The 72,089-nt window shown below is 42.8% G+C and overlaps 1 protein-coding gene across 1 annotated transcript; it reads right to left on the bottom strand.

Moving 5' to 3' along the window:
- Positions 1 to 30,714: 30,714 nt before the first annotated feature.
- ERAL1 (Era like 12S mitochondrial rRNA chaperone 1) lies at positions 30,715 to 63,384 on the bottom strand. Its single transcript, XM_088459004.1, has 11 exons — positions 63,208 to 63,384; positions 50,163 to 50,327; positions 47,212 to 47,339; positions 46,321 to 46,398; positions 45,585 to 45,631; positions 37,428 to 37,489; positions 35,465 to 35,577; positions 34,139 to 34,486; positions 32,660 to 32,809; positions 31,579 to 31,659; positions 30,715 to 31,105 (listed from the first exon to the last, which is right to left on the bottom strand). The coding sequence occupies exons 1-11, from the start codon at positions 63,272 to 63,274 to the stop codon at positions 30,983 to 30,985; spliced, it is 1,362 nt and encodes a 453-aa protein (XP_088315130.1). The 5' UTR covers positions 63,275 to 63,384; the 3' UTR covers positions 30,715 to 30,982.
- Positions 63,385 to 72,089: the final 8,705 nt, after the last annotated feature.

The following is a 72,089-nucleotide window of genomic DNA, read 5'->3' as shown; positions in this document are numbered from 1 at the left end:
TTACAGTAATGCCCCTGTAGTGCTCATGCCCCCACAGTAATGCCCCTGTGGTAATGCCCCTGTAGTTCTCATGCCCCCACAGTAATGCCCCTGTAGTGCCCATGCCCCAATAGTAATGCCCCTGTAGTGCTCATGCCCCATTAGTAATGCCCCTTATTGCCTATGCCCCCATAGTAATGCCCCTGTAGTAATGCCCCTGCCCCCATAATAATGCCCCTGTAGTGCAGCTTATTAAAAAAAAAAATACTTACCTTGAACCCCGCTCCTGCATCCAGCGTCGCGTCCGGTCCGGCGGCTGCTCCTTGGAACTATGGGGGAGATGTCATGACGTCTCCCCCATAGTGCCCGTGGGGAGAGCCGGAAGCTGGAGTTCGGGAGAGAACTATATTGTACTGCGGGTGGGGCAGATTTGAAATGTGTAGAGAGATTAGGGGTAGATTTATCAAAGTTCGATTTTACATTCGATTTGAATCAAATCGAATGTACAAATCTCTGTACAAATCTCACATTTACTAAAATTAAATTTTAGAAGGCTTCGGGAGAGAACTCCAGCCTCCGGCTCCGGCTACACCGCGTCGCTGCAGAGAAGGAGCCGGGCTTGGAGCCTCTCTGCAGCGCCGGGCTGGAGGTCACTGGCACCAGGTACAGCGGCTCACCCGGTGCACGTGCACCTCCAGCCCCCCCCCCTAGTTGCGGCCCTGGTAACATGGTTTATTCCAGGAACAAATTGCTGCTAATTTTCTTATTTTTATTTACTCCAAAATCTGAATCAAATACCTTTTATTGTCACCAACAGCAAATTATGTCAACGGGAACAAAAAAAATCAAGTTAAACATTACCACATAATAGAGCAGACAGCAGTTATTTTTCAATCAAAAAATCAACAAGACATCTTAATAAAATGTAAACAAAACCATTCCGATCACTTAACATGCGCATGGCAGTAGGGAAGAAGTTATTGTGCAAACATTTTGTGCGTGATGCCTATTTGACAGAAGTCTTTCAAAGATCGCATGGTTTGGATGGCTGGGATATTCCAAGATAGATTTCTTCAGAACCCTCTTATCGTAGATCTCATGAGAACATGGTAACACAACCCCAATCATTCTACCAGGCATCCTAACTACCCGATCCAAAGCCTTGTGTTCTGCAACAGTGCAGTTCCCAATCCATACGGAAACTCCTAGGTCAGGACACCTTCCACGATGCTGCGGTAAAAGTTTAGTAGAGTCTATTTGCTCACACAAGCCGATTTTGAGTGTCTTTAAGAAAAAAGAGACATTGTTATGCCCTTTTAACAATAAAAAAAAAATGAGTTTAGAGGCCAAGTTAATGTATTAGAAATAAAGACCCCTAAAATGTAAAAGATATCACCTGCTCAATGGACAACTAATCCAGACAGGTACCTTGCGAGCAGTATTCCGTATTCCGCTTCCGTGTTCAAACGTACGCAGTTCTCCTTGCACCACTCAAACAATCTACTGACCTCACTTCTGCATGCGCACTCATCTCCGTTGCTTATTAAGCCAATTATAGCGGTACCATCCGCAAACTTGACAATCTTAACAGATTGTGAAGTTGACTTGCAATTGTAGGTGAATAGCGAATACAGTGTCGGGCTGAGAACACGCCCCTCCGGAACCCCTACATTCAAAACTGCCTCCTTCGAAACTGTCTCAGCCAGCTTAACCACCTGGGGCCTGTCTGATAAAAAGTGCAACAACCACCTACAGGTAAAACTAAAATAAAATAACTTTGCAATCAACAAACTACAATAGTATTGAAAGCAGAACTAAAATCGATGAATACAATTCTCACGTAAGTATTCCTATATTCTAAATCTGATTGATCCTGGCGTAAAACAGTCAAGACAGCATCATCTGTTGAATGGTTTGCTCTATAAGCAAACCGAAGAGGGTCAAACCCCCTGGGAAATGTGACTTAACTAGTTTCAATCCGCATGAAGCATTTACGGAGTCTGCGCTTACTCCTGTTTGCGTAGCGTAACCTGCACCAATTGGCACTGCGTCAGCTCACTAAGACTTTTGTATATCTGACACTTGCGCCTCTGTACAGCTGGAGAGGGGGAACAGAGGAATGAATGTGGTACTGGTGTAGCCAGAGTACAGTAAGCGTGTCATGCAGACCTGCACAAACACCTATATACTCTTGTTAGTATGCATACCTTTTGCACATGCTAGAACCTGAGATGTGTACGGCTTTGCATATGGGCTGACATATCCTATTTTGTGTGCACCTTATTTAGAGTAATGTACGGCCATTTTGTGAACAACTCTGCATCAACCCCACTGAGTGGTCCTTTAATTAAGTACGTCTAGCTGGCGGGGACGGTCACGAAGTGTCTGCTGAAATAATTTGGCGAAGGCAGTTCACTACACGGGGCATTACTGGGGGCTCACTACAGGGGTCATTGTTGGGGGCTCACTACAGGGGGCATTATTGGTGGCTCAATACAGGGGGCATTGTTGGTGGCTCACTACAGGGGGCATTATTGGTGGCTCACTACAGGGAGCATTGTTGGGGGCTCACTACAGGGGGCATTACTGTGGGCTCACTACAGGGGGCATTACTGGGGGCTTACTATGGGGGCATTAAGGGGGCGTACTGCACGGGGCATTACAGGGGCTTACTACAGGGGGCATTACTGGGGGCTTGATACAGGTGGCATTACTGGGGGCTTACTGCAGGGGGCATTACTGGGGGCTTACTACAGGGGGCATTCTTGGGGGCTTACTACTGGGGGTTTACTACAGAGGGCTTACTACTGGGAGCACTACAGGGGGAGTAGTACTATTAGTACTGGGGCACTGCAAAGGGGGACCACTACTGGAGGTACTGCATAGGGGGACCATTACTGGGGGACACTACATAGGCGGCACTGCATAGGGGGACCTCTACAGAGGGCACCGCACAGGGGGACCACTACTGGGGAAACTGCATAGGGGGGTGGCAGCTGGGGCTGGCATAGGTGCTGGGCGGGGTGGTACATTTTAATTTGGGGGGAGGCACCAACATTTATCTTGCCTCCGGGCACCTGGGATGAGGTTACGCCACTGCCATGGCGTCTTCGCTATGGCAGAGCGAGTAACTCCCGCCCAGCCCTACCGCAAAATCACACAGCAACTCTGCATATATCTTTTGCTCCTCTACTGCACGTACCTCCTTTGAGCCGTTAATTAACAATGAAATGTGCCTGTGCTTAAATTTTATTTACACACTACAATAATTAAATGCATTGTTATTTTCCATGAAACATTTTTTTCATTTTCATTAAATGATCTTCAATTGTTCTGTTATTAGCCAGATTTTATCCAAGTGTAGTAGCTCTTCAGGAGATCTAATTTTTCTAAATTAGCTCACACCTCAATTAAGGTTGGCGACCACTGTAATAGACTGTACTAGATAAATGATAGCTAGAAGCTGATTGGTTACTATGGGCAATTTATCTCTAAGTTTTGATACATCTCCCCCTATGAGAGAAAAACAAAATGCAATATCAGAATGACATTATGTTTTAATTACCTGTCTGCAATCAACGATCATCAAAATAAGTAGTACTAGTTGTATGCGACTTGCGCAGCATGAATTACAGCTGAGATATTTACAGGGCATGAGCGACCTTATCGGCTCACACATACCCAGTATGGAGATTATACTATTCTTTTTTGGGTATGTGCGGTCTCTTCATCCTGTACATGTGCACTGCAAAACACGCAAGTCTTTCACAGGAGCATTACACTTTGTTATGGATGGAAAGATCTATAGTAAAAAGGTAGACAATGTCTACATAGACACTAGATGTTAGACAGGCAATAGGTCGACACACTAAATGTTGACATGTAAGAAGGTCGACAGGTACAAAAGGACAACATGTATATGGTCGACATGAAAATGGTTCACACTTTTTTTGTTTGTTTTCTTACCCTAATCTTCACCCTAGCCCTTCCTCCTGGTGCTCAAACCGAACCTTCCCTCCTTGTGCCTAACCGTTAGGTAAGTGCTTAACCCCCTCCCAAAAAACAACAACACACGTGTCGACAATTTTCATGTCGACTTTTTGACCCAGTCGACCATTTGCACCTGTCAACCTTCTTACATGTCGACCTTTAGTGTGTAGACCTTTTGTCCCTGTCGACCTATTGCCTGTCTAACAACTGGTGTCTATCAAGACATTGTCTACCTTTTTACCGTAGATCTCAACAACAGGGGACACGGCCTATGGGCTCAACTACAGGGGACACGGCATATCGGCACAACTACAGGGGGCACGGCATATGGGCTCAACTACAGGGGGCATGGCATGTGGACACAACTACAGGGGACACGGCCTATGGGCTCAACTACAGGGGACACGGCCTATGGGCTCAACAACAGGGGACACGGCCTATGGGCTCAACTACAGGGGACACGGCATATCGGCACAACTACAGGGGGCACGGCATATGGGCTCAACTACAGGGGGCACGGAATATGGGCTCAACTACAGGGGACACGGCATATGGGCTCAACTACAGGGACACGGCATATGGGGTCAACTACAGAGGGCATGGCATATGTGCTCGACTACAGGGGGCACGGCATATGGGCTCAACTACAGGGGACATGGCATATAAACACAATTACAGAGGGCATGGCATATGGGCTCAACTACAGAGGGCATGGCATATGGGCACAGCTACAGGGGCATTGCAAAGGGAGCACTACAACAGGGTGCATTGCAAAAGGAGCAGTACAACAGAAGGCATTGCATAAAGGGCACTGCTACAGGGGACCCTGCACAATGGGCATTGCTTAAGTGGCACTACTGCAGGGGGCATTGCTTAAAGGGCACTGCTACAGGGGGGCATTGCAAAAGGAGCACTACAATAGGGGGCATTGCTTAAGTGGCACTACTACAGGGTGCACAGAATAAGGGGCGCTGCTACAGGGGGCCCTGCATAATGGAACTACAACAGGAGGCATTGCATAAGGGGCACTGCTACAGCGGGTCCTGCATAATGGGCACTACCATAGGGGGCATTGCAAAAGGAGCACTACAACAGGGCATTGCATAAGGGGCACTCCAACAGGGGGCAATGCCACAAGGGGCATTGCATAAGGTGCACTGCTACAGGGGGCATTGCATGATCATATTCCTTATAAGGCGCCGTTCACACCGAAGCCGGGTCTGCAGAGACCCGGCTCTTCGGGAGTGGAGTGGACACTTGGAGATGACGTCATCTCCAACCGCCACTGAAGCTGGCCAATCGGCAGGTATGCAGCGCGCTCCAGGTATTTGTGACACGGATCGTGCTGTTTACACTGCAGGGTTTTGCGGGTTATTCCCATATTAAACCCTGCAAGTTACCTGGGTTGGATTGCTGGGTAACTCGACCCAGGAATCCAACCCTGTCCCCTTTTACACCAAGGAGCTACCCGGGTTAACCCTGCAATAACCAGAGTTTTAGCTCTGGTGTAAAAGGGGTATAAGTGTTTAAGGGACAGTGGCGGAACTGCCGGAGACAATGGAGGCAGTTGCCGCCGGGCTCTAGGCCTGAAGGGGGCACCTCCTCCATTGTCCCCCATTCCATATCTTCCTTCCTGTTACTGTAAGAGGAGCCGGCGAGCTGATTGCCGATCAGCAGCATCAGCGGCGCCCCTCCACTGCGTCCTGGAACCTCTGCTCGGGTCGCGGACGTCACATAACATGTGACCGTGACCCTGAGCCGCCTGCCTGCTGAGTGGGAGCCGGGATACACTGACAGTGTGGCTGGGCGTGCTGCGTACATGCTGAGGACGGCTATCACACACTGTGGGGAGAGCGCAGGAGTCGGGACTGGGAGAGCAGCCAGCACATAAGCACGGGCAGTGCAGTGATGTCAGCGGACAGGCACCAGTGCTGTGACCCTGGAGCGGCATGGAGGAGATGCAGATCCTGGTTATAGATGTCCCAAGCTCCAGCCAAGGTAGGGGAAATTGCATTCAACATGTGGGGGTGGATCATGGTGGCCAGGAGAGAAAACAGGGGAGCTGAGAGAGGAAAGTTTAGAAAAGGAAAACTAGTAGAAGGGGGCACTAGAAACGCCCCTGTCTGTGGCTGATGAAAATCAGGTAATATGGGGACTTGAAGTCAGCCAGCCAAAAAAAAGTGTGTAATTTATGTGTGTCCTGAATTAAAAGGGATGATCTGGCGAGCCTACACATATAGAGTCACGGACAGACAGAAGGGGGTACAGGTAGAAGAAAATGTGTAGGTAACACAAAATTACTTGTTGTAGACCGATCCCTCGACCGTTTTGTTTTCAAATAAAAAATGGCGTAGAGGCGGTTTCTGGGTGGAAATATACCAACAGGCAGCAGCAACAAAGGTATTCTCCCTGTGCATATCCTGCAAATTTACTTTAGCAGATAGGCCCAATAGAAACATTCTATTTTAGTGTGTTTGTGTGCGTGTGTATAGATTGATACATATACATCACATCTATTTGCCCTTTTTTCTTGGGGGGGGGGGGGGGGGGGCAAATTAGAACTTGCCTCCGGGCTCCTGGGATGAATTTACGCCACTGTTAAGGGACGTTACTTAATCATGAAACTACACACCTTAAATGTCTTCTTTGGCTGTGTTTGTTTTATGGCCGGGGGGGAGGGGGTTCATGAAACTTTTTTGGCAGGGGGGAACAAAATTTATAGTTACGCCACTGTACACACTGCACAATTTGAACGGTTTGTCATTCCGATCTGTCGGAAATCATCAAATCGTCCAAAATATCGTCTAGTGTGTACCCAGCTTTGAATACATCCTAGACCAGTGATTCTCAAACTTGGTCCTCAGGACCCCACACAGGTCACATTTTCTAGGTCACCCAGCAGGTGCACAGGTGTATTCATTACTCACTGACACATTTTAAAAGATCCACACTTATGATTCTGTGAGGAGACCTGGAAAATATGCACCGTTTGGGGTCCTAAGGCCCGAGCTTGAGAACCTGTGTCCTAGACAATTTACATTGTATTGTACTTATGACATGTCAAGTTACACTGTTACTTGTACAGCGCTGTGGAAACTTTGTGGTGCTTTAAAAATAAAAGATAATAATAATATATATTGTGTTGGTGAAATATAATATTTGATAGGTTTGATAAATCACTTACTATGGGGCCTATTCATTAAACCTAAAAATTCTCTGGAGATAATTAGCTTTAGAACTCGAAAGAACAAAGAAATTCAGGCGCATGAAATGAAAAAGAATAAATCTAAATATAGTGTCTATACATAAGCTGCTCCTAAAAGGTAGTACCTGTAAACACACCTATAACCAGCCAGAAAATGTAAATCTGGATAATGTCACTAGATAAATGTTGGATAATAAACCTAATAGTGTAGTATAACTGTGACTGAATCCAGACAAAGAGCGCTAAATATACAATTTATTACATAATGCATAAAAGACAAAAATATAAAATATCTAAAAATCACACACAATACAAAACAATAACATACAGACTGGTTCAATGTAATTTATAAAAAGACACAGCAGATAACCCCTGCAGAAGGTATCTCTGGTGTCTTATATTGAATGTAGCACTGTTCCAATGTAATTATCGGCCTCCAAACAAATAGTTAATACAAATCGCCCGTTGTTTCAAGACTCCTTAACACATATATATATATGCAGGTTTATATCAATCCCCGCTCCAATTGACCAGAGATGGTCTCCACTTTTATTTTAACTCAGAGTCACACACTGACGTAATCTCACCAAAATGAGTATTTTGGGCTGGTATGCTCAATTAGCACCGCATGGAGAAGCACTGGTATGTTGAATACATTTAAAAGTCTTTTGAACGCTGGTTCATCAATAAGGACTCACAGTCCTGATAATAGCAACAGCACTGTCCATGTACACAAAGGTGGGAGAATAATAGAGACTACTTGACATAAGTAGATCTCAATAATGATACATTACCGCCGGCCGGCTTATGATGGTAAATATACTGATCTGTCAGGTATAGAGAAATGTCCCAGACCTTACTCCCACAGGTGTCTTGGCTCTGCTGGCTGATATTGATCTCATGCATGCACTCCCAATGCTGTAACTGAACTGCTCATCAGTCTTAAGGCCGTCCGTTCTTTCAGTTTTTTAAGAACCAGCTGATGGTGAATAGGGATTCCCTTACGCGTTTCTCTGCTGTAAGTCCTTGCGGTTTCATCAGATGAGCAGTTCAGTTACAGCATGTAAAAGGGGAGAGAGTTGGATCGCCGGGTCGAGTGACCCGGCAATCCAACCCAGGTAACTAGCAGGGTTTAACACGGGCGTAGCCCGTGAAACCCTGCTGTGAGAACAGCGCACTCCGGGTCACGATGACCTGGAGTGCGCTGCTAGCCGGCCGATTGGTCCGGCTTCAGTGGCGCTTGGAGATGACGTCATCTCCAAGCGACCACTTTCACTCCGCAAAAGCCGGGTCTATGCAGACCAGACTGCGGTGTGAGCGGCGCTGACTCGGGAATATCCTGAGTCGGCGCCGGCAAAATTCCGGGTCTGATCCGGATAGGAACTTTGTTCCAACTCCGGGTCAGACCCGGAATTTAGGTGGAAAAGGGGTATTACTAATCAGCTCCTTAAGCTGGGTACAAGCTGGCTGATATATCGTGTATATGTCTGTGAACAACGTTGTTCACAGGCATATCGCATCTGCTCTGCAGCATAACAGATGACCAATATATCTGCAGATATATCGGCGCATCAGGCTGTGTGTACGAGCGGTCATTTGATGGCCCATACACTTGCTGTAGGAACCGTCGGTGACTGACAGTCCAATTGGGTGGGCATTTGAATGCCCACCCAATTGTGATGTCAGAGAACACAGACCGAGCAGCCAATCGGTAAGTCTGTATAGCTTACTAGATCATCCGCTGTGTCGTCAGTTAGGAGCTGATTGGTTGGACCACCATTTAAGATTAGTAACGAGATATAAAAAGAATATCAAGCTCTATATCTCTCTCCACTTTATAGCTCTCAAAAATTTTAGGATTTTCCTCCTAAGTGCCGTATATATTACCCCTGAAACAGTGCTTGAAGTGGGAGTTTTGAAGTGGGGGTTTGGAAATTTTAATACACACACACACAGAAAAAAAAACTTTAGGGATTTTAATTGTAGCTGCTTTTAGCACTATGTAGCAGGATATGTTGAACAAACTTTGCTCACCTCTCTTATGGCCCGTATTCAATTTGAGGCAAAAAGTCCCGGACTTTTCTCCTGCCGGACTTTCCACCTGCATAGCGTGTTTTTGGAGAAAACACTTTGCACGTGCGCCCGCTTTTCACCCTAGTCAATTACAAATGACGCGAAAACGGCACCTGGTGAAACTGAAACAGACGAAAAGTACTGTCAGATTTGGGGAAATCAGCCTGACACCCCCCAAAAGAAGCACTGACATGGGGGATCACTATGGATACCCCCAAATAGGCCTGCTGAAGGTATTTGTGGTACTTAAATGTTCTCAATAGGTTCTAATTACCGTCTTTGCATAAGTGGTGAAGAATAGCATTTAGCCGTTTCAGGTACCCCAAATTTGCTGGGACTAGTCATTTTCACAAAAAACGGCTAAATATAGTATTCAAATGTTGACATTTTTTCCTTTGGAAGCTGTGGATACTTATTACTGACCCTCATAGGTAAACTATGCTGGATTTTTTTATATTTTGTTGTATATTTTTAAATTACTGTATATCTGTATGTCCACATCCTATATGTTGGATGTTATGTATGTGAATAAATTTACTTTTTTGAATTATATACACATATTGGAACATACATTTAATTTTTTGGGAGGAATACTATATTCTGAATATTGAAGAGTTACCGATGAATGTTATACCACGAGGGTGAAAGATACCTTGATGTGAAAGAATACGCCTGATTAACTGTGAGTGGGGTACGCCATACTAATTGAAATTTGAAGTGTTCTTATTTCTTGAAAGAAACCTTTATATACTTATCCTAAACCTCCTTACATGTGAGTAAGGTGTGCAAAATCTATTTGTAAAAAGAGAGCAGGTGACGGTATAAAGCACGGAATTCATCGTATCAGCTGTAAAAGAAACCTTTATATGCACTTACCACTGGTGTCTTATTGTGAGTGGGGTACGCATTTAGAGAGTACCAGTCCATCAAATGACATCCTGCATGATATGCTTTTAATGCATTAAGTATTTACTACACATTTTATTTCTCTGTTATCCATTTTTCTTGTGAACATCACCTGGAACGATGGAATTCTTTCAACAATAGAAAAAGAAGAACTATTTGAGGACATTTTCTTACCTTGAAAGGAACGTATTGTATACTTTTATTGTGTTATATGCCAACATAGCGCCACTTGTGTAGGTAGGGTCTCTATTTGTGTTTGTTGTTAGCTATTGTTGTAGGTAAAGTGAAGCCTAATTGAGACCTTGGCCCTCATTCAGAGCCGCACGCTCTGAATGAGGGCCGGGCTCCATGAAAATGGAGCGTCCTCCTGGACGCTCGTATAGCTGTGGGTCACCACCCACAGGCTATACGAGCGTGCATTGTGATGGCCGCGATGGTCGTGACCATCGCGACCATCGAAATTGCGAGCCGGAGCCTGCGGTTGAGGTTTTCAACCGCAAGCTCCGGAGTGATTTTGGCTCTATCAGAGCCAAAATCACTCCCACTGACATCACTAGTGATGTCAGTGGGCCGGCTTTTGACGGGAGGCGTTCCCGTGGGAACGCCCCCGTCAGGGAGGCACGCCCCCGGCACGCCCACCAAAGGGGGCGTGCTGTCAATCAACATTGACAGCACGCCCCCTTTGATCGGACACAACGAGCGAAGGACTTTCCTTCGCTCGTCGCGTCTGGCGCATGCGCACGACGGAGCTCCCTCCGTCGTGCGCATGCTCAGTCCATAACATCGACCCACTTGCGAGCGGACAGACGCTCGCGAGTGGGTCTGAATCAGGCCCCTTGTTTTTTCACAAATCGGCAGCTTATGCGCACAGATTAGCATCCTCCACTATTTTTTTCTAAGAAATTATAATTATTGGGTCTAAAACCCGATGCCCCAAAGTATCTTAGAAGAAGGATCAATATGTTGGAATTGTGGATGAAGCTTTAAGGATTTGATACTACAGTAATCAGGGTTAGGCAGCATAAAATGCATTTAAAATGTATTATATACATGTTGTGCAGTTAATTCTAGAAATTAGCTATCTGTATGTCTAAGTTTGCAGTATTTCTGTCCCTCCCCAAATACATCTACTATAGCTGCTGCTCCCTTTGTTATCACAGGGCCCAGGAGTGGATGTGCTGACTAGTGATGAGTGTTCAAAGCAATATCACACTGGTGGACACTGATAAGTCGTTAGATCATCAGCAAATGTCTCTGTGTAGGTGTGATGGGCAGACCCACCCAGTATATGTGCAGGCAGTCAGGTTACAGGTCACAGTCATGTGTCTGGCACACATCCCTCATTCTAACCAAACTGCTTCTACACTGCTATCATTTTTTACATGAAAAACAAGGACAATCATGAGACCTAAAGTTTACTCAGGCCATACAATTCCCCATGTACCTGTTGCATACTAACTGATGTAAATCAGTTACATGTACCCATCTCCATCCTGTTACTGTTAATTGGGGCCAAAAAACTAACATTTATATATAAAACATGCGACAACTCTGCCAGTAAACAAAATGTCCACAAATCAATACATATTATATATACAGTAATATACAATACAAAATACAATAAGTAAACTACAGCAGAATCATAAAATGCAGGACCAATAATTACATATTAATATAATACAGTCAGCCCACACAGGCTAAACCTAATTTTATGAAAATATTACAAGAAACTATGCAATCCCAGAGATTCCTTTAACCCCTGCAGAGATAATGTCCCTAGTCTGTAAATCCAATGGAAGTGACACCTCAATCATTTTAAAGACCGATATCCCCCTGATTGAAGGAGGTATGTAATCAATAATCACATTGCACAGGCTGGTCACAGTTTGGCAGCATTGCGCTTAGTGTCGTGCCACAGGCTGGTCACTATATCCAGTACTCAAGGCGCTCCTAATAGCAGAACGGTACAATGCCATACGTTTCCTGAGTGTTCTGTCAGTCTTACCGACATAAAATACCAGCAGGGACACGTGATCATGTATAAATTTAGTGTACAAGTTACTCTATGCCATACAAGAACCCTTTTACCACTAAAAGGATGGCAAAAACTGTCACCCAAAGTCCGATAACAACACGTTACACAATTTAAAAATTTCTAACAACCCTTCTTGGGTTGTAAAAAATGCGTCGGCTCTGCTCCTGTCAAATTAGACACTTCCATTTTCATTACCCAATTCCGTATACTGCGTTCATGTTAATAACACGGCATAACTGTATTGTCACCAAGATTAATGTCACTGTCGGTTTGTAAAATAGGCCATAGATTCTTTGATTATAGCCCGAATCGCACCGCTCACCACATTATATTGATTAATCCAAGGCATGCATTTCTTATCATTATGCCTAACTCCAGGGCCGGCTCCAGGGGTCGGAGCACCCTGTGCCGGCCTTCTCCAGCACGCCCTATCTTTGCGACTGAAAATGGAGGCATGGCCTAATTACCATAGGCCACGCCCCCTACATGACATTATTAGGAGGCGTGCCCGCCTCCAAATAATGTCAGGCTGGGGGGAGCCTCACTAGCTGGGCTTCCCCCAGCCCCTCTCCCATCACTGAATGGATGTTGCGCGCATGCATGCAGTATCCATTCACAGTCTCCGGGGTCCGGCACCGCCACACACTTGCAGTGGTGGGTGTCCCCAACCTCCCGATTTGACCACCCGCAGGCCACTTCAACCCACGGGTGGAACAGCAGGACAATACTGTCCCGCTGAAATCGGGATGTTGGGGAGGGGTGCGCCCTCTATCGGTGGCGCCCCTGTGTGACCGCACAGGTCGAACACCCCTAGAGCCGGCCCTGCCTAACTCTCGGTGTTAATAAACATTCTCTGGGTATTTTCAGTGTACGTTCCTTAGCTTTTAGGAGGGAAGATAAATCATAGCCCCTCTGCACAAATTTGGCCACCTTGACATCAATATGCTCGCTCGCTTGCTGCTTCTAAATTACTACATATTTGTACTGCCTGGATTAACTGCGAATATGGTAAGCCATATTTGAGGGGTCGGGATGAAAGCTTCCAGAGAGTAAAAATGTATTACTATCCGTTGGTTTGCTATATAGTGTGGTAACAATCTTACCATCGGATAGAGACACTTTCATATCAAGGAAATTAACTGTAGAAGGATGAATCATATAAGTAAATTTAATGTGGCTACTAGTAGAGTTATGGCTTTCAATGAGATCCACAAATTGGGTTTCAGTCCCTGTCGAAATCAAAAATAAATTGTCTATGTATCTGGTATAAAACAAAATCATACCAGATACAATAGTGTCGCAAAATAATATCTCTCTCTCTGCCTGAAACATAAAGGCATTGGTATACGATGGGGCCACATTCGACCCCATCGCACACCCTGACACTTTAAGATAGAACTTCCTATCTGGTCACATACTAAATTACTAGGAGAATGAAGTTCTCAGATGTAGGCGCTCTAAACTGAAATAAAATACAATGAAATAAAATAAAATAAATTAAAAATAAAAATAGAAACCAAGTCAATCCTGGGTTTTTTACTTCCGATTATGTCCCAATCTTGCGTCTTCTCTTTATCGCTCGATATTTCCGAGACATACATAAAAAAGAGAAAAGAAGAGGGAAGCAATCGGTCGGTCTTTCTTTTACCCAACAATATCATTTCTCAATATCAGCAGACGGGGAAGAATTGTTCCTATCACGCACCCCACTCACATATGTATATGAGAGGTTAGACGTATACAGGGTATCTTTAATCTTCCAACTTCAACCACCGTGTGACCATACTTGTAACATTAGCAATTTAGTGTTGGTGAGCGTACCATACTCACGTGAAATTCCATATGTTCTTTTCCATAAAGGTATCTTTAATCAATCATACAGCTCCTAGATACAGAGGGACACATCTATACATCTAAATTGCTAATGTTACAAGTATTTATCCAGACGGTGGTTGAAGTTGGAAGATTAAAGATACCCTGTATACGTCTAACCTCTTCCCCATCTGTTGATATTGAGAAATTATATTGTTGGGTAAAAGAAAGACCGACCGATTGCTTCCCTCTTCTTTTCTCTTTTTTAAGTATGTCTCGGAAATATCGAGCGATAAAGAGAAGACGCAAGATTGGGACATAATCGGAAGTAAAAAACCCAGGATTGACTTGGTTTCTATTTTTTTTTTATTTTATTTCATTGTATTTTATTTCAGTTTAGAGCGCCTACATCTGAGAACTTCATTCTCTTTGGTATAATATATGCATTTGGTGTTGGGTGGACACTAGAAGTTTTTGTTGATATTGGCTGCTTGAATTGCGCTTGAGAAGTGGATCTCCCGTTTTGTTTCACTAAATTACTAGGAGGCCCTGTATATAAAAGGATTTCCTTCAATAACTGTACAGAGATTGGAGACATCAATACTACAAAGAAAAGTTCCTCTTAATATCGCTCCAATCTCCAGTTTGTTCAGAAACGATGTAGTATAAAGCAAAAAATCTGGATGACCTAATATGCAATGTGTCTAAATATATATAGATACAGGTTGGAATAAAGACCCCCGTGCCACAATAATTGGGCGACCAGGGGGGCCCTCCAAAGATTTATGTATCTTCGGCAGTGTATAGAGTAGAGGTACAACAGGATTTTTCACAAACAATGCATCAAAACACTAGAAATTACCCCCTCATCAACTGCCAAAGTAAATCTATTAAACAAATTATTGTTAAATAATCTACTGGGGTCATCCTTCAACAGCCTATATAAAGTAGTATTGCTAACTGACATTCAATTTCCTTTATATACTTAAATAAATCGTGCACAACTATAGCCCCACCCTTATCGGCGGGGCGTATAATGATGTCCGTATAAGATGACAAATCCCGTAAAGCTTTATACTCTGATGCAGACAGATTATTACAATGTTTCCATTCCAAAACTATGGGAAGTACTGTATCAGCAACATTACATTCCAACATCCTTAATGTGCATATACACGGGACGATTTTTATGAACGATATGGACGATAACAATATCGTTAAACAATATATCGTTCAGTGTGTAGGGAGTGAACGACCAACGATGAGCACTCCCGCTGTGCTATAACGATATCTTTGGTTGCCCGTACATGCAGGCCAATCTGACGATATCGTCGAGAAATTGCTTGTTCAGAGATGTGACAGGATGACTTCACTGAAAATCTTTAAAAGATATCTATCAGTGTGTACACCCAATATAATTTGTCCTGCACTACAGAAAGTTCAAGGGAGATCTTTCCCCAATATTGTTCATACAGCACATCATCCCGTGTGTATGCACCTTTAGAAAAAGTCATAATTGTGGTGTTGCTAGAGGTAGGTTCAAATAAAGATTTGCGCTGTAATTTACGAAATGGCAATGGAATTTTATTTTCAGAGACAGATGGTAATTGCTGTGCCTTACTGCCATTAAAACGTTCATGCAAATGCAACTGTCTATTTAAGCAATACTTCTCTACCTCCCACTGCAAACCATCAAATTGTGATGTAGCGGCAAAAGGACAAGCCACGAGATTAGAACTGCCTCCTCTGACAGAGTCAACTGATGAGACGATCGATTGAAAAAAATTTTTCTTGGGCAATGACCCCTTACTCGGGCGCAATCTTGGCCACCACGCCTCGTAAATAATCTCCTAGCTCTGGTTTTTGTGTGCAAGCGCGCACCCCTAAAGGGGGTGTAGATGAAGTTCCATGTCTGGAGCCATTATCAACATCAGAGTCACTAGTGGTCATATGCTCTTGTGAGGTATCAGATTCAGCCCGATATTTGCGATACACTTTATGTTAAGGGTGTACCCGTTCCTTTTGACCCCCACTTACCCACTTATACAGTGGTACACCCTATTGTGCTCATCATTGGCTGCAACTTTGGACATGTGAACTGTATTAAATCACGTTGTATACATTAATCTGCATATTCAATTTATCTGCCCAGTTGGTGTCTTCATCTGACTACAGAATACTCGTAAGTGCTGACTCAAAGGCATTGATTTTATATCGGGTCACCTTCAATTCCTGCCCCACCTCCTCGATAACCAACAACATTAGGTCATAGCTACATTTATTAAGCACTGCAATCCAACACTTACAGAAAGTAGTATACTGGAATCAACTGTCGCATCCACCATAGTGCTCATAGTGAAGAAGAAAAGACGCCACAAGAAACACCTGATGCAAGGGTATAAACAATCATGCGGGGTGCCACTGTCCAGAGGCCTGCAAAAAATAGGCAGTTCCTGGTGCCCGTTGCCATAAAGATCATCAACAAGGAATAAAACATGTGACAACTCTTCCAGTAAACAAAATGGCCATCAATGAATACATATATATAAAATACAAAAAGTAAACTACAGCAAAATCATAAAATAAAAGTACCAATAATTACATAATAAATATAATACCGTCAGCCCACACAGGTTAAACATAATTATTTGAAAATTTTACAAGAAGCAATGATATCCCAGGGATTCATTTAATCCCTGAAGGGTATATGGCTTAGAGTAACCTGTACCACTAAATTTATAGGGGCAGATGTACTAAGCTCTGGAAAGTGATAAATTAGAGAGTGAAAACTACCAACTACTCAGCTCCTGACATGTTACAGGCTGATTGAAAAATTACAGTTAGGAAATGATTGGTTGGTAGTTTATCACTCTCCAATTAGTTAGTTTCCAGAGCTTAGTACATCTGCCACATAGTGTATATGATCACGTGTCTCTGCGGGATGTTTTAGGTCGGTAAGACTAACAGAACCCTCAGTGAACGTATGGCATTGCACCATTCCGCTATTAGGAACGTATTGAGTACTGGACAGAGTGACCAGCCTGCGGCACGACACTTTGCACAGGCTGGTCACAGTTTGGCAGCATTGCGCTAAGGGATTATTGATCACATACCTCCTTCAATCAGGGGTCTTTAAAATGATTGAGGTGTCAGTCCCACTGGATTTACAGACTAGGGACATTATCTCCGCAGTAGTTAAATGAATGGAAGAGGACAGGGAAAGGGAACAGAGGTGACCATTTATTTACATATACATATATACATATATATATATATATATATATATATAAATATTTAAAAAATACTGTAGTAGTCCAATAGAAATTACGTAATGCAAAAAGGTGATAGACACCAGACGTTAGACAGTCAATAGGTCGACAGGGACAAAAGGTCGACACAGTAATTGTCGACATGTAAAAAGGTCGACTGGGTCAAAAGGTGGATACAAAAATGATTGACATAATTTATATTTTGTTCGGTTAGTGTTAAGCACTTACCGGTAGCTTAGGCATTTACCAGAGGTTTAGGCACTAGAAGGGACAGTTAGGGTCAGGCACCTACCCCGATGGTTAGGGTTAGACACTAAGGGAAGGGTTAGGGTAAAGATTAGGGCTAGAAAACAAAAAAAATTATGTGTTGACCATTTTTGTGTCGATCATTGTACCTGTCGACTGTTTGTCCCAGTCGACCTATTGACTGTCTAACGTCTGGTGTCTATCTAGACTGTCAACCTTTTTACTGTCTATTTGTTAATCCACACCCCTTTATGGCCACAGTCTATTTTCTAATGGTCTTTTTAAGCAAGATAGTGCGCCAGGTTCTAAAGCACTCGTCCTCTCAAACTGGTTGCATGAACATGAAATGAGTTCAGTGCACTCCAATGGCCTCCAGGGTCACCAGATCTCAATACAGCAACTTTGGGATGTGGTAGAATGGCAGAGTTGCAGTATGAAGGCCAAGTCTGCAGCAACTGCGTGATGGTATCATATCACCATGAATCAGAATCTAGGAATATTTCTTGCACCTTGTACAGTTCACTGCACAAAGATTCAGGCTGTTCAGGCCAGGCGTGGATCCAGTTGGGGTGATTAGTGTGATCGCGCCCCCCCACTCTTCCCATCTGTGCACTACCGCTGGCCCCTTTATATCAGCGCAGCCATTGCGGCACATCATGCATGGAGAGACGGGAGACTGCTGCTGCTAAGCGACAGCAGCCTCCCTTGACCCAACACAAACCAGCAGGAGGTAGGCTGCTGCCGCTGTCTCCTCTCACTCCATGCATGATGTGCCGCAGCAGCTAGCAGTAGTGGACAGGTGAGAAGTGTTACAGGGCTGTGATCGCACTGATAGCCCCCATCCCCTGGAGCTACCACTGGTTCAGCGTATAAGACAGTGTACCCCACCTATAATTTGTAAGTCACGGAGTAGTTCCGGGACCATATAGTGGCACAAGCCCACAAGGACTGATGTGCAGGTCACAGATATATAAGGCGACTTATAGGGAGCAATCTAGGCATTTGGAAGTTTTCACTTGAATTAATTGAAATTTTTGGGTGTTAAAACAAAAACAATGGCCTCAAATTTCCCTAAAATCACCATTTTCTTTAGTTTAGGCACCCCAAATGTAATTAAAGTAATTTTTTTTAATTAACAATAGATTGATGTCTATCTTTTTTTTTTTTCACAATTATTATATATATATATATATATATATATACATACACATATATATTTTTTTAAATGAGTCTCCTCAAATTACCGCAAATCACTTTTTTTTTTTCTTTTCATTTTTCGTTTAATTCGCTTGAGTTTAAACGAAAAAAAAAAAAGTTTGCTTTACATATAAACACATACATAATATATATATATATATATATATATATAGATAAATAATGTATTTATTTTTTTTCATTTTAACAGAAATGCACAAATTATACATTTGACAGCATTTAAAAACCTCCAGTAACTGGAGTTCCTTATGCCCACTAACAGCCTTCTATAGGATTCTGCTAAAGTAGTTATCACTTTTTTGGGGTCCAGGGTGGTTTCCCTACTTTTTCATGCCCTTCTCCCAAGTCGCATGTTAAAGAAAATTTGCACAGTTGCGCAAATAAGCATGTCTAGTTAGATCTCGCATTTCTTGGGAGTGCGTATCCATGCAATGTATGCTAGTTTCATTAAAACAAACTTGCACCTAATTAGATTGCCCCCATAGTATCCATAATACATTACAGTAGGGGGTACCATTAATTCTTAGTCTTCCTAAAAAACAATGAAGTGATGACATCACAGTTTCTAAATGTATTAGCATAACTTGAATTATGTATATATTTTCCCTTTCTATAATGTACCAACAGGATGTAAACATTACAAATTGTGCTGTAACCCAAAGCAGACGGTTATTAGTGGGGGAACAGTGCTTGCACTACATGATTCAGTTTGTCTGTCACACACACAGCTGCATGTTATCTGTTATCCACTAATGAACATACTGCAACTGGCGAATACTTTATCAGTAAGGAGAGAACTCAGTACATGTTACTATACAGACATAAAAACATATTGGATCTAGGGCCTGATTCAGAGCTGAACGCTCTGACCAGAGCGCTCGCTCTGAATCAGGGCCCTCCTCCATGAAAATGGAGCGGCCTCCTGGACGCTCGTATAGCTGTGGGTGACCACCCACAGCTATAGCGAGCGTCCATGATGATGGTCACGATGGTCTTGACCATCGCGACCATCGGGCTTGCGACGGAGACACTGCGGTAGGGTCTCGCTGCCGCAAGCCCTGGAGTGATTTTGGCTCTATCAGAGCCAAAATCACTCCCACTGACATCACTAGTGATGTCAGTGGGGCCGGCTTGAGACGGTAGGCGTTCCCATGGGAACGCCTCCGTCTGGCAGTCACGCCCATCAAAGGGGGTGTGCTGTCAATCAACATCGACAGCACGCCCCCTTTGGTGCGAGACCCGGAGCGACGGAAAGCCCGTCGCTCCCCTGGTCTCGCGCATGCGCACGACGGAGCTCCCTCCGTCGTGCGCATGCGCAGTGTGGAACATCGACCCGCTTGCGAGCGTACTGCCGCTCGCGAGCGTGTCTGAATGACCCCCCTAGTGCACTAATTACATTGCAGTATGTAAATCCATGGTTAAGCAAATTCAGGGTAAAGGTGCGTATCCACTAGCAGATTGAACGATTACGACATTGTAATTGTGCAGTCATTTCACAGTCTGTGCTGTGCCTACACTGAACGATCAGTCCTTCAGCGTAGGCACCCTCCCCCATCCCCGAACATGGCCAATCTATCGTTATCGGCAGATTGACCAGCATGTTTGGGCGAGGGTAGATGTAAAACACGACCCACAGGAGCACGCATCGCTGGTCATTTTCGACATTAAACTGACCGATTTGTGCCCCATTAACAAGCGATTGAACGATAACGTTGTCATTATCGTTCAATCGCTCTGTTTAATTGGGTAGTGGATACCCGCCTTGAGACTAACAGGACCAATGGCACAGGCCAGAAGAGGACTTGGGGGTCCCTCTGAAGATGGGTACACAGAGAATATACCCTTTTTGGCTGTAATATAACATCCCTGTGCAAGTAGGTATTGCCTATATATATTTATATTTCGCTGCTAAAAAAAAAAAAAAGTTAAAGATTAAGGCATGTTAAATTAACTCCCAGAACTACGATGCACAGAAATATTTATATACTTGAATCACATTGGCACAAAAAGTGTTAATATAATTAATGTTCAACTTGTTATAAGCCAGTGATGGGCAACAGGGGGTCCCAAGGTCGCATGCCGCCCTCCGAGTCATCACCTGTGGTCCCCAGCTCTTTCCTGTTACAGCTTGTAACACATACAAAATGCTGGCTGATAGGTTTTATTAATAGGGGTTGATATATTTGATTAAATGTATTGTTTTCATTTATTACTGAGATTAAGGTTAATATATATGCCTGTTGAAGGATAGGGGCCATTCCATGGTGCCCTAGAATGTACAGGTTGCTTATCCGTGTTATAAGCACTCATCTAAGAAAAATAAATAAATACAAATTAGTTCATCTGCACACTCACTTATTACAAAGTAGGTATGTAGACTGTGTCATGTAAGTGCTAAGGATATATAATAATAAATAATAATGCACTGTATAACATTTACTTAAGGACATTTCTTGCACCTTAAAATGCTTGTATGCACACCAGCTAAACATATATCCTGATGCAATGCACATTCTTTATCAGTTAATGCTGACACCATTCAAAAGGGGCTGGCCTAACACAAGCTGCTAGTTAATATGTTAATGAGTTTAGGTCCTTATAAATGAGTAACCCAGACACTTGGTGCTTATGTCACAGATCTCCCCTCGCTGGCTGCAGTAGGAAGATACAGAAACCACCCCTGCCATACTCCTCTGGCAACACTCAGCTTGCATAAAGGTAAGATTTCCATAAGAGAGGACTCTGGGAAACCATTGACACATAGGATACCGGTACATTCGCTCAATATGCCAACTGTTACAAAACTAAACTGGTGCTGTATGCCTTTAATATGCTATTGCATTACTGTTACTAGATTATGTTATTTTATTTACGTCACATGCATGAAATGATTTGGTGATATCTTCATGAATTATTTATTTGAACAACAGTCCCACCATCTCCCAAAAAGAAAAATTTCAAACCGTAAAAAGCAAAAATGCCTCTTTAGATCCGGTTAGGTTAACACACACTGACTTTAATTATTAAATGTAGCCTAGACACAATCTTCCTCTGACAAAATGGTCGTTAAAATTATTGGCAAAATGCTGCATTTCTCTGTGGGTGCAGCAGGGGCCGGGGTGTGATGTAATGACGTGCTCACACCCAGGTAGATTTCATTCTGACACGTTTTGCTAGAAGTGAGAATTGTTGAGGGGCCTGCTCCATACAGAAGGGAATATTAGTAAAAGCACATCTGGGAAAAGGGCAAATCGATTCTGGGGAAGCAGTTTTATTAACTCTTTCTAACTTCTATCTTCACAGACTCATTGGAAAGTGATGAACAAATAATGAAAGACCTGATATTTTGAGGCAGTGTGTGGGATATCATCATATACTGTAAGTTTGTTATACGGCACTACAGTATAGATGATGTACTATACACCAATCCCCATGTACAACACCTGGCACAAGAAGCTGACAGTCAGGGTGGTATAATTGCCGTGGCAAAAGAACAATGCCATTGTTTCATGATTTGTGTCTCATCAAAGTTTTTTCTTCTGTTTTAAAACATGAATACCTGATTGGTCGGCTATAAATTATGTACTCTATACATTTTACATATGTGGAAAGATTTAGAAGTTTAATATACATGATACAAAAGGTTTCCTACAAACTAGGTGCATAAATCTGGAGGATGCATTATATATTTTTTCCCACAGTGATACTAGAAAGTCTTTACCGTTCTCACCAGCAGCATCAAAGCATTGGTAATGGAGTTGGCAATAAAACCGTTACCATTACTGACTTTAGTAATGGTAAGGGTTCTTTTGCTGCTCTAAAATTCACCTTGAAGACCATCGGAAGAGACAAGTATTTTTAATGTTGAATGGATGACTTTTAAGTGTTATTAGTAATATACAAGTGTATAGAGTTTTAACAGAATGCTAATCTGTCAGGCTGTCTAATGTGTCTAATAAAGTTTTATTTTTCCTGGTAAGTCTGTTATTCTCTATACAACTGAGCATCAGTAGTTAGTGACTTACTGTGCATCTTTATTCCAGCACCCAATAACTCAACGGTCATGTTTAAGGATCACAATTAGAAACAATACTTATCTGGACAATGGTGTCATAGCAGGTGTAGCCAGCATAACAGTACCTGTGGCTACGGCCAAGCTGTAGTGTATAAAGAAGGGTTCAAGAGACTACATTATTGTTACACAATCAAATACACACATCAATGGATATGTTGGACAGGCTAGTTAGAAGACTTGCTGAGTATAAAAAAGTTGCATTTGAAATATTAACCCAGAAAGTGTTTAAATATATTTAATTTCAGAAACCTATCATTCTAGGTACTTCTCAGTATATACAAAGTGTGTCAGCTCTTTAGGCAAGTGGTACAAAATGTTAATGTAGCATGTACATGGTCTAAAATGACTAACCGCTTAATGCAGGATTTATATTAATAATATTTAACCAGACACTTAGAAGTTCTTTTTTAAATAGTAATAATAATTATACTTGAGTTAAATTAAATTAAATTGTATTTATCACATAAGTTCACTTTAATTACATTTGATTTCTAATAAAATATACAAACAGTTTATTTTATAAAACTCTTAAAAGTAAAGCATCCTGAGACCATTCATGTGTGGGGGGGTTGCTTCTCAGCCAAGGGAGTGGGATCACTCATAATTTTGCCTAAGAACACAACAATTTTTAATCAGTACTTGACAGACGATGATGTAAGTGAATAGTAGCTGGTTAGGGTGGAGCAAATACAAACTCCTATTGCTCATTGCTTTGATAAGCTATACGCTGCAACATCCCTGGGGCTCATCAAGCTCTTTTTGATTAAAAAAATAAATAAATCTCGTATATTTTATCAGTTAATATGCAAACACATTTTGTTTTTCTATATCTAACAGCTTGCTGCTGTGTCTTTTATGGTTTTCTTTAAATGTAACACAAATAGACATTGCACGGATCACATAACTAGACAAAAGTTTAAATTTCCTGTGTGTTAGAGCTGTACTGTATATGTTCTTCGATATTCACGGTTTTATACATTAGCCTTAAGTTAGGCATCTATCAGTCAGGCATAAATATTGGTGAGTGTTCATGAAATTAAAGTTACCATCCTATGTACTGGCAGGACAATGCTCATTATTCTCCACTAGGCTCTAGGAAGTATTATGGCTCCAAGATGGGTATCTATTTGGCCCTGAATGATCACAAGAACTTCAGCCCACACAAAAGTCTATTTCACATAATGCAAAAGCAATTGTGTCTAAGGTACCAGATAAAAGGGGAAGATGCACACTTTATTAAGATTGGTATGTGCGCTAATTACCCATGTAGTGCATGCTTCCAAAAAAATCACTTATTTTAGAACTTCATGTGAAAGGCATCTATTGACTGGACTCTTTATGTTTTCCAACTCTACAGCAGGACACACATCATTAAATCATTCTCAAATGACATGTGAAGATACAGATCAGCAAATGTAAATTTGAATCGAAGCAAAAGGTGTTCTCTGGACCGAGCAGCCGATTGGTAAGACAATAGACACTTCCCAATCTACAGCTCGATGTGTCTGCGCTAACATCACAACTGGGTATTTTAATTCGCCCACCCAGTTGAGATGTCAGTCACCAGCAGTTCCTGCAGCAAGTGTATTGGCATCGGCCGTGCTACAGAGCAGATGTGATATGTCTATGAAAGATATCGTCTGTACAAACCCACCGATGCACATTTATAGCGCCCATTCCACAGAACGGGCGATATATCTGCCATTATGTATCCAGCTTTAGATGCAGGAACTCAAGTTTGCTATGGTGGAAAGTTTAGCAACCTATACTAGGGATAGTTAGTACAGTACTTTCAGTAAGATATCTCTACATGTTGGAGTAAAACATTTATATATATATTTTTTTTTATTTAGATTACATAGCGGGAAAAACTAACAAGTACATTTTAATTTGATACTCTTCTTAAAAGACAATGTTATTTAAGATCACAAAAAAAATAAAAAATCTGCACTAGAACTATAGCAATTAAGGAGAGGTGTGGACATTTAGGAAATGGCACTGTAAGACACATATCTGGCAAGTGTGTACCCGCCTTGAGGAATATCTGCAGATTGAGTGATCTGCAGATGATGGTCGTTCACACTGAACAGCTATCACCTGCTTGTGCGTCCCGCCCCCTCCTCACGGCTCCCGCTGTGTGTGTGTACGGGCGGTCTGCCGATGGACAGATATGTCTGCAGACATATCTGTCCATCGGCTGTTCAGCACAGCCAATGCGATATGTCGGTGAACGCAGACGTGCACCAACATCTCACAGGTACACACAGTCCGACAGGCAGCAGATACATTGGCCGATAAATTGATCGGCCAATGTATCTGTCAGTGTGTACCCAGCTTCACACACATTACTTATAGTAGCTATTATAACTACCACTATCTTCCATCACCTAAATCATTTTTCCTCCTGAAAAAGTATCTGGTTCTGCTTCTATCACCCCGCTGAACACAGCTTACGGAGTCCCTGGGATAAGATTTTTAACCTCTTACCTATAGCTGGACTTTGCATACCTGGTCCTTTGTAAAAGGGTATTCGGTGGCAACATCATAAGAGCTTGTTGGTCAGATAACAGTAGCATTTCACTGTGTAGCTTTGTCACAACTCCACAGAGATAGGTGCATTGGCTTTTTCTGCACCTTATGTTTAGCAGGGACTTGCAGTCAGGGTAGGCAGGAGAGGCAGAGCCTCCCCCGTCAGACTGCAGCGTTTTGACTACAAAAATGATTAGAATAATACAAAGAAGATATTTAGAACTTATAAATATCTTCTTTGTATTATTCTTATAGTTTTTATAGGCAAAACTCCCCAAAATTGCAGCACTCCCTGGAAATTCAGGGAGACGAGAGATCAGGCAGTTAGAGCTCAGCCTCACCTCTGATAGCTCAGACACTGCCTGGAGCTGGGGGCTGGGCCACAAGCAGCCAATAAAACACAGAAAAAGAGCTAATGGAGGCATGCCTCACTATAAGGGGACATGCCTTGAGCGCTAATGGACACCTCTGATGGTCATGTGACCAGTCCAGGTACTCAGGCATCAGAGCTCAGCAGCAGCACTGGGGAGGGAAGGAAATTGGAATATGCAGACAGAGGAAACACACAAAGGAGAAACGAGTGAGGAGGGTCTGCTGCTAGGGGGAGATGTGTGTATGTGTGTGTTTGTAATCTGTATGAGGGGGAGATCTGTGCAAGTGGAGCAGATTCATATATGTGTGTGTGAATCTGGCTGTGATAAAAGGTAGTACCTCCCCATCCACTGACCTCACCACACGTCCCTGGTGTTTAGGAACGGAGCTTGAATTTCTTCTCATCTTCTTACATTACACACAACAACAACAGTACAGGGATAGAGGCCATTATATGAGACTTCAGATGGCTATAAGACCCTGGGCATTCTATTTCCGGGACATTCTATTTCCAGGGCATTCTAGGAAGCAACTTTCAGATACCCTCAGTTGTCTTTATAGATTTACATTATTACTAGTCTGATGACATTGAGTTACTCAATGAGTTTGGCAAGTACAACCTTTTTGTTTTGGAAAACATTTTTATTGGCATCAGAAAAAAACATGTAGAGTTGTACGATAAAATATGGTCGTATTAATATGTATAAAAAGAAAACAGTAGCATAGTATAATATACAGCAGAATAAAATTGAAGGACTGAATATTGTTATAATGGGTAATCTAAATTTATGACCGATAGAATAGATCTCTCAAAAGTAATTCCAATTACCAAAACTAATTTATTTTATTAAAGAAAGAAAAGAGAAATAAAGGGAAAATAATAGATTAAAAAGTGTAAATGAAGAAAGAGGGGAAAGAGATAGGAGGTAGAGGTGGCCAGGGAGAGGCCTTTTCAAAAACACTCATGCTCCTATGTGAGGATATAGAACTTACTTTTTAGGTAATAATACGCAATAATGACCAGAAAGTGTTTTCAAAAATCTTCATATGTCCCAACTTAGAGTAGAGTATCTTCAGAGGGAAGATACTCTAAACAGAGCTCCCATTTTTTCTGAAAGTGTATAACTCCCTTCTTTTTATCAACAAGAGCTCTGCATCTTTCGAGGTATAATATTACAGTGCATCCGGAAAGTATTTGCAGCGCTTCACTTTTTCCACATTTTATGTTATGTTACAGCTTTATTCCAAAATGGAATAAATTAATTTTTGTCCTCAAAATTCTACACACAGTACCACATAATGACAACATGTAAAAAGTTTGAGATTTTTGCAAATTTAATAAAAAAAAAAAAAACAGAAACCCCCCCCCCACTAAGAAATCACATGTACATAAGTATTCACAACCTTTGCTCAATACTTTGTTGATGCACCTTCGTCAGCAATTACAGCCTCAAGTATTTTTGAATATGATGCCACAAGGTTGGCACACCTATCTTTGGGCAGTTTCGCTCATTCCTCTTTGCAGCACCTCTTAAACTCAAATCAGGTTGGATGGGAAGTGTCGGTGCACAGCCATTTCCAGATCTCTCCAGAGATGTTCAATCAGATTCAAGTCTGAGCCACTCAAGGACATTCACAGAGTTGTCCTGAAGCCACTCCTTTGATATCTCAGCTGTGTGCTTAGGGTCATTGTCCTGCTGATAGATGAACAGACACCCCAGTCTGAGGTCAAGAGCAGGATTTTATCCAGGATGTCTCTGTACATTGCTGCATTCATCTTTCCCTCTATCCTGACTAGTCTCCCAGTTCCTGCCACTAAAAAACATCCCCACAGCATGATGCTGCCACCACCATGCTTCACTGTAGGGATGGTATTGGCTTACCTGGTGATGAGTGGTGCCTGGGTTTCCTCCAAACATTACGCCTGGCATTCACGCCAAAAAGATTTCAATCTTTGTCTCATCAGACCAGAGAATATTGTTTTTCATGGTCTGAGCTCTGCAGGTGCATTTTGGCAAACTCCAGGCGGGCTGCCATGTGCGTTTTACTAAGGAGTGGCTTCAGTCTGGCCACTCTACCAAACAGGCCTGATTGGTGGATTGCTGCAGAGATGGTTGTGGAGAGAGGAGAACCTTTCAGAAGGACAGAGGAATGCTGTAGCTCTGACAGAGTGACCATCAAGTTCTTTATCACCCCCCTGACTAGGGCCCTTCTCCCCCGATCGCTCAGTTTAGACAGCCGGCCAACTAAAGGACGAGTCCTGGTAGTTCCGAACTTCTTCCATTTACGGATGATTGAGGCCACTGTGCTCATTGGGACCTTCTAAGCAGCAGATATTTTTCTGTACCCTTCCCCACATTTGTGCCTCGAGACAATCCTGTCTCAGAGGTCTACAGACAATTCCTTGGACTTCATGCTTGGTTTGTGCTCTGACATGTACTGTCAAGTGTGGGACCTTATATAGACAGGTGTATGCCTTTCAAAATATCATGTCCAATCAACTGATTTTACCACAGGTGGACTCCAATTAAGCTGTAGGAACAGCTCAAGGATGATCAGTGGAAACAGGATGCACCTGAGCTCAATTTTGAGCTTCATGGTAAAGGCTGAGAATACTTATGTACATGTGATTTTAGTTTGTTTGTTTTTTTTAAATTAAATTTGCAAACATCTCAAAAACATTTTTTACACGTCATTATGGGGTATTGTGTGTAGAATTTTGAGGACAAAAATTAATTTATTCCATTTTGGAATAAGGCAGTAACATAACAAAATGTGGAAAAACTGAAGCGCTGTGAATACTTTCCGGATGCACTGTAGAAAGCAGTTCAGATCTCACCATAGTTATAGATGGTGGATTTGGAGAGAAACATTATTGTAGAATAGCCTTCCTAACAATTGTAATCAGTATCGAGAGGGACTGGTATATATTTTTTGGGTAGAGACTCTTGTAACCATGGCTTAAAATCTACCAACAATAGTGGTTCCCATAAAAAAGGCAATGTTATTCCTGTCTTATCTATTATAAAATTATATAATTTACGCCAGAACTAATTTTAGAACAATGCAATATATTATGTATGAATGTTCAAGAAGGAAAGTGGCATTTTGGGCATTCATTGAAAACTTCATGTGAGATCGCATGTCTGAGTCTGAAACCTTATTTTTAATTAACCAATCTTGGTGGATAATTTTAAACGGTTAGTCTGTTCTTAATTTGCTACTGAAGGAGATTCTTGTATGTGGATACAATTTTTGGGTGAACCTGTTACCCAAGATTTATATTATAGAACTGATGAACATACTTTACATACATATGGATGCATCCTATAAACTTTGAAGGTGCTTGCTTATTTGTTTCAACAAATGCTATTCTAGACTAGTTTATGAATATAAATAAATACTAGATATATGACCCTAACTTTAGTGAGCTATACTTTTGTGGCTTCCCACATGTGAACCTGCAATCTACCATTTTTTTTAAACCACAAAATTGATGTTTATAATATGTTATGTACTAGGAGTCTATCTATATATTGGGTTTGCTCATATAGATTTCTTATGAATGCTATTGCAGATTTACCTTAAAGATATACATACATGCAAGATATATAATTCTGATCCTGTATAACCCAATAATTATATTATTTGTTGGGGTATATAATCTTATAGTATAGTCTCTAATTTAAGGGACATACAACAAAAGAGTTTCTTACCTATCATTACAATGTATTAGAATTATGCCATACATACCACAGATGGCCAGTAAGCAGTGACGCAGTTAGTGCCTTGACAAAGATTCGGAATGGAACGAAACATTGGCGTAAGCACATATGGCATATAACTTGTGAATAAAGAGAAATGTAAAAACTTTGAAAAAAAAAAAATTATATATATATATTTTTTTTATTTTTTTTTCTTGAGTAGAAGTGTTGAATAACATGATGGGGTCTTTGCCTCCTGGGTTTAATATACTTTTCTGACTCTCAAAAATATAAATATACCAAACACAAAAGGTCAGGCAACTGGTTTTAAATCTTGTACAATACAAAATAATTATTTTGGAGTTGTGTCAATAGCAACAAGGTTTATTGTATAATACATTAATGAATTGATCTTAATCTGATTAATAAAAGTGACATCACAACCTAGTGCACTGCAATATTAGACTTCTCTCTTATTAGTTAGATTGTAGAGAGGTAGCACCTCCTCTCATTTGGTACTTTAAGTACCATATTCCTTTTACCATATAGATTTAGAGGAGTGAGTTTGTCAAATTCACTAGTGTGATGACTTTTCCATCTATAAATCTATGCTATTTACTAAAGAATACATATTTTCTGTAATGTAGCCAGGCAAGTTGATGGTCACTGCTGTATCTTTAACCACACGTATATGGAGAAGGTCTAAGCATATGTTTCGGACACAATATTTTTGCCTACTCCAAAGCACGCTCCTAGGTGATCTGGCCATGCTATGCTTGAAGCCACCAGAGGAGGCTTATTAGAGGTCAGGGTTCCTGGAAACTGCACAAGTTCTTAATCAATGACTCAGCGGTTAGGACGAACATGACTAAAACGTGAATATTTTGAGGCCAACTATCCCTCAAACACAGTCCAAGTAGATAGTTTGACATTTGTATTTCTTAAGCATTTAAACTCAACAATGATAGCATAGCATAGATTGTAGAATCTTCTAGTAATGGATAGACAGAAACAAACAAAACCCAAATCCTAGCCTCATATCCGATAGACAGAAGTACCCAGAGCTCAAGGTTATGACCCCTTCAAAGTCATCCCACAATTCTTCCTGCCTGAAGACTAGCCATAAGCTTCTGGTACTGAGCTTTGAGCTGAAATGTACCCTTCATGCTTCCCTTCCGACCTCAATCTGTTTCCTTCTATTAGAGGACCACAGGCCACTTGCTCCCTCTACAGTCAATAAGAAAATCCTAAACTACAAAAATTAAAGTGCAAAAGGTAACATATCACATTAACAAATGAGGGAGTACATTGTATAAAGGCTTTATTTGTACAAAACAGTTTTTTATTTACCGCTCACTGTCCTTTAATGGAAACCCTGTGTATCACACAGCACAAACAGGTTTGTGACCACTGCATCCCACATGTAATAAGAGAATAAAATGCTTGTTTGCAGCTCATTGCTTCTTAATGCATCACAATATCTGCTGCAATCGCTCAGCAGTTTCCAGGTCAAGTTAATAAGCCAAGGTGGCTTGGGTGGAAAAAGTGAAATGATAAACAATGGGTTGTCCATCACTTCTTAAACTTCACTGATAGGCGTAGCTGGACATCACAGAAGAAAACGTCCATTAGATCGCGTCCAGCCTCATTTGCAATCCTGCCAATCAGCTCCCCACCAGCGCCAATGACAAGTTTCTGTGGAATGGTAAATATTTGGTTACAGAACTCCAGAGTGACTTAAAATGGGGCCTTATAATTTAACATCCATGAGTCAAAATCCTTGAAGTCCATTCTATTAAACCATTAATAATTAAGTTTATTACAATAATAATGCTAACAAGGCCTCTGCTTTCCAGTATGCACACATTCCCCACTACCAGCCACAATTGCTATTCAGCTACCTTATTATAATGATTGTTCCCTATACTTCTTCGATAGGAAGCTCATTTGGTCAGGGCCATGTAACCTTCGGTCTGCAGAATATGTTACCACTGTTTACAGCATGATGATTAATAGAATAACCACAGCTAGGACCCAAGAAATCGCAGACATGGCCAGCATACCATGCCAGTCTGGAAGATGCTGTATAACAGCATTTTATCTGTAGAGACAGGTTGTCTATCATTATATCAGTCTTGCTAAGCTTAAACGTTCAAAAAACTACTCACCACATGGTTCTCTTTTGGCACTAGCAATGTCTGCTTAATAATCAGTTCTCCACCAGAACCTTCCTCCCAGAATTCTGTGACCTTTAACAAAATATTTACAGCAATAAGGTGAAATGTCTCTACGTTCCAATACATTGCAAGTTCTAGCAGTAGATTGATCTGCATACACAGAACAACCCACCAAATGTAAAGTATGTTTAAAGAAATAACTCCAAGATGTAGTTTATTATAAACATCGTGTTCAACGAACTTATATTTTGTGTGACTAAAACCATGATAAGACTCAAGTATTATGTACACAGTAAAGCTGCAGAAGTCACATAAAAATCTTGGATTCCTCATTGGTCATGGCACTGTTTCTCGCTGTACTGCAAAACACTAAAGGTGCATACACACTGGGCGATCAGGAAATACAGTACGATTACGACATCGTAATCGTACAGTCGTTCCGGATCCCCTGGAGTGCCTACACTGAACGATCAGTCATCCCTCCCTCATCACTGAACATGCACAATCTGTCGTTATCGACAGATTTCAATTGCGTGAACATGCAGCAAAATGTTTTAACCGACCAGCGGGAGCGCGCATTGCTGGTCGTTTCCGTCATTATAGTGCATGATGTGTGCACGATTACTAAGCGATTGCACGATTACGATGTCGTAATCGTGAAATCGCTCAGTAATATCGCCCAGTGTGCACACACCATAAGTCAAATGATGAGAAAACTGCTGCTGATACAGTTAGCAATACCTAGGTGGTCTCAGCCAAGCTTTAGGAAAATGGAATAAAATTGGTCAACACAAAAACACAACCATTAGTGTCACATTTTCTATTTTTTTTTTTTTTTTACAAATTGTACCTTACATTTCAGTTCAACAAACGTGGTTTATCACATTGATAAGAGCAGTGGGATTAGATCAATGTGACTGGAAGACAAATCACATTTGGTCCAGTGCGTTCAGTAAGTGAAGAAAGGACAGGACCTGTGTCAAATGTTTTTGCGAACAGGATACTTTAATATCTTAGTGAAAAATCCCCTATAGAATAATACAGTTTCCATACAATAGCTGTAGTCGTTTACCTGGGTGATATTGTAAGGTATCTCTTTAGGCAAATACTCTAGTAACTTCTCTCTGATAATATTGTTGCAGATTTCCTGTGGTGACTGGGTGGTAACAACCTCACTATGAAATTCCCATTCTCCTGGTTTGGCGAGACTCATTAAATAATTCTGAAACAAGAAAGGAAAAGAAATACATCGCTGATGACATAAGGCAAGTATAAAACTAGAATTGCATGTGAGGGGCCCTGGCTGCTTGGCTTACCACCACCCGTTTTCTTACGTTCCTTAATAAAGCCGCTTTTACAAATGGATCTTTTCCTCATAATGTTATGAACACGCACAGGGAAATAACGTGACAAAGCGGCACTGCGCTTACGTGTCTGGTACGTTTTAATACTTTAATGATATTGCGCAAATCTGCACGCGGAGTGACTTGCATGCTCCTTGAAGCAAATCACCTTCTAAATATATTTATCTTACCAAGCAAGCGTAAAAAGAACCACCGCTCATGATAAAGCTGCCCCCCCATTGTAATAGGTGGTTAGCATTGCTGCCCCGGTGTGCCGTGGGCTCGGGTTTGACCCTTCCTATGGTTCCCTTCCAAAGTCCTGACAGCCACTAAAGCCAATTTCTAGTAAAAAGCCTATTACTGTGCTTGGATTAACATATTACAGAGCACAGTACAATGAAAGACTGTTTAGTGAATCATACAGGTTTCTGTCCCTGTGGAGTTTAGCATGTTTATTTATGCTATATAAATAAGGGATAAGTAGTTTGTAGCTCATTTAAGTTTCAGACCACCATACTATTTCAGTACAATTACACATATGGCCCTCCTGGATCTGCCCATCATTCAGCTGGAATCTTGTGTATAAAATCCATATTCTTAATACTGTAAGCTCTCAGGAGCAGGGTCCTCCACCCCCTTGGCTCTCACCCTGCTTCTATCCTTAATTTCTTCTGTCCGCCCTTCTCGCACGCAGGATCACAGAGTATTACGGTTATTAACTAGCTCATCTTGTGTAATAAATTTCAAGGATTAATTTTTGCCCCTCTACTGTCAGTTTACCCCATTGAGATTCTCCATATACTGCCCTACAGACACTTTGTGGCGTCAGATGAACAAAAGATAATACACATACATAAGGGTGCAGTTGTTGCACTTCATTGTGCCCATTGGGAACGAACACACCGGTGTCTTTATTTCCAAATAGGCAAGTGCATAGTATCAGTGCTATGGCCCAAATGTAATACCCTGAGAGCCCGTTAGCTTGTAGATTTAAAGAGGCAATAATTTAAAAGCCAAAACCAGGTTGGTTTAGTCTTTCAAATTTTTTCGTCTTTTAATCTATAAGCTAAAAATCAGCAGAATCACACTGTTTCCTGAAACCCGCAGGTTATAGCATATGGGTCTATATTGCACTGTACCCCATTTGCAAGAAAGGTGAGGTGGAGAAGATCATTATAAAGTTATTATTATTACACAGTGTGCTTTACCTTTAAAGTCTCAATTTCTTCTCCGTTTATGGCCGACATCATGAAAACTTCTTGGAAATAAGGCCACCCAGTCCTGTGTACCAGTCCTTGTCCAGGAGCTGGAGTGACCCCTGACAACCGATCTTGCTCTATGGCCACCTCTAGATTTTCCCTGCTCTCCTGCAGTGTTGTGTTCTCTTCAATCTTCATTGATGGCTCATCTTCATCTTTTCTAAGCTGGTGGTCTGTTTTGACTTTTTTACCAGACGTCTTTAAAGATTTCACCATGGCTTTCTTCCCATTTACTAATCCTTCAGTCAGTTTACCAGTTATCTCCAGCAAAAGGCTTTTTTGTTTTAAAAGATCAATCTAAAACAAAACCAGAGCATAGCAATATATGAACACTACTATATATTATAATGCTCAAACATTACGACAATTGTCAAGCAAGCATTAAGCACCCCAATTCACACTGCTCCTGAACAGTCTAATTTACAACCGTGGGTAATGTACATTATAGAATCCGTTTCCACTGTAATGCCAAAATTCTCTTATCATACAGCATTTGTAACTAGCAGGTCCACAGACTGCTTTAGAAGAATCTACTTGAAAAATTCTGTAGTGAGAGCTTGACAAACTCTGATCTCCTAGGCCGCAATTCAACGCAAAGCTGTAAAGCCCTGGGAGGGTACTCTCGGAGCTATGCAAGTCACTGCACTGTTAAGTCGGAGAATGCCAGTTCTCACAACTTAACCTCGGTGTTTAGTAGCAAGAACCGGCATTCTCTGACCAAAGTGCTGGCCGCGAGGCTGTTCGCGCCGTGGTAAGCTGGAAAGCAGCCATGCGGCCGTCACTTTTGCCGGATTTCTCCTCGCACACTCTGCTTGGCCGGCCCAGGTGCTGGCTCCTAAGTTTCGTCCCTTGTTACCAACAGCTGGAAAAATTGAGCCGTGCCTTAGGCACACACCATCCCGGCAAACTTAAGAAGTGCAATGCTTCAGATACACTTACACCTCAGTGTCTATAGCAAATTATACTGATCTACGCATTATTGATCCCATTTCTACCCTGAGAGTACATGAGGTTTGTTAGGAAAAGGATAAAGATCATTAATAGGAAAAAAATAAATAAATTACTACCACAACAGGTGCAAGAACAATTAATGATGGACCATGAAATTGCTTATTTGCTCATGTAGACTGAGGGTGCATACAGCATCGATAGAAAATAATCCCGTGACCCTTATCAGTTTCCTCGTCCCTTTCCTGCATAATGGCAAAATGCAAACAGACAGAGAACATCCAATCAGCACTGTAAAGTATTAAAGTCATTTTTTTCTGTACTTACCTTGTTTAGCACAAGTATGCTGGGGATATGGGAGTACTGAGACAAACAACTTATAACTTCCAAGTGCAAAGACTTTCTCATCCATTTATCCGAAACATCCACCAGAACCACCACTGATGTAAGGAGAGAGCAAATGGAATTACCAGAATACACTGAACCTAAGGCTTTTGTTTTGCTCTGTTTATTCTGTATTTGTTTAGGTTTGTAGCTAGTCACCCATGAATATCTCCTGATATAGAGGACTAACAATGACTAAAAGCAATATACATATAACCTTTAAAAAGTACACCAGACTCAAACAGATCTTCATTAGTGCAAGGCATATAGTGAATAAGGCTGACACCGCACAGCAGCTACACGTCTGTCACGGCCCAGCTCAGTACTTGCATCTTTTCCCTGCCATTCCCTATGCTGCCAAATTAAATACCACCAAAGGTGCGGATAGATCCTCTTCAGTAGATGTACCCGGACGTCATCATTTACTATCCACGTGGACAGAGTGGAAATCGTAACCTGTGGCGAGTGAAGCGAACCCGTGAGGGTAGAAATTTCTACTGTTGGTGGGCAGAAGCTACAGTTGAGACAAAATAATGGCGCTGTCAGGGCATGGAATCGCACTTCCGCCCTCACTCCATGTCATGTCCGGTACATTCACTGAAGGGGATCTATACACAACCATGCCCCAATCTGTACAGGAAAGATAATGCAGGTAGATGCAGCGTGATAACACCAGGAAGGCGAGATGGGGGGTGAGGAAATGGAATAATTACAATATATACAATAATGACATTTATAGAAAAGTAGATAGCAAGTACTTTGTTGGAAATTCCCAGTTAAGCTTCAAATTTTGTTTTACTCAAAATCTGCGGGAGTTTGTGCTGCCCAGGGGTTTTGATTACGTTCATTTGGGATGTGCTTGGAGGAATGATCACCATATCACATCTTTGATGGATGCGGTTTAGGGCGTGAATGCAGCGCAGTATCACGGCTTCTGGAATATCATGGCAAATATATTAAATGCAGCTTTATACGAGTAATTGTATTACAATCTTTATTCATACTCGCACTGCATCTGCACTACCCTTCTGTAGCATGGAGTGTATAATCGCATATATACCTGAACTTTATTTTAACATTGCGGGGAAAAGAGTGTGGAGGGGGTGTGCGTTGGTCGGGGATTTGGGGGAAGAACATGTAGAGGTAAACAAGGACCTCGTAAAAGAACTTGTATGTAAAATGGGCACCTTTAATACGGCCCTGGTGCCATGATGTGTGGAGGGTAATTGAGGCAAACAGCTGCATAGGGAAAGGAGCAGAGATCCTATCAGCATAGAGAAGTGATGGAAGGATCCTGACAAACGTGTGCAGGAATACCACCCTTTTGTCAAACGCACTAAATATAAAAAGTTCAAATACCTATCTTTTTTTTTTTTTTTTTAATGGTAATCAGAGTATGATGCACAACTAAGAAAACTACTGCTCAGATTTAAGTTATGATACACACATTTTTTCTAAATATTCACTGATCAAGAGCAATCTCACTATCCCTGACAAGACATTATTACAGTAACATATGTGAAGAATATGCAACACATTTATTGTCTAATTTGCAATTCTAATCTAGTGCGAGCCGACATTTGCTGGAAAGGCAGCTCCTTTTATAACAAATGGTGGACATTTAAAGCCAGGCCTATTTCAGAATGCCTCAAGGGTATTGCAGTCTGTAGCTACAATTTGTGCCAGCAGATACTGCCTTCATTAATCTTAGCATGGGATATTCTCAGAGTGTAAAGTGGTCCATTTTACATATATTGTGATAGATTTCTACTTTCAAAGCCAGTCTGCGTTTGGTGTGTACCAGTATGAGCACGTTTCCTGCCACAGGGGATGTGGAACGCTCAGTCTCATAGCGACCTTCTCAGAACTCTTAGGAAAGAAAGTGTAAATAGGAGAATGTTCTTACCCACGTCTGCCGACTTCATGGACTCCCACGGGTCCACCTGCAGGGACTTCTCCAGGTGATGCCTAAAAATTAAGTCACAATGATCAAACTTATATGTTATGTTTCTTATTCCTGCTACAGTAAAGAGAGACTCCCTCCCCTATGGTACGGAGTTTATTTTCACGGTACTAAATGCACTATTTGTGCTACAGGATCATACCTGGCCTCCAAATGAAACCGACCCTACCTGGAAAAGGGACAGTTTATGCTGTGTGAGCTCTGTGATATCAGACTCTCTCCCCCCCATGTTAGAGCTAACTATCAGAGTTTCTGATAATGGGGTACATTGAGTGACAAAGAGGGAAATTCTTCTTGTGCTAGCAGGTGGCCAGCTAGGTTTAAACAATATGTAGTCTGTAGGTGGACAATAAATAACGTTGAAGCACAATGTCGACAGTAAACGTGTTAACATTAGGGTTAGAGCCAGTATACTCACTAGAACACTCAGTCAGATGACTCTGCCGGATCTGACAGCCAAATAACCGCAGAGACCTGGAAGAAGCCGCTGTAACCCGTTGGGAACAGGTAAGTCACCGCTGGGCCAGCAGGGATGATGTGGACATTGCAACATGTCGACACATGTGGAATATCGACATGGTCAAGGTAGTCATTATGACCATGTTGACATATCACACCCGGTAAAAAACCTCTGCTCTAGGAAGGTATTCACACAACCTGTAGCTACAACACAATTAACAAGGTAAAACAGTGTTTGTGATGTTTTTTTTGTAGCTGGTAACAAGGTGGGATGACTGGTAACATATAGTGTGCAAGTGTGTATTGAGTTGGTGTTTAAGTGGGGACGAACCTTGTTGATAACAAAAAAAATTCATTGTGGAAAAAATATTTAGTGTGTCCCCAAATGTTCTATATTGGAAACTCCAGGACAAAAAGGTCACTTAACATGGTTAAAATTGGAAATGCATCATCAGTGGAAATCATTGAACACTGCTTGAAGATATGCCTCTTAAAAATGGACTTGTACAAGGTTTAGGGTACTACATGGTGCAAGGAACCCCTATGATGGTATGATCCAATGAGACCTGAAAGGGAGGACAAGGCCTCAGATTTTTTTTTTGTTTTTAACGTTCTGGCTGGGATATTTATATAAAAAAAAACAATAAAAAAAAAAAAAACCACACACCACACTTTGGCCCAGTGTGTGTGTTGGGAGAATATTAAAAATAAAATAAAAAAAGACTGCCAGCGTCAAAATGTATCATTGAGTAGCAAAGCAATTGTAGCAGTTGTGGGCTGTAAAGTGACATCTCTGGTATGAAGCTGCTTACTTTCTTTTTCAAAAGTTGTTTCAAATAAAACGTGGAGTGGTATGTCTAGTGTACAGGTTATGAATATTGGGCAAAGTGAAACTATCCTTTAAATCTTGAGGCCACTGAGCACATCGCTGAGAAATACTGTACACTAGAGGCACTGTAGGAAGGGGTGTACTAACATTTTAAGTAAATATAGTATATTTCCACAAAAAATTAAAACCCACTTGGGTAACAAAGATGGTTCATATTCACTTTGCCACTCAAACAGCAAACTGCTAAAAGCCAGGGCATGAAATTTAGTAAATGGGAAGTAAATATCAGGCGACTGATGGTTCCTGTTTCTTTTACAAGTTGGAGTACCAGAAAGCTCAGTCCTACACTTGTGTGCTCAGTCACCCATACTTTTTGTGCCACATGAAACAATGTAGATGCTCTGCCATGGGTAGATTCTCAGACTTCCGTACCTATATTTTAATTTAGCATTCAACTTTGCTTATAGAGTACCGGGATCTTAGTATTAGCATTCTCTCTTTTATGAAATCTCTATTTTTTTTTTTTTTTTATTATTATATCGGTACGGTCAAGAGTAACACATAGCTGGTTGGGAGCGAATGGTTAACACAAAGGATACGGGAAGGAGTAGGAGAGAGAAGGAGGAATGAAAGGAAGGGAGAAGTGAAAGAAGGAAGGGAACCCTGCAATCAGTAGGAACCATGCAAGGGTACCCCCATGATGTGCAAACCACAGGGTCCAGACTGTATGGAACTTGTTGAACATGTTGTTAAGAAGCTCAGACATATACTGATCCACTACATCCTATTTAGAGGGTGGTTTAGTCAGCTTCCAATTTTGTGAGAGTTGGCAATGGAACGTATCAAATTGGCAGTATGTTTGGGGGCATAACAGTAGGTGCGTTAGGTCTAGAGATGACGAGTGGTCTGTGACCTGTACTTTGAAAGTTTTAATCATGGCCCAGAACGGAGTGAGAACATGGCATGACCACCAGGTGTAAAAAAAGGTGCCAGGGTGGCCACATTGTCGCCAGTAAAGGAGAGACACGTCTGAATAAGTTTAATGGAGGGGATGTAGTCAGCATCCCGGCGTGTGGGATGCCGAAGGTCTAAATGCCGGCGCCAGAATCCCTACAGCATCGGGATCCCAGGACCAGTGTCCCGACTGCCGGCATCGGTTAAGTATTGGGGGTTAGGTTTAGGGTTAGGCACTAAGGTGGGAGGGTTAAGTTTACGGTGCGGGAAGGGGGAGGTTAGGTTTAGGCACAGGGGAGGGTTGTACTATACTTACCTACAGCTGTCGGGATCTTCACTGCTGGGATGCCGCTGTTGGTATTCAGACCAGCAGCATCCCGACTGCCGGCATCGCATACCCAACCCTTATGGAGGTAGCCTGGGACCAAATACCACTTGGTGAGGGACTTCATATTTTTCTTTGATGGCAACACTGATGATTTAAGGGTGTTGGAGCATATCAGATGCCAAGCCACCAGGACCAGCTTGCGACCAGGGTCTAGCTCCCAGGCCTGTTCTTGAGGAGACATGAGACTAGAGTCTGGGGATAAGATAGAGCAGTAGTGCTCAAACTCGGTCCTCAGGACCCCTCAAATGGTCACGTTTTGCAGGTAACCCAGGTGTTTTCATTGCTCACTGACACATTTTAACAGATCCACAGGTGGAGATAATTATTTAACTTGTGATCCTGTGATGAGACCTGTAAAACATGCACTGTTTGGGGTCCTGAGGACAGAGTTTGAGAACCTGAGAGAGAGTAATAGAGATGGGAGATTACACCTCTGTTCAGATAATGATAGGTGCAGTAGCATTCAATAGGGGAAAGGCTTCTAATGGGAGACGCGAGGGTACGGATAAAGTGTCACATTTGTAGGTATTGATAAAAGTTAGTGGAGAAGATCCTGCGTTTTTCTTGAAGCTCCTGAAATGTGTGGGGAAAATTTACCAACTACATGCTGGGTCCTGGAAATGCCTGCAGTGGTCCAAATTAAACCATTTCAGAATGCTGGCCCGGTGGAAATAATGGATGATTCAATAAGGGAGTCATGGAAGAGGGGTGTTCGGAAACATGGTGGCAGGAATTGACCCTGTTCCAATGTTGCGTGAGCAGAACTGTGGGGACTGACTCTGCAGAGTTCGCTAACAAGGGATGTGCAACAGCAGGCTCGCATTCACCAACTCACCCACCAGGTAGACCCAATGTTTAACGTTCAGAGGGGTATGACATGCCAGCATTTAACTGTGGCGCATAGCGTCATGGTGTATATGAATGTCTGGTAAGCCCAGGCCATCAGCAGTGGAGAGTTTAAATATCAAATTTGTGTTAACATGCAGCTTTCTGTACTTCCAAACAAAGTGTGAGCAGGAGCTTTGCAGGGAGTAGTGAACGGAGGCCGACACTGGGGAGCGTTTGGAAAAGATACAAAATCTGAGGGAGAATATTTTTAAGGCGTTAACTCGAACTATCCGAGAAATACATAGTTTGTGCTAAGTCAAAAGACACTGTTCTATGTGGCCAATGTAGGGGGTAGTTAGCTTTATATAGATGGGCGTATGTATGACCTGGTAATGCGGATGCCCAGATATTTGAGAGGGAGTTAGCTACTGAAAATCAAAGTTGAGTTACAATAAACTTTTAAGGAGGGTCGGGTAGACAGAGCATGAGGTCCTCAGGTTTAGAATGGTTTTCTTGAGACCGTAACAAACTCAGACAGCTGCCTGAAGAGGTTAGGAGTTTCGAGAGGACATCATCTACAAAGAGAAAATTTATAGCGAGTGTCCTTAACCACATTGCCGTAGACATCAGGGTTGGAATGAATTCTGGAGGCTAGAGGTTTGATCACTAAGATGGAGATCAGTGATGAAAGAGGGCAGTCCCGTCTAATGCAGTTAGCGATAGGAAAAGAGGATTCTGCCTGCTAGGGCAGAGAGGCTGTGGTAGAGGGCTAGGATGGCTTGGAGGAATTTACCTGAGAAACCAAATTTTAACAGAGTTTGGGTCATGAAAGGCCAGGCAATCCTATTAAAGGCTCTCAGCATCCAGGGCAAGCACAAGATAAGGCATTTGAAGACTGTTAATGTGATGGATGAGATCAATTGTGCATCTAGTGTCATCCAGCGCCTGCCCGGATGGATCAGGGACAGTAGGAGGGGCTTGTCAGGTTTGGGGATTATAGTATGGCCCCTTAGTCACACACCCCAATATTTAGTATTTTCAATACAATGAAGTTGGTATATAGTCGCAGATTAAACAACAGTGTGTGGCGAGATGGATGGCGTGGCTCACTGGAACCGGTTCTCATTCTTTCACCCTTTTTTGCAGGTTAGCGTCCGAGCCGCACACCGCTGCGGCATGCACGGCCAGCGTCCAGGGTACTCGTGCACTGTACTTTGTCACATTACTGAAGTAACACGCATATTTGATATAAAAAAAAATGTGTTGGCATGGCTCAGCCACATAATCTGTGATTTCAGGACAGAACAAATGTCCTGTGGACAAATCTGTAAATCAGTGATCGCAAAATATGCGCTAAAGCACGTTTTTACGTGCTACAGGAAGTTTGGGACCCAGTTTTTAACACTCAGTGGGTCCTGCAGGATGCGCTGTGTGCGCTGCCGCAGCAGCTAATCATCCCCGCCGGCGGCGTCTTTTCAACCAATCGCTGCCGGCAGATTCTCATCAACCTATTGCTGCTGGAAGAGTCTCCTCCTCCGCTGGGCACAGACCGGCTGGCTGGAGATGGAGAACTACACCTCCCAAAATCCCTGTGTCCGCCGGCGCCTTCTGCAGCTGCCACTCCCCGCTCCCTCGGACTCTCCCTGTGCCTCCCTCCCCAATATTAGCCTTCTCTACTGAACCTCCCACCTCTTACGTCTCCTGCAGGCTGGCAGCACATCCTGTAGGTGAGTAACGATGGTGGCTACATTAGTAACAGTGTGTATGCTGGTAGTACAGTGCTACTGTGCATGTGAGGAGAGCTGGAGGCGCAGGCACTGATCACAAGAGCTGGCAATCTACCTCCCTGTCAGAGGGAGGTAGATTACCAGCTCTTGTGATCAGTGCCTGCTCAGTATGTACGTGTCCTGTGTATCTGTGTGCAGGAAGTGACTCTGTGCATTGTGGGAGATCATGCACTGGTGCCCCCGAGGGTATGGAAGAGGGGTGATAGAGGCTCCGGGCAGGGTGGGTAAGAGGAGGGGGTGCACCCAGTGTTCTACTTTCCCCCCACGTGTGTATGTAGAGGGCAGCGCTCAGTGATTGCTGTGTGTGCACAGTACTGACCCCTGGGGATTCTTTCTGGTTACTGCAGTAGAGGAGCATTAGTCAGTGCCCCTGGCACTTATTCCGGGCAGAGGATTAAAGATTATATGGGATATATTTATCACAGGGAAATAATCCCACCATAGGGTGTCTGTATTAGTTCTATAAAGCTTTTTTCAGAGCAATAAACATGATGCTCTCATTCCTCTGAGACACCTATGCCTGCTGTGAGCTACAGAACTCACACTCCATTCTCCAGCTGCCACTGTATTTAGTGTCCAAATCTGTAAATCAGTGATCGCAAAATATGCGCTATAGCGCGTATTTACACAGCTAGTGCTCACTACCCAGCTGTCCTGGTCCATATTGTCCCCTCTAATACTAAGCAAAACACCACAGGTCATAGGTTACCCCCATACTGTTTACTTCCATAATAAATACACATCACTATAGGCAGGGATACTGGATTTATCTTACTGTAAACTACCTTAGTGGTAGTGTGCAGCTGTCAGGACTGATATTGAAAATAATTTTGCAGTTCCACAGCATAAACACCTTACCCCCAGCACTGCCTGTCCCTAACCTCCCCCTTGCCCCAATACTACCCCAGTTATCTACCCTTGTCCCCTCCCTAGCCTTAGTACTGCCTGCCCCTAACCTCTTCCTTGCCCCCAAGTACTGCCCCAGATGCTATCGACCTTTTCCCCCTTCCTACTGCCAGCACTACCTGACCCTAGCCCCCCTACTTGCCCCCAGCACTGTCACAACTACTGTTTGCACTTATCCCTCCCTACCCTAACTCCCCTCTAGCCCAACTTCTCCCTGCCTTTACCCCAACTGCTGCTTGTCCTTAAACCCCTGTATCCCAACTGCTTTCTGCCCCCAGCACTGTCCCAACTGCTGCCTGCCCTCACCCCCCATAATGTGATGGGACCCAAAAACAGTTGAGTAGGACCCCTATTTATCAAAATGAGGGGTCCCTGGGACCCACAATTTTTTTCACTCAGCGCGATCGCTGTGAAATCATCTGCTCTTCTCTATCTATGTCACTTTCTTGCAAAATGAATAGGTTCCTTTGGATTTCAGTATAATCTCTATGTGGATGATAAATTTACTTCTAAACTTCTCATCTCCGGATTTCTCACCATCTCTGCTGACCCGCGCTACTGACGGTCTGTCATTTCATATTCAGTTCTTCTAACCACCTCAAACTCTATCTCTCAAAATCAGAGCTGACAATATTCCCACCAGAAGTTACCTTCCTATATCTGTTGACAACATGACAAAGCCTAAACCAACCCTAGACTCAGAATGGTCCTTTTCTCCCTACCATCTGTTTCCAAATCCGGTTACATTAATCTTAAGGAATATTTCAAGAATATGCACACATCTCACACAAGACAATACAGAAGCTTTCATTTGTGCACTCATCTCCCTCATTGATTATTGCAATAGCCTCCAAATATCTGTATATAATAAACACACATGCATGCAATAAATTAATTTGAAAGCCTGGCTACTAGCAAGCAGGTGGGTATGCTAAAGAAAATACACATCTAAAAATTTAGCTCGGAGGTCGCCATAAACACAGAGTACTAACTAATCGTAGTGGTAAAATCTTAGTAATACATATTGTTTGAATTGATACAGAAAGGTAATTATATTTAAATTATTTACAAAAAAAACACATGCTATAGCCAGCTGTGGCGCACACAGATGCTTGGGGAAAACCCAGTTCCCTGGGATAAGCAGAATGTAAGCTGCAAGAGCAGCACAAAAATACAGTACATATAATTTAATTACATTAATTTTCTCTGCACACAGACAGGACCATGTAGTGTTGAACATGCTTCTCTGGCACGTTAAATATACAGCCTTCATTTAGAGAAGTCCACGTGACAGCCTGTGCACCCACTTCATATCTCCCGACATGATTATAAGTAAACTAGCATAATGTAATGAAAATGTTAGGAGGTTCAGCTATTGAGAACTCCAACCTGAACCACTGCATTGACAATCTGCTGTTCAGTGCAACTCTGCACCTTTGTAAAAAAAAAAAAAAAATTCATGCAGATAAATAAAATGGTTTGAATTTACAATTACACTGTTCTTTAGGAACATAAAAACAAAGGAGTGAGCAGATCCAAATATTACTATGTCCTTACTACATAAATGTAAAAGTGTTTAGCCAACTAGTACATAAGAAATAAGGGTTTTTTATTAGAGCAAAGTAACACTAGTGTCCGCACACTACAGTTTTGCTTTGTCGCCATCTTGACTGAACCTATATAGAACATCTGATTACTCATGACTAACGGTTATACAGACAGGATGTGTGGAGTATACTTGTCTTTCTGTCACTATTTATTTAACAGGTTGACAAGTAGTCGGGTCCCCAGGTTACAGGACAGACAGTGCCAGGTGAATGGTACCTTGTAGTTGCAGATGACTAGTAGTGGGGGAACTGCTACCAGTTTAGCCCTTCTCAGTTGTTTTTTCTTAATACAACAATAATCTACATTTACAAGCTACAATCCATGAATATTTGGTAACTCACCTTTTTGCTCTTTCAGCACTGACCATACCAGGAGTGTCCAACAGAATCTAGACATAGGAAAACATCAATGGAGTTTGTTGAACAAGCACATTTATTATTTAAATGTGAAAACAAGTTAAAATAGAAGAAAATAACATTATTTTACTGAATTCTATTATACTACAGTCCTATGAACACACAAAGGGCGGTATCCAATTAGCCCCGCATTCCGGGCTGATGCCAGCACTTATTGGGGCTTTTTATTTGGGACACCGAAAAAAAATTACCTCCAAAACGCGCAGTGTTTTCGCCTTTGCCATGGAAAAATCACATAGGATCCGTGATAAGTTCACGGACCTCTGTTTGTGCGGCCGAACAAATAGGATACCGAGATAAGAAAAAAAAAAAAGGGTTAAAAACAGGGGGGCGAAATCCGTTTTTCGCCTCCGAAAATATATCGGGGCTAATTGGATACCTCCCAAATTATCCTTGTTCATTTATCACTTCCGCCACCAAGAAATACTGCAGAACAAAATTCAAATCCTGTACATACCAACAAATATCTTTAGCTGCCAGGTTAATACGTTCCACAGTTAATAAGATCATGTACGGTATGCCATCCAAACATTTACGGGTCAGGTTCTTTGGTTATTAGATCTAGGCCATAGTTTAAATTTATCTGTCCACTCTTATACAAAGAGCAGATTCGTTTTTTCTATTTTCATTGTCTGAATCGGTACCACTGGCAAATGCTTACCAACTGTGTGTCTCCTTCCGTGAGAACCCCCTGTGTTTTGCAGCGTGTGGTGTGCACCTTACTGGACACTGGAAACACCTGTATACACAGACACTTGTGAATATATTATATATATATATATTTTTATTTTTTTTTCCCCCCACAGGAAGAAAAGCAAAATTTTTTAATTTTCAAATTAACAATTACAAAAAAACGAACTTGCAACCAGTATAGTGTTTGGCAAAGAATATTATAATACAAGCCCATATGTAAATAGCTTTTGTCATAGCCCGTAATGGTATAGTTTGCAGGAAACATGGCTGAATAGGACATGACAAGATCTACATCCGTTTGAGATCTCCAGTTACAGTCTCACAAAATATATGGTGATATGTATCCATAGCAGATGCGAATTCTCAATTACTTACAATAAAATAGACCACACACAGCAAACATCTGTGAACACTACACCAGAAAGTGATTAAATGCGCTTTTATTTGTAACTACTGTATACAAAGGGAAGCATTGCTATAAAAGTTGCTGGAACATTAATGATTTAAGACCGACAGTCTTTAAAAGGACCGCTACATAAAAGAGTAATAAATTACTTTAACAAATAATTCCTATACCCTAACCAACTTGAGATGGTCAGCATGGCATTTACAATTGCTCTGATGATGAACCCAAGATATTGTTTTCAGCCAGTTTCTACATCACAGCTTTATATAAAATAGTTTATGTTATTCAAGGCTTCTGTATGTTTTAGATTGACATTAGTAAGTATCATTATTAGATCTTTTACATAAAATTTCTTATTATTTCAGGCTTAGGTGCCATTGACAATCAACAGACTTGTAAACGGTTAAATTTTTTGACCTAAGGAACGTCTAACATTATGAAAGGATACAGTACCTTTCTGCCAATAAGCTGGTTTGACAGAGTTGACTTTCCCACGTTTGGAGCACCTATAATGGCAATTCTTAGGATTTTGGGGCTCTCTGGCAGGTCCGGAATCTGTTTTAATAAACTGTCCCGTTCATCTGCCGAGATAAAAAGGACATTTTGTTTTACGTACAAAGACGGGCTGAAAGTGCATGAATGGCCAACTGGCTTGTTCAACGTGTACAATAATACCTCTTTCACACAGAAAAACGAAATTACTGGGTAACGCAATTTTACCCGGAAATTTATTGATCAACACAAGTACTTTTTCTGTGTCAAAAGGTCGAAATTCCAGGGACTTCGACCCTGGTTTTTACCAGGGGCAGAGACTCAGCAATTACGACCTGGGTTGACCCATTCACACAGAAGAAATACCAGTGTTCATCAGCAAATTACCGGGTAGAAATGCTGGAACGGGTAATTTGCTTTTCTGTGTGAAGGGGGGGGGGGGGGGGGGGGGGTGTCAGGCTAGGACCGGCAACACGACCCGGCACTCAAATGCTGAGTAAAAGCTGGGTTTTAGGGACATTTCTGTCTGAAAGGGGTATAAATGACTAAAACAGCAACATTTCAGCCTTTGATGGATTAGAGATCAGATAATACATACTTTAAGTCACTACTCATTGTATACATACAGAATAGTTCTGTGTTTGGCAGTACAGCATTTTTCTTTCGGGTCCCCCAAAGTGGGGAAGAGCCCTGAGCTGACGACAGTGTAAATGACGCTTGGTGGCTGGGTAGATGTTACATAGACCAAGCACACTAACAGGTCTGGACTTAATACTAGCGTGGCATATGGATTCCTAACCGAATAGAAATGCAGGAAGGTTACAGCAAACAAGCTTAAAGTTGGACACGTCATATTCAATCCAACTGCCTAACATCACACAGTATACCAAACGACCAAATAAGCAATCAGATAGGGATCAATAGTTTTTCCCAGCCAGCCCACACAATGGCCCTTCTTTAGGGTTCTATGCAAGCGTAATGTTTGCAAAGTAACTAAATACACTAATAAACCCATATAAAAGAAATACTGAAGGATCCCTTATTTGCACTACATGAGCAGAAGGATTGATTAAGGTAGGGCTGATTAAACGTGGACACACACAGGGCCGGTGCTAGGGTGTTCGGCGCCCCCCTGCAAACTATAAATTTGCGCCCTCTCCCCCAGCTTTTATAAAGGGATAGCGCTCGCCTTCAGAGCACACCACAAAAATGGCGTGTGGTCTCACAAGGAAGGGGCGTGGCTACACAATAGTACCGCCCAATTCAAATTACTCCACACAGTAGCAGAATCTTATTCACATTACACCGTACATAGCACCACTGATTCACCTTACACCACATAGCAGTATCCCTTATGTTACGACACACAGTAGTACCCCTTATACACAATGCCCACAGTAGTAGTGCCCCTTACACATGACGACACACAGTACTAATGCCCATTACACATAATGACACACAGTAATAATGCCCTTTACACATAATGGCACACAGACACACTATTCTTACCTGAAACACCGCACCTGTGCCCGCTGCTGTCCGACAGCTCCTCTCGCTCGGCGCTATGGGAGAGATGTCATGAGGTCTCTACCGACACACACTGTGGAAGCCAGAAGGTGGAGCTCAGGAGTGAGATCCAGCCTCTGGCTGCAGGGATGGAGCCATCGAGCGCCCGCTGTTAAACTCTCAGCGGGCACCCGACATACAGAGAAGACAGCAGTGGCGCCTCTCCAGCCTGGCACCTTCCTGATGGCGAAAGACACCTCCCACATGGGTCACCCTCTCTGCCATCTCCCAGGCTGTTATTTAAATCATTTCAAATATTCTTAACAGCAAGTAACCGTATAGGATATCAGGAAAAGCTGTATATTACTGAGAGTCATATACCTAAAAATATGACACTATAAACAAAACAGTTAATTCATTCAGACAGCAGTACATGAGTCAATGCCCCTTATTTACCATTAGGGATGCTAGGATAAGGCACTAAGGGGGGGCAGGGTTAGGCACCATGGGGGAAAGGCTAGGTTTAGGCACTTACTGGGAGGGTTACTGTGCGGGGGGTTAGCATTGGGGTAATAAACAGGAGGGTTAGTGGTAAATAGGACAGGGGAACATTACTCACCGTTCCCCTGTCGGGATTTGAACCATCGGGATGCCACTGTCAGTATACTGAAAGCCGGCATCCCGTCCATTGGTATTTCATACACATTCCCTAAACGCAGCAATTGCACAAGCTCATACCTCAGGAATTTCTAACAGCCACGCACGCTGTGGGTACTCAAGCTGCATATGGCATTGCAGTGGCTAATTTGTGCACACCCCTGTAACGGCGTGGATGCCGGGACTCTGTGTGAGGGGCTGGGTCTTGGCTAAGGACAAGGGGTGAGCATATTCAATAGAATAGAGTAGTGACAGACAGGAGGGGGCAGAGACTCGTGGTGAGGGGACAGAGCAGTCAGGGACAGTAACAGGAGGAGATTCCATAGAACAGAAGAGGGACCAGCTGTGATAGGTAGATTGTAGGAGGGGGTGGAGACTCAGGCTCTCTGGCAGGGAGAGAGGGATCCCTGGGGCATACACACTGAGGCGGAGCAGGCAGCCGATCAGAGAGGAGGACTAGGGAAGTAAGCAGTACAGTCACCTCACCTGGCACTCTGCAATCAGCAGGGGGAGGGACTGTGAGTAGCCTCTCATGCTCAGCTGCGCTTCTCTGTAGCAGGCTGCTGCTGCCTCTCATACAGTGTGATGGGGCAGCAGCAGCCGGCACAGTAGCAGTAACAACTGGCACAGCAGCAGCTGCAGGGAGACCGCCTCTCCAGCCTGGCGCCTCCCTGCAGTGCAGGATCTGCTGAGTGGGTTGCGCCGGACACACTTTAAATAATGTCAACAATATAACACAGAACACTCACCTTTATTAAAGGAGACTGCTGGGACCTCCTGGGCAAGACAGTCATTTGCAGGCAAGTCCTGGCTCACGCCCAACAACTTCCCAATAGCAGAGTCCTTTCCATATAGACATGCTGCCAGCGTATTAGTCCTGTGAGGATCCGGCTTCCTTAGAAGTATGACGCTTGCTGTGGGAGAATGTGAAAGAGTGCAAATCACACCATGGACATATAAAAGTATATTACAATATAAAAGAAAATACAAAAGACAAATGTGACTAAAATAAATGGCATCTCTGAATTAAAAAAATATAACCTTTAGAAGAATGGTTATTTAGGACTATTTTAAAAATTAATACGTCTGATCTATTTGAAGAGAAGAGGATTTCTTGTGATGTACTGTATGGCAGCTTGAGACCATTTTGCCAGAAAAGGATCCAATATTACCGAGACCTTATTGTCGGAACTTATTTATATAGCACCAGCAGTTATGCAGCGCTGTACAGAATGTTTGTCAATAACATCAGTCCCTGTCCCATTGGAGCTTAGGGTCACATCCAATTAGCCGCAAAAAGCTGCAGTTGTACGAAAAATTAACACTTGTGCTAACTTATCGCCAAAAATGCTTATCGCGCTAGGTTATTAGCCGCGGCTTTCGCACATGCAAATTCTCAATAGTCAATAGTGACGAAAAGCTTTCACCATCTGAGAGTGGGTGAAAAGTTGTGCAAAACACTTATTTTTTTGCTAAAAATGTCAGGACTGGGTTCAGATCCCCTTGGACACCCTCCCTAATGACTAATTAGGCAAAAAAAAAAATGTAATTAACTTAATTCAGCCAATAATAACGTCATTTTTGGAGTGAAAATGTAAAAAGTGTTGGAAAATGGGTTTAAAGTAGTGGGGTAGGTATTTTGGGGGGCTGTATGGATGGAACGTGTTTTTGGTATTGGTGAGAGGTGTATTTTTAAAATGCACTTTTAGAACAAAAAAAACACCCATTTTAATGTACCCACAATATAACTACAGCATTTATTTTTCCCCAAATATATTGCTTTCTATCATTTTTTCACTGTTAGAGAAAAATACATATAACAACCATTTGACACAATTTATAAACCCCAAACACTTTAATTTTGGCCACTAATACACTTCTACACTATTAGCCTAAGTTTAAATTTTTTCAGGGTACAGGCAAATTACCCCATTTTCACCTGCACTTCACGCCGCTAACACCAAGGAAATGTTTTGGCCAAATGGCGCTTCACGTCTTTTGCAATAGGATTGACGATAGATGGGAAAAGTGACATTCAAGCAAACAGTGCGTAAAGTTTTGCATGCGAAAATTTTAAGTTTTCGTGTCTAATTCGATATGGCCCTAAATTCCCTAATATCCCCACTACAACACAAACTCCACACTTAAATTGCCTTAGTCGGTATCAAACTCATGACTCCAGCAATGCTAGCCACTACGCCACTGACAATAGTGCAGTACGGCTTCCAGAAAGACAGAGCCTGATTTATCAAATGTGTTTTTGCAGTAGATTTACCTAGGGAGAATCATTGTAGTGCCAAGAAAATATAATGGAAAATGTATTTTAATGGAAAAAATGTGACACTAATTACACCCACTAACAAAAAGTTGTGATTACAAGCTATAGTGGGAACCAGACATTTGGAGATGGGCACGCTAGATCATAAAGAATTAGTGACAAGGGGGGAGCCTCAAAACTGGTGATGTCACCCTAAATGTACACTGCTAAACAGCACTTATCCTTATTCTAAGCAATAAATGTATTAATTTGTACAGAAGTGTTTATTTAATATATTACCCGTTTTTAGATTAGTTACTGCACCGGTTATATAACTCGGTATATAACTCTAGGTGAGTGTGACTGGGTAAGTGCTGTTTATCAGTGTACATTTGGTTTAGAGTGGAATCCAGAATGTTTGGTTTCAATCTTGAGACTGCTTTAAAAATGGCTGGATCAGCTGATATTAAAAGGAGATTAGAGATGATCACTAAAAAGTATATTTAGTGGTGCCAAAATGTAAGCTTCCAATATTTGTAATTTCCCAAAGACATAAATCATCTCTAAGGGGGTTAATCAATTAGCCGCAGGGTTTACCCTATGACTAATCGGCGGACAAAATCCCTGCGGCGTGGAGAAAAGCTATTCAATTAAATAGCCTTTTTCCCCACGCGGAAAAATCGTGACTCATGTAAACACACCGATTCCGCATATATAGCGGAATCAATGGGTTATTTCCCCGCGCGCGAGCCCGATTTGGTGGTTTTTCCGCTGACTTTACCTCGTTGCTCTATGAGCTGCGAGGTTCAGTCCAACTGCGGGGAACTCGCACGCGGGGTAATCACCACTGAGTGAATACCCCCCTAAAATTGCAAATATATATATATATATATATATATTTTTTTTTTTCATGACACTGAATCAGAGGGTCATATGTAATTGTCCAAGAAGTTTTGCCCACAAAAATAACGCGGGTATGCGCACTCACAATACACACAGTATACAATTTTAAAAAATTGGTTGCAGGTTTGTTTTGTGGGCAAAATCCCACAGTGCAATAATACACTACAGTAGGGATTCCCAAACTCGGACCACAAGGTACTCTAACTGTAACCATGCTTGTGCACAGATGGTACAATCAAACTAAGATACTAATTTAGTCACCTGTGCTTAAGCATGGATAATATTAACAATTGGACTGTTAGAGCTATTTCACACTTGCCGGCTTTGACCGACCAAAAACAGGCAGAAGCCGTCCATTTTTTTCCAGACACTCAGTGCCTTTCACATGAAACGGCTTTGAGCAGTGTTTTTAATGTGTTTTTTTTCCCCTTCTACTGGGCATGCGCAGCGGCTGCAGTACAAGCCGGCTGGTGTGTGTGTGTGTAAGGAAAACAGGATTTTGGTACTTACCGATAAATCCCTTTCTCCGATTCCACAGGGGACACTGAAGCCTCAGTACAATGGGGTATAGGAGTGTGTTAACCGGGAGCTGGCACCTTTAAATAAAAAACTACTGGTAGCTAGCTCCTCCCCCTCTATAACCACCCAGGTCAGTCTAAAAACAACTGTGCCCGAGGGGAGCTGGAAAGTAAGGAGGAGACAGAAAAGCTACATTAATATCACATATACATGAAAACAAGAACAGGTCAGTCAGACCACATTAAACGCAAACTAGCGTCTGAACCTGTAAAAACAGTAACAATGCAGGCAGAACAGCGTAGGGTGGGTGCCCAGTGTCCCCTGTGGAATCGGAGAAAGGGATTTATCGGTAAGTACCAAAATCCTATTTTCTCCATCATCCACCAGGGGACACTGGAGCCTCAGTACAATGGGGGCGTCCCAGAGCTTACATCCCGGGTGGGAGAGCGCTGAGTGCCCTGCAAGACCGCACGGCCAAACTCTGAAGTGGAGGCCGCAAAAGTATCAAAACGATAGAATCGTAGGAAGGTATGCGTGCCTGACCAAGTGGCTGCTCTACAAAGCTGGTTTAAGGAAACCCCACGAGCAGCCGCCCATGAAGGACCTACCGAGCACGTAGAATGCGCCGTAATAGGACCGGGTGGTTGTTTGGAAGCCGCCACGTATGCTTGCCTGATAGTGAAGCGAATCCATCTAGAAATGGTCTGTTTGGAGGCCGGCCAACGTGGATGGGCCACATCAAACAGAATAAACAAAGCATCCGATTTACGGAGGGAGGCAGTCCTGTCAATGTAAATCCGGAGTGCTCTGACTACATCCAAGGATTTTGAATTGGAAGAGTCATCCTTAAACACCGGAACCACGATAGGCTGGTTTATATGAAAAGCTGCCACCACTTTGGGAAGAAAAGCCCTTTGAGTACGCAGCTCCGCCCTATCCTCATGGAAAATAAGATAAGGAGGGCGGCAGGATAGAGCACTGAGTTCTGACACACGCCTTGCCGAAGCGAGAGCCAACAACAGAATCACCTTCCAGGTTAAGTACTTTATCTCCACTCTCTCTAATGGCTCAAAAGTATCAGACTGGAGGAAGGACAACACCAAATCCAAATCCCATGGTGCTGTGAGAGGCACAAAGGGGGGTTGAATCCTCACAACTCCCTGGAGAAAAGTCTGTATATCCGGAAGCAAAGCCAATTTCCTCTGAAAGAAAATGGACAACGCGGATACCTGTACTTTTAATGAACCCAGACGAAGGCCTGCTGTGAGACCAGCCTGAAGAAAAAGGAGACGTGATACATTAAAGACTGAAGGAGGAGAATTACGTCTCTCACACCAAGCCACATATGTCTTCCATATGCGGTAGTAATGTTGATAAGTGACTTCTTTCCTAGCCCGAATCATTGTGGGAATGACACTAGACGGAATACCCTTCTTTCTGAGGACGGCCCTTTCAATAGCCAGGCCGTCAAACGCAGCTGCCTTAAGTCGCGATAAACAAATGGGCCCTGACGAAGGAATGTCATCCCGAAGCGGCAGTGGCCACGGCTCGTCTATTAACAGATTCTGTATCTGGGCCAATCTGGTGCTATCAGAAGCACCTTGATCCCTTCCCGCTTGATTCTTTGAAGCAGCAGCGGAATGAGCGGAAACGGAGGGAATAGGTAAATGTAATGAAACTTCCACGGAGCCGTCAGTGCGTCCACTGCAGCTGCCCGTGGATCCCTTGCTCTGGAGTAGTAAACTGGAAGTTGGTGGTTTAACCTTTATGCCATAAGGTCGGCTTGAGGACAGCCCCACCTCAGAGTTAGCTGCTGGAACACCTGAGGATTGAGTGACCATTCCCCTGGATGAACGTCCTGCCGACTGAGGTAGTCGGCCTCCCAGTTTTCTACTCCTGGGATGAAGATCGCAGAAATCGCTACTGAGAATTCCTCTGCCCAAAGCAGAATCCTGGTTACCTCCCTCATGGCGGCTCCGCTTTATATATGCCACTGCAGTGGCGTTGTCCGACTGGACTCTGATTGCCTGCCCCTCCAGCAGCGGATGCGCCAGCTTGAGAGCATAAAATACCGCTCTCAACTCTAGGATATTTATGGGCAATCTGGCTTCCTGCTGCGTCCAGTGCCCCTGAAAATGCTTTCCCAGAGTCACTGCTCCCCAGCCCCTCAGACTTGCGTCCGTGGTGAGGAGGGTCCAATCCCACACCGCAAACCTTTTCCCCGCCAGCAGGTGGGAAGGGTTCAGCCACCACATGAGATGTTCGAGTCTGAGGCGCCAGGAGAACTCTCTAATGGAGAAAAATGTGGGATCCTGACCACTGGGAGAGGAGATCCAGTTGAAAAGGACGGGCATGAAATCTTGCATACTGAATCGCCTCGAAGGCCGCCACCATCTGCCGGATACAGAGATGCACAGACACTCGGCGATGTTGTAAGACCAGGCGCACCATATGCTGAATGGAGGTAGCTTTGTCTTGAGGCAGGAAAACTCTTTGCTGCACTGTGTCCAGTATCATTCCCAGGAATAGTAAACGCTGTGTGGGGATCAGGGAGGACTTTTTGAAATTTAGTATCCAACCGTGTTGCAGGAGGATGCGCCGAGTTAAGCGAATGTCCCTTAACAGCCGAGCTTCCGAAGATTTATCAATAGATCGTCTAAGTATGGAACAATGACGACCCCCTGACCATGCAGTAGGGCCATCATTGCCGCCATAACTTTTGTGAAGACTCTTGGAGCTGACGAAAGTCCGAAAGGTAGGGCCTGGAATTGAAAATGCGACTCTAGGAACGCAAAATGAAGAAAGGCCTGATGGGGGGCCTGATGGGGATGTGGCGATAAGGGTCCTTTATGTCTAAGGACACCAGAAACTCGTTCCTGTTGAGACCCGCTATAACGAATTGGAGAGATTCCATCTTGAATTTGAAAGCTCAAAGATGAGGGTTTAAATCCTTGAGATTGAGTATGGGTCTCATGGAGCCGTCCGGCTTGGGCACCACAAACAGGCTGGAATAAAACCCTTGACCTCTCTGATGGGTCGGAACATTCACTATTACCTGAGACAATAACAGTTTTTGTATTGCCCCTTGAATTTCTCCTCGTTTTTCTGCAACCAGAGGTAAACCGGTTTTGAAAAAACGAGAAGGAGGATGGGCCCTGAAGTCCAATTTCAGGCCGTGAATAATGATGTTGCTGACCCAGGCGTCCTGGCAAGACTGGATCCAAATGTCCTTGAAACATAAAAGGCACGCCCCAACCCTGGGATCCCCCAAATGAGAAGGAAGGACGTCATGCGGCAGGCTTGGCAGCTGCCTTGTCCTGCTGAGTGTTGGAGGCGGCTGATGCTGAAGCTCTACCTCGACCTCTGGAGAAGGCCGGACCTCCTCAGGAACGCCCTCTAAATCTTCCAGAGGAACGAAAGAATCGAAAGGAGGGACCTGCCAAAGATCTTCTAGTAGGTGAAGGAGCTGCAGATGGTAGGTAAGTGGATTTCCCACCTGTAGCTTGTGAGATCCACTTATCTAATTCCGATCTGAAAAGTACCTCCCCAGTAAAGGGAAGGGCCTCTACCGCTCTCTTGGACTCTGCATCTGCCTGCCATTGATGCAGCCACAGAGCCCTTCTAGCAGATATAGCGAATGCTGAAGATCTGGCGGATAGATTACAAATGTCCTTAGACGCTTCTCCGAGGAAAGCAGCCGACTCTGCGATCTGTTCGGCTAACTGAATTAAGTCGTCAGTTTGCGTACCTGTCTTAATCCCCTCAGCCAGCTGCAGCGCCCAGGCTTCAATGGCCTTATTTACCCAACAACTAACTAGTGCTGGACGCATCAAAACCCCTGCAACTGTATACAAGGTTTTCAATGTGTGTTCCATCTTCCTAGCCGAGGTTTCCTTTAGGGAAACCGCGCCAGGCACCGGAAGTACCGTTTTCTTGGAAACACGGGCTACTGACGGGTCCACTGCTGGAGGAGTTTCACATAATCTCCTACTGTCAGGTGGGAAAGGGTAATAAGACAGATATTTCTTAGACATTTGAAATTTTTTGTCTGGGTGTTTCCATGCGGAAAAAAGAATCTCATCCAGCTCTTCTGATGCTGGAAAGGTAACAGACTGTTTAAATCTTTTACTGAAAATAGATGGTTTTTCAGTAACCTCTAAATCCTCTACATGCAACACCTGGCATACTGCTGAAATTAAAGCATCCACGTCCTGAGATGCAGGTTCGGGGTCTTTAGGAATGTAAGTTTCCTCTTCCTGAACCTCGCACTCTTCAGTGTCCTGCAACTCCGCATCTGACTCATCCCAGTGTAAGGGATTATGAATCAATCTCTTACTAAGGACTTGAGCAGGAGAAGAAGAAGCAGGTGGGGCCTGGGACATTGCTTTTGTAAGTCCCTCAACAGATCTGGCCAGAGAGCGAGCCCAATCTGGTTCAGCTGCTGTTTGTCTCAGCCTCTCCCTGTCCTTACGAGCTGATTCCAGCTCTGATGACAGATTTAATATAACTGCAGGCTGGACTTCAAGATTAGTATCTTGAGGTAAAGACACACATTTATCACACAGTAAGAAAGCATTAGATTGTCCCTGTGTGAATTTTTCACCACAAGTCTTGCATGAAAAAGACATTTGTGCAGTTTTAGACCCCTTGGTAGACATGTCTGTTACAGACACCACACCCACACACACAGAGAAAAGGACAGTATTGCAATAACAGATTTTTCAATCACACCACACAGACCTGAAAGGGGCACAGAGGGAGATAAACTATAATGCTTGCAGTGCTAACAGAATAGTGCTGATAAGAATAAAAAATGCAAGTGCTGATACACAGAGTACTAGCCTGACTCCTGCACAGCTCTCTCTCCACCCTGTAGTGCGTGTGCCTTGTGCTTAAAATGGCCATCAGCGTCCTTCTGGAAGCGCTGAGGCTGCTGGGAGGCAGGAGCAGAAGGGAAACTTAGGCTCCGCCCCCCCCCCCCGCTATGGCGCTCTCAGCGCTAGCGGAGCGCACTGTGAATGCCCGCCTAAATACATGTCCTGGCTCCTCTGCTAACCAGGGAGCCAGGGAACATTAACCTTAACCCTGCCTGTGCTGCCGGCGGAGGGCATAAGCTACTGGGTCCCGCGACGTGCACTGCATGTAGCACGTCTTTGGATACCCAGAGACTGAGGTCTCTGTAGCAGGAGACCTCAGCGCAAACCGCATGCAGCAGCAGTGAGGATCTCCCCGGCAGCTCCCTCGGCGCAGACAGGCAGGGGCAGTAGGCTGCCTGTCTGTCCTCATGCTGTAGAGTAAATTTCCGGAGCCCTAAGGAGGCTTACGTCCAGCTCCCAGGGCACATTTTTTAGACTGACCTGGGTGGTTATAGAGGGGGAGCAGCTAGCTACCAGTAGTTTTTTATTTAAAGGTGCCAGCTCCCGGTTAACACACTTCTATACCCCATTGTACTGAGGCTCCAGTGTCCCCTGGTGGATGAAGGAGAAACATGGTTTCCTATACACCACTGCCTTGCTTGGACGGCACGGACACGCTGCGGCAGCAGTCCTGTTCAGTGGATACTCCCAGCTGTTACACAGCGACCGTGCCGTGTGAAAGGACCCACCAGGTTTCTTGTTTAATTACATTTTACAACCAGCAACGTCTGTTTTCTGCCGGCTTGCCAAAACCGGCAGGTGTGAAAAAGCCCATAGGGTGCCTTGAGGACAGAGTTTGGGAAACACTGTAATAGTGGAAAATTGCAATCCTCCATTTAGGAAATGCAAACACCACCTTCCTTGTATAAAACAAAGATAGGGATAACAAGATCACGCTGAATCACCTAAAGCGGCACTGCACCAAGCTGCAAGAATTTACAACCCCAGGAACCCTCCTGTTTAACGGCATTGATATCCACTTTCAGACACGGTAATTTCCAACACCTACTACCTGCAGGTTAGGCAGCCTTTATTTCTACCAGTGACTCCTAACATCGGGACTACGTACCACACCTACATTCCAGCAATTCATTTTATTATATATTCATTTTTTCATTTTCATATTTATGCAATTTGTAGCATTTTATGGTGTATTGTGCTTTTGAAATTAGGGTGTATATTATGTGAATACATTTTATAACTTTTTTCATATAATCACATGCAGTGGTTTAATATAAACACTATATACATAGTGCTGTTTCCACCCCTCTTTTCTGTTGTCACATTTCAATCAGATGACCTGGGATTTCTAAACAGCAGCAGTATATTGTGTGCATATTTTATTTATAACATTGTATTGTATGAGACAGGGGTTTATTAATTGACTACATACTGCAGAACACTGAAATTGGAGCAGAAAGCGCAGTCTCTCTTTTGTGTATATTCTGTGAGGGGAGAGGGCTGTGCTCGTGAGAGCTTACAATCTAAATGGAAGTGGGAGACAGACAGGGGTGGCACAGATGGGAGAGACAGAGAGAAATGAGTGGTGGGATAGGAGGACAGCCGCAATGCTTTGAGATAAAGAAGTGGGTCTTGAGAGCCTGTTTGAAATTTTGTAGAAAGGTGGAGAGTCTGAAAGGGAGGGGGAAGAGCTCCAGTGGCGGAGGCCAGCATGGGCGGGAGTGTGAGGAAGTATTCAGTTGGGAGTAGTGGCAGCATTCATTTACTGAACAGTGTGAGATAGATAGATAGATATATATATATAATAAAGAACAATGTTATGTTTACAGTTAACTAAAAATCTAAACTGATGTGCACAAGCCACAGCATTACTTTGCTGACAAAATATTCCGTTTTATTAAAGCTATTTACCTGCAATTCTGTCCTTCAAACATTTGAGAATAACAGGCTGCCTTTTGCTATCACATTACATCAGAACGACTAACATTTTTTTTATCATAAACAATTGTGAGCCCATGGAACTATTTCCATTAATACTTTTCCCCATTGCAGCTGATCCGTAAGCTGGGTACACATTATAAAGTTTTGCCCAGTGCTAACAACTAGACTGATTCAGGCCGACCAAAAACAACCCCAAAAACGGCCGACACACTACCCAACAATCATTTAGTTCCAAACAATCATTTTGATTCCAAATAGATTTGCCGGTATACTGTAGTGTATCTGTACATACTGTCAGATAATTGTGGTTTCAGCCTGAAAAATACAAATTAATTATAATAATGTGCTGGACTAAATGGACATTACAGGAAAAGGAAGCAAAGGCTCGCCATTACGGTATTCTGTAAATGCGGTTCTCAAGGCACCTGAACAGTTCAGGTTTTAGAGATATCCATGGTTGAGCACAGGTGGTTAAATCAAATTGACTGGAGGTACTAATAAGTCACCTGTGCTCAACCATGGATCTCTCTAAAACCTGAACTGTTGGGGAGCCTTGGAGACTGCATTTGGGAACCTCTGGTGTAGACGCTAGTTATATACTCTGATGCTGCACTTTACTATTGATCTAGCCTGGTTATTTTACCTGCATCAGGGGTTTACCACATGCCACTCTTTATTTGCCATGGAACTACACATGCCAGCATGCCCTGTCATGGTACAGGTCGCATGCTGAACTGTGTAGTTCCACGGCAGATAGGGTTCCTCAAAGTACCATCCCCTGCGCTACTGACAATGTTAGTTCAACTGCTGACGAGCCAAGGGAGGTCATATCATAGCAGATTTAAATACAAACGCACACAAGAGTGATGTGTGTACAATAAACTATTGGTTGACATCGGATCAAGGTCCATACACACTGCACTTTAACGATACCAAAACAACAGGATAAACATGGCGTGTGCAGCACACGCAATATCGGGAGCCAAACAAACAGGTTTTAGTCCGATCGTCGGGTCCTGGTGCAACGTATACAGTACACAAATATAGTCTCCGACAGATATAGCACGTCAGGCTGAGAATCGCAGTGTGTTCCCAGCTTTACTAGGGAGCAAAGCAAAAAAAAAAAGAAAGTGACTTTGCATCTTGGCAAACCACGATGCACTGCCAGTGGGACAGATGTGAGATGTGCAGAGAAATGAACATATGAGAGGGGCTTGTCCAAACTCAAACTTAAACTGGAACGCAGGAAGAAAGCTGCCCGGTATATGTGGCTACAAACAAAAATAAATGATTTGCACCAATCGCAGTGCAACATGGTCTATTCCAAGTGAACAGTTACTTGCCTTTATACAACTCAGAATCAGCCCATTTGTGTCACCATGCTTTCCTTATGATGGTAAGGCATTTAAGTATATTGGACAACAGGGATCAAAGAGTGTAGAAGTTACCAGCTAGAAGATTATTGGTTGCTATAGGTAAATTCTCCACTGTCACTTACTCTCTGTGCACAGTAGCTACTGACAGTAGTACCCCTCAATCACATTATGCCACGGTAGTGTCTAGATGCCCTTCATGGAGAGGACCCTGACTTCATTTACTGTCCAACTTCATTTTCTACCATCCATGTCAACACAGAGGGGGAATAAAAACCTGAGCATGACGAGCAAAGCGAGCCCGCCGCGAGGGGACAAATTTGTTTGTTTGGTGGCCTTTAAGGGCATGGAACTGCACTTCCACCCTCACTCCGCGTCACTTCCAGGTCCTAACAATGAAGGGGAAATAAGCTCTATCATTGTGCCCCTCATTTACATTTAGACTAATAGTCATTCTAGCAGCCTATACCTGTCACAGCCCATGCAGTTCCTGTTTCTTGCCTGCGGTGTCGCTCTCTGCTCTTCTGCTTCAAGCACACTCAGCTGATACAACAAACTGCTGAGATACAGGCCAGAGTGTGCTAGAAGCACCATAGCAGAAAGCGACAGAAAAGTGGAACTGCACGGGTTGTCACAGCTGCAGGGTGCTAGAATGAACACCTGCATGGAGAATGCACTTCAACCTAGGCCAAATACAGAAATTGCAGCATGCCGCAATTTGTAGTTTGCAATGTCATACCCCCAATGTGCCTACATTCCTAGACTGAACACTAGTGACGCTGGCGCCAAGCAATAGAGGCTGTTATAAGTGGCAATCTCAGCCAATAAGAATCAGACTTATTTTTATTGGATATTGCTGTCACATGTGACAGCTGACAGAATCAGACATGGCTTCAGCACAGCAACCAAAGAGAAGCAGCCTTTTTCTTATTAGCTGCTGCACGCCACCGCAGTGTATTAGTTTGCGAACCAGTTTACAGTTTCTGCAAGTTAGGGATGGACATTGGAAGCTCACCATCAAATGATGGCTGGGCTTCTGCCATCGAAACTTTCGATGTGATGGTATCTAACCATCGCATCAAAAGAATTTGCTGGAAAAAAAATATAATTAGAGCATGCGCAATAGTACCCTGCAGCCGTACCCAATGTTAAACAGCTAATTCAGCTGTATTGTAACAATGGTTGGCTATCGCTTCCACACCATTCGATGGTGGTTACTATCAGTAAGCCACCATCGAAAGGTGAAAACACTACCATCAAAAAAGAAAACATCAATAGTAGTGAAACTTCAGAATCGAATGTCAATCCCTACTGCAAGTTGAATTGCCCTGCCATTGGACCTAGACATGGAGGTTTTCTATTTATTTATTTTTCCACGATCTACGTTGGTTTTTTCAGGCTCTCGCAAAATGTCTGTTGTTCTGACAAACATTTCATCTGACAATGTATACCCATCATTACAGTAATCCAGGCCTTTGAGTGCTCACCAGGCACTAACCAAAATTGCCTGATGGATAATCAGACTCTGCCTCAGAAAGGTCATGTCTTTGTGTTATACAAGAGAGCGGATACGCACACCAAAAACCATATATGAAGCATGGAAGCCATTGTGCACATTACCAGGTCGGTTATATACAGACACACATGATATTCATCACACAAAAAAAATATGTCTATAAAAAACACAAACCAAAAGCTAGTAATTTTGTTGCTTTAGAGTAGGCAAATATACCAATGTAATATCCAAGATTACATAGGTATGATACATGACCTCAAACATATGCGCAGCACAGAATAAGGCAATGTGTTCGGTAACATGTTGACTTCATTGTATGTGGAACTACAAGTCCTAACAGCAGGTCATGCAAAACCTTGCAGTTAAGCCCTAAACTGCTGTCACCATGGGTTAGTGCCGCGGACCAACCTGCTCTCCTCCCAGCCAGGGCTCGGGCAGCCCCCACCCGGACGCTCCTGAGCACCGCACACCACATGCTGGCCGGCGGCTTGCACTTCCGAGCCTGTTTATTACCAAGCTGTACTATATCGGCCACATCTTAGGCAGCATGCATGATGTCTCGCTGATGACCTCAACTCAGCGACACAACGTCGCAAAAAAAAAACAAACCCTAACGCCGCCATGTTTAGTTCTGGCAAAACAGACGCTTAAAGATGTTTGTTCTGCATTTGCTATATACTGATCACTGATGAGATCGTTTAAAAACGTGTTTTTATGAAAGTTTGTTAATCTGTACTAAAAAGTGATTTTTTTTTTTTTCTCTCTCCTGTCTCTATGTTAGTTATTAGGCGTAGCATATTATATGACGTATTTGATTAGTGTTCAAGCAGATCTGAGACAGGGTTCTCTACTTCTCAGGGCCTGGCTCAGCAAGGATCGCAACTGCGATTACACACACAATCGGCCGATTGTTTCGTTCTGCGCATGTGTATGCATCGCAGTGCGCACGCGCAAACACTCCACTGCGATTGGGACTACGATCACGTGCACTACACAGACCCATCGCAGAGTGATGGGGGGGTCGGCGAAATGCAGGCGTGCCAGGGCGTTTTAATGTTGAATGGGCGTGCATAAATTATCCACTGCGATGCCATACGCAGCCTGAGTACTCCCAGCTTGCGATGACATACCTCCCAACATTTGATGAAGGCTGATCGGGACATCTGCACGCCGAAGGCGCGCGCGCTCCCGAAAAGGGGGCGTGGCCTACCCCTAAAAGGGGTATGGCCTAGCGGCACACCCCGTTTCCATCGCTAAGGGGCATGCCCAGCATCTCCGAGATGCTGGGCTGCCCCCGGGCTTCCTCCCGCGCTTGCACACAGCATCTATTCTCGCACTGGATACATGCTGCTCTGCATAGCAGAGCAGCGGTGTATGCTTCCCTCAACTTCCCCCCCACCGCGGAACACTGGGACAGTCCCAAAAAACGTGACTGTCCCGCTGAATGCGGGACAGTTGGGAGGTATGCAATGAGGTTAGCAATTCCTGAGTAAGGTCAGAGCTAGTGCAAGTGTGCGTGAGGCTGTGATGGTTCTCGATGTTACCGATGGTTTCGCAGTCTTGCTAAGTATTACGGATGTGTGTATGGTAAGGTGGGTGTCCTTATGTGTGCTGCGACGGCATATCATCGCCACATCCCCATCAGGCCCCCCATCAGGCCTTTCTTCATTTTGCGTTCCTAGAGTCGCATTTTCAATTCCAGGCCCTACCTTTCGGACTTTCGTCAGCATGTTTATTATACATGTCCATGTCCTGCTTTGTATTGTAAGTCACTGTTTACTTATTTGTTCATGTACTTTGTAAGGTGCTGCGGAACACTTGTGGCGCCATATAAATAAATGATAATAATAATAATCTGTGGAGCGGGAAACCGGGAACCTGGAATAAAGCAAAATGGCCAAAGATTAATTGGATGATGATTTGCAGATAGGGTATTTTTAGTGGATAGTAGATTTATGTCTGGTATTAGCATTTTCTTTCTGGATGCAATAGGGAGTATTTAAACCTGCTCCCATAATTTTAAAACTTTAATTCCTTTGGGTCTTAATAAAGACTTCAAAGTAAAGTGGTTTATATGAGGAGTTTTTATATGAATGATTCAATATATGGTTTTAATCTTTGATTTTATTATATTTTAGACACTTCGTTTTATTACTTTTAATGTTAAATATGAAGACCACAATGGTCCACAACAAAATGGCCACCACAAGTGTAGCCCTGAGTACTACATATTATCTAATGGACAGAAAACCAGTTTCCCAGAAGTCGGCCGGTGATGCGCATTAACACCGCAGATCAAAGAAGTTATCATCACTGGGCACTTCATAACCAACTTCCGACAGCGTCGGAAGTTTACGATTGTGCATAGACGCCCCACTCCAGAGTAATAAAAGGAAAGTTATATCATCTGTGGAGCGGGAACCTGGAAAAAAAAGCGAAACGGCCAAAGATGGATTGGATGATTTGCACATAGGGTATTTTTAGTGGATAATAGATTTATGTCTGGTATTAGGATTGTCTTTCTGGATGCAATAGGGAGTATTGAAACCTGCTCCTTACATTTTCTCAATATGCCTTGACAAAGATACACACCAAAAGGTGTCAAAACACGTTGGCTTGGAGAGACTGACCTGAAGGGAATCGTGGAACTTCACCAGAGAAATTGGGAGTACACCTGGGACGCCGGGAGGATTTTCCTTTTTCTGCTTTATTTGTCTACTAATTACATCTGGTAGACATATACATTTGGTGAGAGGCCATCCTTTTCCCATTTTTATACTATTATTCTTATGTCAAATTGTTAATAAATACAATATTACACTACGGAAGCATTTCTCTAAAATGTTTTCCTATATATCGGATGGATGTATAGAATGGAGAAATAAGAGAAAGAATCTCTTTGGATTAAAACAGAACCCGCTCACATATATGCCTGTTTGTCTACAATAACTGTAGCCCTTCACATATGGTAGGCGAGCCATTCACACATGTCCAATAGGATATTATGAATAGTCATTACTGTATTATGCTATGAAAACTGTTTTCTCTTCTATTTGAGTGATTACATTGATTGAGACCCATAATTTGGTTATCCTGGAGGAATTCTATCACTTTAGCACTGAGACTGAATTGGTGATATTATTTATGTTGTTCATGTTTTTTGGGGTGTAAGGGTGACACCACAACACCAAAGGGTCTGTTTGGCAGCTTTAGGTATAGCGCACTTATCCTATACACATCATTGTCATTTATTGCCATGATATCTATGTCAGGAATGCCCCACTTGTCCACCAGTTGAAATACCTCCTGGTGAAGAGATCATTCCCCCGGATGTACATCGTGACGGCTGAGGAAGTTCACCTGCCAGTAGAGTACTCCCGGAATGAACACCGCCGAGATGGCTGGGAAATTGCTCTCCACCCAAGTCAGAATGCGAGACACCTCTTTTAGGGCCACCGGACTTGAGTTCCTCCTTGACGGTTTATGTAAGCCACTGTGGTCGCGTTGTCTGACTGAATTAGTATGGGTTTTCCGTGCAGAATGAGTCTTACATGATGCAGCACTCTGAACACTGCCCGAAGCTCCAATATGTCGATCGGCAGGGCAGATTGCGCTGATGCAGGTAGGCATCCTGAATATCCAGAGACACCATAAACTCCTAAGGGTCCATAGCTAGAATAACAGAACGCAGGGTCTCCATCTGGAACCGAGGGACCCTTAGAAACTTGTTCAGGGACTTGAGGTTGAGTATAGCTCTGCATGACCAGTTTGGCTTTTGAACCCGAAAAAGGTTGGAGTAATAATCGCCGACTGCTAAGCGTTTTTCCGTTAGCGTGCACAACGGGTTGAAGTGAGTGGATGCATCTTATTTAATTCGTCCATCGGTCGAAATCTCTAGCGAAAGTAGCAAAGCATTGTCCCAGGTGGGTGCTAAGCAGTCGCTAGGGATTGTCGAGGCAGAGCTGCTTATGAATGGGCAGATTGGATCGGCAAGGTACATAATGAATCAGAAATATGGCGCGTACACTGCTGCATACTGTGACATATGGGTCAAAATAACCAAAGGATGTGTGAAAGCCTTCCCTAAAATTGGCAGTTTCGATTTGGAGGCACTGAATACTGTTAGAGATAACATATGTTTAGTCAAATCTCTAAAGAAAAAAGTATAATGATTTTTTAAAGTTATGGCAGCACGAGGGGAACACGTGGCACGGTGGTGTATGTCAGTCGTAAAACAGCGTACTCATGCCACAAAGCAAGACGCCGATCAGTAGCATACCCACGCTGCAAGGTAGCATCACGGTGCATATAGATAGCGCATTGCGCACCCCCGCCGCCTTATGCGGCCACAGGTAGAAGTACAGCCAATACCAAAAAAAAAAAATTTAACAAGTAACTTATATCCTTTTTTAAGGCATTTTTTTTAAGGTAATGTTCCTGAAGAAGACAATGAACCCACTGTAAATTTAGCCATTGCCTGTGCTATTAACATGCAAGAAGTACCACGCAGGTAAGGAAGGGGAGTGGTCCCCCCAGCAAGGGCAGCAGCTGAAATTGGTGAGATGAGTGTAAAAAGTAATCGTAAACACTTTAGATATTTAAGTAATTTTAAATGTGTGCAAGCCTTAGTCATTGTACATTGTGGAAAGATTAGGTGTCCTTGTTTACAGTAAATATTGAGATTGGGATATAGGCTTTTCTTTGGTCTACCTGGCGGGTAAGACAATAGATTCATTTGATCAAGTCACACTTGGTAAAATAGATCTCTTTATAATGTCTGGGCTGCATTGCCATGAGGCCCCACCATCCCATTCAAAACAACACAAATCACCCAACACACACATGCACAAATAATTATTTTCTCTGATAGATTGTGGAGAGCAATCTATCTCTAGACCAGTAGTCCGGCTGGAAGTGCAGGTGAATAATTAATGGTCCCTTAAAATATACATACAGTATATCATATATCACCACATACACACATGGGTGTACACTTTACACACATATAATCACGGTATATCCTTCCATTTCACCCTGCAGCATATCTGTAGTGAAACGCGTGCATTAAGGTAACATAATACCCTTTGGCACATGAGAGAATTCATAATTAATCACAACAAACCCAAAAATGAATATTTTTTTTCCTTATATTAATTCTTTATATATATTTGAAGCAAATGAATGTAAAATTAGAACTTCATTTAGTGATGGTAAAAGTATTTTTCCTATTGCAGGTGTTTTCCAATGTGTTGTGTTCTGAGAATGTCACAAACCTTACAATTGGCAAATTTTATGATATTTGTTATGTATAATCATGATTTATACAGGAGCTAGAATTCAGCACAAATATGAATCGTGATTTGCACTTATTACTCTCCGTTGTTCTCAAATGTGTGGTTGTGCACAAAGGGTGGGGTTTACACATGATCTCAGAAAACAGGGATCCGTGTACTGAACCCACACATGGCTGCAATACATAACTTTTGAGGTATTTGTTCTGTAACATGATCTTGGATTCCTGTGTAGAGTTTGTATGTACTTCCCTGTGTGCAGTTTGTATGTACATCTGAAAAATCCTTGCAATATAGCAGTTTATAGATTTACTTTGGGTTAAGAAATTAAATTCTTGTGACGGATATATATGTAATACCGTTGTGAAGCTTAGAATCAGGTGATGTATTGCTAAGCAGGGTGTGATTAAACTGGATCATATAGCAGTATTTGCAATGAGTCCTGTAATAATCATTATATATGTATTAGTAAGCAGAGTGGTTGGAAAAGACAGAATCGTAAGTCGGCGAATTCTGTAATAAAGGTAAACCTGTGGTAAAATGTGGTAAGTATATATGACTGCAGGAAATATGATTTTCTTAGACAGCGATATACGTTACATTATAGATAAAGAACAATGTGATATGTGTTACACTCAGAATGTTGGACATGGGATATTCCTTAGAAGTACAGATATCATATGAAAAGCAGAAATAAGGGAATCTAGATTTGTCATCACTGTAGTAAATAGACGTCCATATGGTATTGTATACAAATAAACTATAATTATTAAATGTGTGTCCCGGAGGAAAGGATTCAAAATCCCCCTAGTGGTAGAAAGTATCGCAACCCCTGACCAAGTGTTCATAAGAAATAGTTTTTAGAGATCCCAAGTGATTGTTAGTAACAGGCACAAACGTGATTTTTTTTGTGCTTATAAATCCCTGTAAAATCTAGATAAATTGTGATGTAGGTATTATGGATAACCCAATGGTGGAGGTTTAATTCACCAGAACAAAGGGACTGACAGATCGTAAAAATATGCATATGATTATACTGTTTGAAATTGTTGCAGTGACAATAACTCAGCAGAATGTAAATTTTTTCTCAAAAACACCTGTTGTAATTTTGCTGTTTTACCTCTTGTGGACAATAGGTACACTCACAGGTCCTAGGAGGAGTAGTAGGTAAGGGAAATTCACATCCATTTCCCAGGAGAGGTGGTAATGCATGGAATTACTAAGGGTTTTCAATAAAAAAATAAATTTAAGGTTGTTTTAAAATGGTCATATTTAAACAGGTTCCATAGGATGAGTTTCTGTTATTATTAAATGAATTGGGTATATCTATTAACAGTTTTGTATGTTTAGAATAGATAAGAATTAGTTACATATTGACATGCCTGTATTGTGTATACTAACATTTCTTTCTATTCTCGCAGAACATAGGAATGCGGGATAAAGTAGATCGATTCGCCCAAGGCTTCTCTGATTCTCAACAATTAATACACAGATTACTGTCAGGAGAAAAGGGGGGGGGTGTTACATGGGTATTTGAAGGTTGAAAATTTTAGAATTTCCCAGATTAGGGATATTTTTTTTCTTTCTTTCTTTCTTTCTAGGGATATTTCTTTTCTCACCAAAATGTTGTTTAACAGATCCTTGGGAAGGCCCTTGCCAGGGGTTGATGACCAATGCCACATCGTTGAAGGTAGCAGAAAGAGATACCTGGGTCAATTCCACTCACTGCAGAAAGGTCAACCACCCGGAGGAGAGACAAGGCGGAGTTGAGACAGATAGCGTGGACCTGTCTATTGCGAGCCTGTTCCGGGAGAGCTAGAGATTGCAGTGAAACACCTGAGCCAGAGGCATATGCAGACCACTATTCCAGCAATGGAGTGGCGGGTTGTTTGTGGCAGGCCGAGAGAAGCAGAGTAGGTCTCAGCCTGCCACCCTCAGAGAAGGCACCAAGCAGCGGGGGAAGGGCCTCCTGCACTCGACAGGGAAGGCACTCTCCCTGGCAGGCGTTAACCCCAGAGATGCTGGAGCATGTCCGGAACTCCAGTTATGCTGCCGTCCCCAGCCCTGGGGACCATGGACTGTGATTCAGCGGGTGCCTGCAGCAGACGCCCGCTGACTTACCTTGATCCCCCCCGTGCATCTGGCCACAGTCCCAGAGCCCCTGGGGGATCCACTAGCTGGAACCCCGAAGAGCCCGCCGAGTTCCCCGGATCCATATCGGTGGTCGGCACTGGCGGGGGTATCAGAGTGGTAGCACAGACATCCTCTAGACTGTCCGTGCTACAGCTCTTGAAGATCTTCAGGGGCTGTGAAAAACACAGCCCCCCGTGCGGTGACCAGACTCCGACCGGGCACCTACTGAAACTGAGGTTCCTTGGCCTGGGGGTGGGGTATAGGAGAGGGGGCCCGGTACATCCTGGGATGAAGAATTTAACTGTGCGGTACCCATGGACGAAGCCCAACCTATACCCCAAGGTATCCCTATGGATCCCTAAGGACCCTGGAGTAGAAATGAAACTTAAGCAGCATTATTTTATTTAAACATTAAAAATGATCAAAAACACAGCTTGGGTTACATATAAAATAGGTTTACACATTAGATGAATATATTAAAAAAAATGCTTTGAGGACTTGCTCTTGCGGTTATGTGTTGTATTTGTTTCCCTGTACAGAAACCAGCAAAAGTCACCCATCATATCAAGTCATATGCCATTTCACACACAAGACTGTTTATGTCAGTACAGAAGCAAACATCATTTTCCTTTCTGTAGACTTGAGATAAATTCAAGTGTCAATCACAGAACTGTGAAATCGTGCCTGGCTGAAGATTCCATTGCTGTAATCTCGATCCCAGTACTTTTGCCTTCTCCTTAGGTAAAGACAGGTCTCTTACGAGGTAATTTAAATCAGCTTGACTTAGTAAGTGAGGCTTTCTTTCTTCAATATAGGGTTCATAAACATCCTGTCCACCATCATCAATATCTTCTATTCAACAGTAGCAGTAGAATTGTCATTACTTTCCACTTCAGCTTGTGGCCTCTATGCGCCGTCCCAAATCGGAGGCTCACTAGTTTGTCGACACCATAGGTCCTTATGTGCCGACTGGCCACACTGTGTAAAATGGTATGATAGGGAGCTGGGTCACTTCAAAAAGGTTCTGCCTTTGCTACTACCAAGGGGTCTACTCCCACAGGTCCCCAATGTATTTAGCTCAAAATAGATAAGAATAGGTAGTGTTAATTGGCGCTTCTTTTTTGGGATTGATGATTGGTATGTGGTTAATGTGAAAGGAAAACATACATGCAATAAATAAAATAAAAACCATACATCCCTTATAGAGGTGGGGATTCCATATCTTTTTAAAAAATGTATTAACTTCGTCTTAGTTTCACTCAGGTTGATGGGTATGTAAATGAAAAATGGGGATAGAAAAGGTACAATGTGTAGTAGGTTCCTTTTTTAAGGTCATACAAGTTTATAGCAATACTGGTCCGTTATAATAACCATTCTTTAGTATGTTCCATATATAATCAATATATGAATAAATGACTCAAATCTTTCTGTAGTGCATCTTTTATAATCCGTTTACTTGTATAATATGGTGGCGTACCATAACTCACTGAGAAAAGGTGGCTATAAGGCTTATAAAGGTATCTTTTAACGGCGTATTACAACTCACTGGAAAATGATGGATGTAACACATATAAAGGTATCTTTAGGTAAACAAGAAGTGATGTTGCCCATAGCAACCAATCAAATTCTACTCATTTATCTAGCACCTTCTAGAAGATAATACCTGGAATTTGATTGGTTGCTATGGGCAACATCACTTCTTAATAGAACTCCCATCTTAGTAAATTTACCCCCTTGTCTCTTCCTCAGAGTGCATGAAAAAGTCATAGCCATCCTTGTACCTCTTAGCCATTGCATCAGCCCTGTGTTACACACAGTACAGCAAATGTGAGGTGCCCACCATTTGTCTTGATTTCCAACTTTCAC

The sequence above is a fragment of the Taudactylus pleione genome, unplaced genomic scaffold (assembly GCF_031769625.1).
Source record: "Taudactylus pleione unplaced genomic scaffold, aTauple2 ptg000886l, whole genome shotgun sequence".
In the NCBI taxonomy this organism is placed as follows: Eukaryota; Metazoa; Chordata; class Amphibia; order Anura; family Myobatrachidae; genus Taudactylus; species Taudactylus pleione.
This window is presented reverse-complemented; position numbering and strand designations above follow the sequence as displayed.

Bases quoted from the DNA above. Each gene is read 5' to 3' on its own strand.
- ERAL1 (XM_088459004.1), bottom strand. From the start codon at position 63,274: ATGTGGTGTGCGGTGCTCAGGAGCGTCCGGGTGGGGGCTGCCCGAGCC. The intron at 47,340-50,162 runs GTGAGTGTTCTG...TTATCTCGGCAG, and splicing joins AGCAGTCTCCTTTAATAAAG to ATGAACGGGACAGTTTATTA. The intron at 46,399-47,211 runs GTACTGTATCCT...CTGTGTATACAG, and splicing joins ACCAGCTTATTGGCAGAAAG to GTGTTTCCAGTGTCCAGTAA.